The sequence below is a fragment of the Meleagris gallopavo genome, chromosome 1 (assembly GCF_000146605.3).
Source record: "Meleagris gallopavo isolate NT-WF06-2002-E0010 breed Aviagen turkey brand Nicholas breeding stock chromosome 1, Turkey_5.1, whole genome shotgun sequence".
Taxonomy (NCBI): domain Eukaryota; kingdom Metazoa; phylum Chordata; class Aves; order Galliformes; family Phasianidae; genus Meleagris; species Meleagris gallopavo.
The window spans coordinates 110,435,891-110,506,165 of record NC_015011.2 but is presented as its reverse complement, the minus strand read 5'-3'; the positions used below and the strand labels follow the sequence as shown (position 1 = coordinate 110,506,165).

Genomic DNA, 70,275 nt, shown 5'->3' with positions numbered 1-70,275 from the left:
TGGGGGCAGATACGGCACGCGTTATTCCTGACGTGAGCAGATGTACCTGTCGTCTGTTCCGCAGCCCCGCCGTGCCGCCTCCCCGAGGCGGCTGCGAACATGTGCCCCGAGTGCATTGTGATTGCGCCGGCTGGCCGCAGATAGCCCTGCCGGATCCATCAGTGTGCGTTCCTCCTCTGAGCGCTTCCTGCTTCACACGTCGTATTTCTTCTTTTCTTATCCTCCCCATTAACGTGCAAAGATGCTGAAGTAGAGTTAACGTGGGTACGGCGCTGTCTGCAGAGAGGCAGCAATATGGTAGCTCTGTTAGCACCTGATAACGCCAGCAGCAGCGAGCAGGTTCTTTACAAAGCCCGCTTCTGAGTGACTGCCCGGCAATAGGACGATCTCTTTCTAGAAAATTCAAAGTGCTGGAGGTGACTGATCTTAGCTCTGTAAATACCCCTGTATCACAGGTTACTGACCAGGTGTGATCATTTCGCTGTTCATTGTAAAAGTGGTTCTTTTCTGTTTCCCCTTGGTGTGCCACTTCAGAAAGATGCACATTTGCAAAAATGCTGCATCTACTACATTACCATTTCTCAAGGAGTTTGAAATGTTTGTCTTCACTTTTATTTTTTGTAATTCATTACTAACGATGCTGTTAAAGGCTATCTGAAGCTTGATGGATGCATCAAGCATCCATCAGTATAGCGCAGGGACAAGTTATGGGCTGGTGGGTGGTCCCCGAAATGCTGTGATTAGAAGGAGACAGCCACAGACATACTGTTCTTTTAAAGATATATTTAGCATGCAGAGTGCAGTTCTTTTACTTTTAAAATTTCTGTTCTGGAAAGCTGGATTCCTGAGCTAGTACAGCACCCAGCTTGGCACATTGCTACATATCCTCAGTTAACCTCAGTTTTCAGGCACAAAATAGCTCTGATACAGCACCTGGCAATAGATTAGCTCAGATGGCTATGCAATTGGCCACGGGAAGCCAGCTTGCAGAGTTAGATGTGATTTACTGTTATTACTTTATGAATATAGCAGGTCTCTCAGGGCAGCCCTGAGGTCAGTGACAGGCACCTGCTTACTTACAGAGCTAGAGGATGACGAGAGAGTAACTAATAGGCAGCCTCAAAGCAAAGGAGATAGAAGACTAAGAGCTGGATACCCAAACTGGACCTACAGTGGTGTGGGGAGGAGGTAGAGGGCGGCCTTAGAATGAAAATGGATGCCAGAGTATTTTACTTGCCAGGAAGGAGAGTATTTAGAGTGGGTCTTGAGGAACCTGGTGTTCTTGTCATGGAAATAGCTCTCAAACACAACCATAATGTCTGCAGTCTCTGGGAGAAAACAGTTCACCTTCAAGTGGCCTGAGTGCTTTTGGAACTCTTGGGAATTGCGTTGTCTGCTGATCCTACATGGCATACAGCTCAGTGCCTTATTTAGGCTTTCTGAGTCAGATGTGAAAGGGTCTGATGACTACGGACAGGATTATCACCAGAAGTTAGACAGTCCTGATGTCATTTCTCATTGATTTACCCAAGGTCATGCAGAAAATGTGCAGCCAGACATTACATCCAGAACTTCATATTCTTCTCTATTACCTTAACTACAGCTCCATCTTCCTGTCTCTCAGTAGCGCTGAGAAAGATTTTTCTGTTAACTGGAGGTGATGAGAATTTTTGTAATCAAAAAGTAGTGTTACAAAACATACTTTGTGCACAAAGTATAGTAATCCCATGAATTTGGCATGAGATACTTTGGCACTCTTGGGGAATCTTTAAATGAAAAGCAGAACAACAGAATTTTAAGAAAAGAAAAATGTGCCTATTTCAGATCAATTGGATGGAAAATGTTTGTTATGAAAAAGAATTTTCTTTATTGTTCCACCAGCTTTTCGTCTGCTCAAGTTGTGGAAAGAATATGCTAACAAGCCCTTCTGCTAAATGTGGGAGGCCAGAATTCCTACCTCTTACTGAGCCCTGTGTAATACTCCAGTGTAAAATCAAAAGGTTCCATCAGTAGCTGTTGACCACGTGCTTGTTTATCTGACTGCTGAAGAAGCACATGCACCATTTTGCAGACATAATCTGGATGACTGGATGAGTCTGCCCTAAATGAAAGATGGAAATAGTGCTTGGAAATAATTACACTGGTACATTGGGGGTGACCCAGGAAGAAGCTGATCCATAATGGCAGAAAATTGAATGTTCCAGTGGCCTTACTGGGAGTAATGTGATAAGCTTAATGGAGAATTACTCTGCTTTAATGTAATTTCCACTGATGGAGGCCTGAATAATGATACTCCTTGTATCATTAATTAATCCTAACACCTGCACCCAATCGATGGTAACAACTTTTGGTAGCTGCTGGACTAGGAGAAACTTGCACATAAAATCTTGAGGCTCGTTTACATACAGACGTACGTAAATGTCAGTGTGCATGTATGCTTTTACATGTGTATATGTTAGAACAGTAATTATAGAGAAACTTTTTTGTCACGGTACACAATTTAAAATCAGTGAAAAGCTTAAGTTGAGTTTTATATTTCATGCAACTTTGTAGTATACAATGGGCAGAGCTGAACAGTATTCATTGAGATTTATGGTAGCTGCAGGTGTGTAGTAATATTGTTCTATATAGCACTAAATAACTGGAGCTCACACAGCAGACTGCTTCTCAGATGAGATGCATTGTTCCAGAGGAAGTACACTTTACATCTGTAATAGCTTTCCTCAAAAACTCTCATCCTGTGGGGTTTTTATTAAAATTCTTCTCTATAAACTTAATAAAGTATAAAATTAATGATGAAGCAAGGTCTTTCATGGTATTTCCTCAGTGACCTATGGCCGAAAGTTAGTCTATCTACTGGCTAAAGTCAGTGATTTCAGTGGAATTGTATCCATGCCTAAAATAGAGTATTGACTCCATGTTCACTTAGGTTTTTTTCGCCATGCCTTATGATGCCAAATTCTGACTGTACATGATCTGTCCGTTTGCTTCACTCCTAAGTGGTATGCAGTGGCTAGCTTTCTTAATATTGCATTAGTTCTGAAGGAATGTGCATTGTGCGTTCTTGGGTCAAAGCCCACAGATTAATGCCTTTTGCAAAATTGGCAATTTGTTAAAGTGAACTATTTTCATTATTAACAAAGCTGTCTCTCCAGTGTTGATTATTTTGCCAAATAATTTTCTGGAATCTTGTGGCAGACATCATCTTTACGTCCAGTCAGTTCGTGAGGACTCTTTTTCTTCTGACTCATTGTCTGGTATGGAATGCAGGCGCTGGGTATGGTCTTCACCTGTCTGGAGGTCTGTCTGTTTGTAGATAGCATTTTGAATTTTCCTTGCCAAGCTATGTTTCTATTACTACCCACTGACTTGAGGGAATATGATGGCTCACTATAAGCCTTAAGCTTTATAAAGTGCCAACAGTGAGTTTGCAGATCAGATCAGGAATAACTTTCCTATGCATATGTTCTTATCTTTCAAATTCTTGCTTAGCATTTACCTTCAGTCTTGTGTGAAATCAACCAGAAAAAGTTCATTTGAGTTGTCCACTATTTTATTTTCTTAATTTAAATCTATATGTACAGAAGAAGGTCGCTTCCATTGTATCTGTTGATAATTGTATTGCACACATCGCTGATTTTCTGCCTGCTCCAGTTGCCCACGCCTCTCCCACTGCATGCATACCACTTGCTTAACCTCTTCTATTTCCAGTGCTCCTGAATGCAGCACCTTCTCTTGCTGGGACATTGCCATCTCTGACCAGGAGGAGCTCAGGTTTATCATACTGTCCGTTCCCTTTCCCTTGTCAAATACTGGTGCTCTGAGTACATTTTTCAAGAGCCTATTTTCCTCATACCGTAACCTTTATTACCATAGTCTCTATTATTCTTTCCATGCTAGGGTCGCTATGCATCCCACGTTTTTTTTTCAGTTATAGGGGAAGCTCTTTGATCCATTGGCAGTTACAATAGTGGAGGAAACCTCTAGACTGTGAACTAGATATAGAGTGTTCAGTGTAAGCCCTATCTTTCTCACCTGTCTGATTCTCCACACAAAATTAGCAGATTTATGCTCATAAGCATCTAGAATATTGTCTTTATCAGACTCAGTGCTCAAGCTATTATACTTGAGACAAAAGGAGGGATGTATCTACATACACTTTTCCTCTAGCTGTGAAATTTGTTCAGGGACTTCTTATCTCTCGTCACTTGTTTTTTCCCCTTCGCTTTCTGTTTAACTATCTGTGAGACTATGTTACAAAAACAGGTTAGAAAAAAGTCTCAATTTAATATACTATAAAGAAAGTGTACCAAGTGACTATACTTTGTGTGGAAATCTTTGTCTTGTGCAATTCCACCCTGCTTGTTGTCCTCAGATGGTACAATTTATTGACAGGCACATACCTGAAGCAGAAACCAGTCCTGGTGGTTGAGTGTTATTGTACTGCACAAAAACACCCTTATTCAACATGAATATTATTTCTTAACTAGGTTTAGTATTATTTCTTAACTAGGATTACATGGTTCCACATAAACTATGCTTGCGGGTGCATCCTACGCTTCATGTTCATCTAACTCAGTCACTCATGTATCTGCAGTTACCTGCCTTAGCAGTCAGTGAGTAGGTGACAGATCTGCACAGAGCTGCAATAATTACATGCTATTTCAGGGACTCACAGCGTCTGTCCTTCTGCCTACCCATGAGCACACCCAGCTGTGGCATAGTATGCTGTACTTCTACGGAGTCCTGGCTTACTGTCTAACTGGCAAACATGTTCCAGTTGCTACCCCAGAATGTAGCAGACTGACAAACGTGACCATGAGGAACACGATTCTTCCCACCTAGCCAGACATGTGCAGGCCCAACAGTGCTGACAGTCAGTCCTGATTTGTGCAGACATAAAGGAGAGGAAATAGGGTGAAAGGTTCGCTGAGGTTATGCCCTGTCTACAGGAGTTTATGGACTGAGAGCTGTCAGACACAGGGAAGTGAGTTAGCTGCAGTGAGTCACAGAGGCTTACCCTGGTTAATGGCAGGGCTGAGAAGGCCTTATGCTGTGTAGGTGAAGATCCTCAGGGTGCAGGGACCCTCCACGTGGATGTCTGTGCTAAATTAGTTGATTTGCCTTGATTTCCAGTCTTCTTACAGGGAATTCTTCCCAAGAATTTTGTTGTTATATGAGGACTGCTCCAAAAGAAATGTCTCCTGTTTTATGTTGGCCCATGATATCAGAGGTGGGTGATGGTTGTATGGCAGTAAAGGTTGAGCCTTCCTGCCAATATTCTGTTACATTTTATTGTCATTTGACAGATGGCAGCAGGAAGCCAGTCTGACAAAATGGCATATGACATGGAAGTGCCAACAAAGCAAAGGTTTGTCATTGAATTCCTCCATGCAGAAAAAATGGCACCCACTGGCACTCATCAATGCTTGCTTGAACATTTATGGAGACCAAACAGTGAACGTGAGCACAGTGAGGTGGTGGGTGGTGCATTTCAGCAGTGGTGACAGCAACAATGGGCCACCTCCACTGGTGCAGATTTTGACAAGCACAGCATGCAGGTTCTTGTTTGCTGGCAAAAATGCATAGCTAATAGTGGTGACTATGCTGAAGAATAGTGTTTTGTAGCTGAGAATTTGCTCTATCAAATAGTGCTATTGTGCTCTTTGTATCTGTTGCAATTTCTGTGGAAATAAATAGGAGGCATAACTTTTGGAGCAGCCTACATATTTTTTAACAAGTTTATTCTCTTGCAGAATAGCCAGACTATGCTATTCTGGTTTTATAGTTCTGTTCTTTATGCAGGATTTTGGTGCCTTGAGTTTTATCAGTTTTCATCTAAAGAATGAATTCAAATGTTACTGGCCTGGAGGCATGCCTTAAAAAGTCACAAAATTAACTTAAAAATCGAGAGATTTTTAAACAGAATGCACTTTGGATTCTTTACCTTTGCCCTCTGGTTTGTGAGGCAACATTATGTGTGCTTACAGGTCACAGGGAAGAACTTGAAAAGATAGCTGGCCTCTGTTAGTTTTGTGAAGGTGGATGAACAATTTCATGTCTTGGAAATCAGAATGTTGATACCTTTTCTCTTTTCCAGTAACATCATGGTTATTCAGTTTCTCCATCTTGAGTAATATGTGAAGCTCAGGTATCATATACCTCTTTAATACAATGTGAGGGTGCTTCGTTTCTCATGCCAATTGATAGAAAAGAATGGAATTGTGCAAACTGAAAAGGATCAGCAAACTGTGTTGGGTGATAGAGATACTTCCTGTGAGATGTCTTGTTCAAGGCTGATATTTAGGGTTCATATTTGAATTTCATGCTCTTGGTTTTGCTGACGCAAATCTCATTCTTTTCAACTACTGGAAGAGTAAATACTCTGCTTCTCAAATGCACTCCAATGAGGACCACCCAGGTGCAGAAAGTTAGATTTGTACACCAGTGTTTGTAGGGGTCAGGGCCTTCGGATTCTTGTGCTTTGAAAGCCCTTTTGAAATGGGATTATCTTTTGTTCAGTGTATGTGTAGCTCAAAATAGCAGCTGCTATTGACTCAGTCCCAAATGTCGCTAGGCAAAGAAGTGATAAATAAAAACTTCATATAACAAGTCATTGAGAATTGAAAGTTTGCCACTGACGTGGTTGACTTGATTTCAGTGGGATTGGAATTGAATAGGTTCTTAAGTGCCTACAGCAGGAAATAAAGGTGGAGAGGAAAAATGTGTCATTACAGAAAAGTTGTTTTGGTTATTTAGTTATCAGTGTTTCTCTCATGAGTCATATATCAAGACAGAGAAGATGTGTTGTTGGAGACGGAACAAATGGTTCAGAAGAGGAAGAATTCTCTTGTTACCTAATAGGTATTGCAGGTCTCCTGCAAATGTAGCATAATTGCCTCCTTACTATGAAGTAGTGCAAAACTCAACCAATTTGCTTTGTGAAGGCTGGCTCAGGAAAAGAAAATGGAAAAAAGATTTTACCCTGCGTAAAGTATGTATTCTGGACATAAGTGAAGTCAGTGTTGACTGGGTTAGATGAAAATGACCTCAAAAACTGAAGAATTAGGAAATTACATAAATCAGTGAAACCAAACAAATGGTTATTCTCATTTTGTGTTAATATTCATCTTCCATAGTGAAGACGTTAATGAAAGGAAGCACAATGCTTGAATGTAGGACTTAATTGGATTAAGCACATATGACTCTTCCTTCTTGTTATGTAGACTTTTATTAAATGACTTTTCTCTTATTCCTATTAATTCGGCAAAAATGAACACCTTATACTGAAGTGAAGAAACTACCTCCTGTTTTGTCCCAGGAAAAGTGATGCAGTGTTTGGTATATTGGACATTTGTTACAACTTCTCTAGAGATTCTGTGACTTTGCAGAAGTCATTTAATCTTTTCATTTGCATTTTCCATTTGAGGTGTATGGATGAATTTAGTCTCTGCCCAAATTCACACGTAGCAAGAAAAAACTATCTTGGACAAAAAGTGTCATCTACTATCTGTATTTTTATAGATAATCTAGCAGTAAGCATCTTGGTAGAAAAGCTAAACACATAAGAATGCCAGTATGTTGGATTGTTTTATTGTGTGTTCTTTTTTGTTGGTGGTGGGGTTTTTTTGTGTTTTTTGTTGTTTTTTGATGGGAGGAGGCAACAAGCAAAGCATTAGTGAAGCAGCCAGCGTGTCATCGTTTTTACCCCATTCAGAACTTCTGCAACACTTTAGGGAATCCAGAGAGATGGAGCTTAAGAGCTGAGAGAATCGTGGTTCTGTATATCTAAGTCTTTTACAGACTACTACAGAATAAATAGACCATTTATGTCATATGTTAATCCTGCACATTCAGTAGCAAGAAAAAATGTGGCTGTGTATTGGCAGACAAGACAGCACAGCAGAAGAAGCGATGTCTTAGTACCATTTCAAATGAACGTGCACTCTCATGAGAACCACTGTGAGGAGAATGGGGTGTACTGAGGAATGTCAGGAAAGGAGGCATATTGGGGACTGAAAGTGTGGAAGGAAAGTTTAGCTAGGGGAAGCGGCCTGGGACAGTAAAAGATAAAAAGGAAAAAGAACACCACTGGAGAACCAACTAAGCAGGGATTTTTGCTACTAGATATCAAAACACATTTGTAATTTAAAAAATGCAAGCTGATTTCCTGTGCTGTTACCTGCGTACCATTTATGGTGCGGAATGTGAAGGCTGTCATCCAGTGGAAGGCTGCACGTTCTGGGTGATGTGTAATTACATTAGATCACTATATGGGGTATAGACAATGGTGTGGAATTAGCCCTTTATTGTGTCCAAATGCATGAGTAATAAATTCATCCAAGCCAACAAAATGAGGCAAGTGTGAAGCAAGTGAGATGAGACACGTTCAGAAGATAAACACTGGACGTATATGCAGCAGTCAAGATTGATCAGTACATTGGCTGCTTTGCAGTGTCTTGTTGATGTAAGGCAATCATAAACTAAGGTTAACCATTCAGTTAAAAGCCTGTTTACTGCTGCTGCCAGAGTAGCACAGAACAGCTACAGGCTCTGCTAAAATTGGATTTCTTTATGCATATGTAGTTGAAGTGCACATTAATAATGATTAATGTGAGTATTTATGAGACATAGTGTGCTCTTTTCAAGGATTTTGCAGCAGTACTGAGTTAACCCATGATGACACAGATTGGCAGATGCCCGTTTGTACTCTCAATTAGATCTATTTCCATTTTTGACTCAGTGATCTTTAAGGTCTTTTCCAATCTGAGCAATTGTATGATTCTATGAAGAGCAATAACAGAAATAGAATAGAAATGACTGTAGCTTGTCTAGAACTGCAATTCTGTAATTCAGCATACAGAAGGAATGACTGTGTGTTAAATATGACTGGGGGCGTGGCTACCATGCAAGCAATGGTTTTGCTTAGGGCAGTTTTTATGATGGGCAATGAGGGGGCTGCTGTCAGGCATCAAATGGCTTCCTCCTTGGTGTTACACTAGCTGACTGAAGAGGTTACGTAGTCTCATGCATAGATTAAAAATGTTTATTGAAATTCCAAAACAGCTTCTTTTCCATTTTTTTTTTTTTTCACATCTCATATCTGCAATGCTTTCACATGATGCTACTGGTGCACTGCCTTCTTATGATTTAACTGCCTAATATATGCAAACACAGATAAATGTGTAGGCATGTTTTGTCTAACAGTTTTCCTGGGAAACTGTGGGATTGAAACCAAGGCATGGAATTGCATTTTGGTTCACTATGCAACTCTGAATGCCAACCAAGGCACTTCAGGAGGTGACAGACATCCTCCAGAATATGCTTATCGTAGGAGAAGGAAACAGGTTCACAACAAAAGGTTATGAGGACAACCTCAATACAGGTTTCTATTATGAGTGGCCCATTGTCTCCTGCCTTCGGATCTTCTTTCAATCAGCAGAGCTCACTGTGCTGCTCTGCATTTAGTCATGGAGCATATTCCAACAGTGTAGAACAGGACATAGTGCTATAGTTGTCCTAGGAAATCAGTGACTCTAAGGATAACTAAGCACTTCTCTGTAACTTAATGCAGTCCTTGAGGGTGAATTTTAAAAACAATGGCTTGCTTGTCATTACTGTTCTCTTCTTCTCTATCCTTTGGAACAGTGTTGTCACCTGTGTGAAAATGGAGGGAAATGAGACCCAGTTTGGGGGACACATTACTGGAATTCCTGCTGGGGTAATGTATTAAGCAGTTTGGGCATGTTTTTCATTTAGGGAATGAGACTACTAGAGGAGAGAGCAGGATACATCTGAGGTAAGATTGGGGTAAGGACCTGCACCTTCTTGACTATCCAGAGAGAAGGTAGGATTTGAAAAATCTAGGAATATCCTGAGGAAATGCCGTTGCCAGTTTATATGGCCACCATTTGCCAGATTATTTCCTCATGTTTGAGGTAGGATCTGCCCTGTAGCATATGTTAGCCAATTGGAAGCACTCTTTTCTCCATGAATTACTGTCCTAGTGAGCCTACCCTTTGGTATGACTGCATGAGCCGATGTGCTCCTATGCAGTTATGAAAGGAGTTGTGTCTCTGGATCGTAGGAATTTCAAAAAGTGAAGCCCAGGGAAAGAGGGTGACAACTGAATGTCCCGGGTTGACTTTTGACCTTATCAGCCTTGAGTTAGTTGGAAAAGGGTAAAAAGAGGGATGTAATTCCATCTGCCAGAGTGTGGTTAGGTAGGAAGCAAGAATGGAACTTTAACTCATTTATCTTTTATTTTCACGTTCCTTTCAGAGAGGTTATACTGCACATTTTTTCTTTGTGCTGCCTTATACCATGGGAGCATGTTTAATTTGGTGAGCAAAAAGAGAGAGAATTAATCTAAGGGTGCAGATAGATGTCCTCTTTTATAACCATCTGCAGTAGCGCAAAATTTTAGTGTCCTCAGCCGGCTGCTTGTCACTTCTTAAAGCACTGCCTGCAGAGCATTATGTGTGAATGCATTCTAGTTTGTCTTCAGCAAAATTAGGTAAGTGAGTTTATGCCTAAAAGACAAACTCCTTAAGCTAATTTGTCTGACACAGTTTCAAGTGAACTGGGGCAAATTCTTCCATTGGTGGTGACGTATAGTACAGGTGCAATGAGCATCTACAGACATGGAAATATTTTACCAATATAGCTAAAGCTTAAAGAGAATGTCCACAGTTAAAATACTTCTCTCCTTTGGATATCAGCTACCAACTAGTGTCAGCTGTCAGTGAAAGACCTGTAACAAAATCTGTAAGACCTAGTTATGGTGGAATAATGGATGTGGAGACAAGCTTGAAAACTCAAATCATGACTCATCAGTCAAAAGGCAAACAGACAAAGCACTATTATCTTGTTCAAAATGTAGGGATTAAAAGCAGTCTGTGGACCTGACCCATAGTTCTTAGTGCTGTTAGCCTGTACCTACTCCTTGTTGCAGTTCCCTTGGCTGTGAAGATGTTGTGGCTGGTTGAGAGGGATGGAAGAGAACTGCTTTTTGTGCCAGCTGTCCTCAACAGGAGGCCTGGCCTTGTGCCCATTGGGGCAAATTGGCCTAGGCATGGTTAGGATGCATTGTTTAGGGAGCATGTGACTCAAGCTATTTTTTTTCTGGTTTTATCAAGTCAAGCACGTGAATCTCCATGGATATGGGTCCAGCCTGCCCCTCTTGTCCTTCCAAAGAGCAGGGCCTGATGTGTTTTATTTACTGCTGTTGCTTTAGGATCCATCCTCCTAAAAGGTGTCAGTAGTCCTTCTTTGGAGCTGCTTCTGCTGGTGTTGAGAATGAAGCACTCCATATTACCTGCCTTCCACTACAACAGTGATAAGTCTTTATAGTTAGTGTCTGGACTGAGATGCATTACATTTTGTTCTGCACTTCTCATCCTGTATTCTGTTGAGTAGTTATTGTGCTAATGTAAGGGAGAATTGTGATTCAGACCATTTTTTAAAAACAGTACTAATGCATGAACTGAAAATAATGCTATTTTGTAGTTTATTAAGGTATTGCTTTAGGATACTGTTATATATGGTAGCAATATTTCTAATATATGTGTATAATCCGTTCAGAGACAGTGCATTTATTTATTTTGTTAGTTTTACCAAATAGAAAGTACATTTGAGTTCTAAATAGAATACCATTTTTGTAGTTTTCTGTTTACAGCCTCTGGTGATATACTTTCAAAAGACATCTCAGACCTAACGGACCCATTTTTGTGTTGTCTCATGTAAGCCAAGTGAAAGACCAGTGTAGAGCCTAACAGTTTTGGTTTTTTAAAGCTATTAGGTTCAAATGAAAAATAAACTGATTAATAAGTCTAACAAGTCAAAACCCTACTTACTAAATATTATTGGAAATCATTCAGTTAATATTTGCTTTAAATCCAATCTTATTTAAGCTACTGCTGACGATTTCAGAAGACCTGTATTCAATTTATACCACATAAAACAGTCATTAATCTCAGAGGATGAGTTTTCAGTTACTTCTGAAAATCAAGGTTTTTAATCTGTATGGGGTGAGACAGTCAAAAATACTGAACAAATAACATGAAAAAAACCAGCTTTTATTCTAAACCATGAGTCATATCTAGGAATAAAATTATTGGAAAGTATGGTATCAAAGTGTATAAATTATTTTATTATTAAAACACTGGTACAAATGAAAATCCACATTGTTAAGCAAGTTGGAATTCCACAAAGCAGGAGAGCTAGCACACATAGACTTCAAGAGAGGTCAAGAGAAGACACTTTTTATGGGTTAGAATTACTTTTCCTCTAATGGAAAAATCTGTTTTTCCCTCTACTATTGTAGGATGAAGATGAATCTGCTATACTTACCTGGAGTTGAGAGTTGAGCAGAGAGGAACCAGATGAGGCTTAACAAAAGCAAGTGTAGAGTCTTGCACCTAGGGAGAAATAACTGCATGCACCAGTACAGGTTGGGGGGTGTCCTGCTGGAGAGGAGTCTATGTAGAGTAACCTGGGTGTCCTGGTGGACAACAGGTTGGCCATGAGCCAGCAGTGTGCCTCGGTAGCCAAGAAGGCCAATGGCATCTTGGGGTGCATTAAAAGGAGCATGGCCAGCAGGTCAAGGGATCCTCTCCCTCTACTCTGCCCTGGTCAGGCTTTACCTGGAGTACTGTGTCCAGTTCTGGGCTCCCAAGTACAAGAAAGACAGGGATCTCCTGGAAGGAGTCCAGTGGAGGGCCACAAAGATGATAAAGAGCCTGGAGCACCTCACTTATGAGGAAAGGCTGAGTGACCTGGGACTGCTCAACCTTGAGAAAAGAAGACTGAGCAGGGATCTTATTAATGTTTATATCTCTTAAGTGTGGGAGAAAAAGGGACATGGACAACCTCTTTTCAGCAATCTGTGAGGTCAGGACAAGGGGAAACTGCCAGAAAATGAGTGTAGGAAGTTCTGCGAAGGAGCTTTTTCACAGTGAGGGTGATGGAGCACTGGAACAGGCTGCCCAGCGAGGTTGTGGAGTTTCCTTCTCTGGAGATGTTCAAGACCCACTTGAACGCCTACCTGTGCAGCCTGCTGTAAGGGCCTGCTTTGCAGGGGGGCTGGACTCAATGATCTCTGGAGGTCCCTTCCTCCAGATTCCCTACAATTCTATGATTCTGTGAAACCGGTAAAAGAGGAATGAGCTTGCAAGCAATTGGAAGAACTAGGTGGATAATTGTTTTACAGCATTTGCTAGACCAATCTGTGACAGCTTTTGCAGCCCTCACTTATAGTGAGTGCTTATATCTACTGATGCTATTTAAAAAAATTGAGTCATAATGGGTCTATTGCATTGTATTAGCTGCAACTTGATCAGGCAGTGGTTGGGGAAGTGAGATGAAATTGATAGGGAGTGCTACAAAATTGTTAATGCTAACATTAGTATTTCTTTATTATATTTTTCCGTGTGACTTCCCAAACAAGGGATGAATAGAAGGAATATACTAGAGTCCTTCACATCTTTGAATTGCAGATTTGTCCAGTGTTAGCTGATGTAGAAGAGAGGAAATGGAAATAAAGGAAGGAACAATGGAGGAAAGGGAAAATTAACAGGAAGCATCCATCTTTCTGCCCTTTCATTTTGACCACATTTAGGAAGCTTAGTAGCTGCATGTGAATTTATCAGTGGCCAGAAAGCAGTGAGAGGAGGCAGAGAACAGCTGCGCTACAGAATATTTCTCCCTCCGTAGAAATGAAGAAATAACTGTGAGATGTTTCACAGTTTTGTCTGCCTTGCTACGCTGTTCAGTTGCTGCTGGAGCAGTTAGCCTTACTGATAAGCAGAGGCATTATGTCTATGAGCTAACTTTAATAGAGTTGCTGAGGCATCGACCATGAAAAAGGGTACAAATGATGAGTTCCTATTTATTGCAGGGACTCCCGTAGGGAAGATTATAGTTTGGAAGGACTCCTAAGTTCCTTATTTCTGTGTACTATTAGGCAGCACTGCAAAGGACAGTGCAGCCCAGTTAGCACAGTTTCAAACTGCTGTGCCTGGGCTTCTTCTGTAGATGCTCTTACAAAGAGTAGAAGTGCAAGTTCACAGATAATGTAGAAGGCTCTCCTAAATACCTACCAATTCTGACAGTAGTTTATCACTACCATTTCCCATCCCATCTCTTCTAGATACTATGTGATAAACTGGGACACTATTTCTCCTGAGACATTGTATAGACATAACAGAAGAGCTTATCAGGGAAGAGTGTTTCTCAGGTACAGTGCACTGAAGTTCCCCTGGTGCTGACTGGGTTCATTGTTGAAACTGGATAGATGTAAATGGCTTTGATATCTGTTTTGGCAGTATGACCTTGGAGCTAGCAGGGACAGTATTCTTCCTCCGGCATGAAATGTGAATTTTACAGCAGCTGCAAGAAGGAAGGGTGGAATTGATGGGTACTTATCAATGTTGCATCTGCTGCCTCATGCCCAAAGGCTGACAGATTAATCTGTCTGTGACTTTTAACTCTTTCTGTGCAGTGCCAGGTGAGGCATGCATTCAGAAACAGAAAAAGGTCTTTCATTTGGTTTAAATGGCCAATTTCTGGATGCTTTACATCCAGCTGGGAAATCGGAGGCTATGCCGGAAGACTCATTCACCTTCCACAGTGACAATTTCAATAAACTCTGCAAGCCTCAGTCTAGGTCTGGGTGGCTCATCATGTGCATGTGTACAGTACCCCAGTTGGTTGGCTTTCCAGCCAGCTTGTGTTCCTAGGGACTACAAAACCTGGCCCTAGGGGCTTGGGCTGGGATTTGGGCTGCTATTTGACTATTTTTAGGATAAGTCAACATTTCTAAGCTGTATGGGCATTCAACTCTGTCAATATTTCTAGTTTAGATTTGAGTTGTTCTTAATCTTAGTGAGGATGTGAGGAAGTTAAATATATTTAATTTTATTTAATTTTTTATAAAGACTTTTAACTATTTTTTTGTTCTAAATCAAAAATTTTAATCAAATTTTAAATCAAATTAATATGTTCTGTGCTTGTTTTCAAACACAGGGAACCAAGTCGATCATTTTTTACGTGATAGCTTTTGTGTGTGTGTGTGTGCGTGTGGTAGAGATGAATGATAATAAAGGATGACAAATAAAACAAAAAATCAGAATTCCCTCAAGAGTTAAATTCCAAGTTTTCATTGGCATGGACATAGTTCATGTCCATAGATCTGAAGAGAACTAGGTAAGACCCCAGAGGCTTTGCTCCCCAGACTTCATCTCTTAGTTCTCTGGTTGACCTGCTGGAGAGCTGGTAGGGAGCATGCTACTCTCTTGAAATTTCAACAGTCCTGCCTCATCATCCGTTCTGTATTCAGAGGCACCACAGAGATTCTGTCAAGGTTCAGCTGAGCAGGGGAAGACTGAGACTGAGAAAGCATTGGTGTTGGTGTTTATCCTTACAGTTAGTCTTTTTCCTTTCATGGAAGAGAGTTGCTGTGATAGCATTTTTCTTTACAAGCAGAATTGGAAATACAGAAATAAATTATAGAGAACCAGGATGCCTTCTGTCAGGATAAATGTTTAATGAGAATAAGGTTGTGCTCATTGCGAGTCACAAGGACTGATATTGAAGTACCATGTGTATGCTAATTTTAATATATAAAATACATGCTTGAACTTAAAAATGCAGAGTGAACAGCCTCAAGGGCAAGTGTATATTAAGTCTCTGACAGCCCTCTCTGTCGGTGATGATAATGTGAGAGTTTCTTTTTTTCCAAGCCATTTTAATTTACCCAACAATCAGTCAGGAAATACAGAAGTGTTTTTCCAATCTGTTCTTGGAGAGGTATATTTTTTCATATTGCATCCAGACCATGTTCCCTCTAAATGTATCTCTAAATGTACCTACAGTACATGAAATTTTTTCTTTTTTTTTTTTTCCTTACTGCTAGTTTAAATTAAAAAGAAAAAATCCGAATAACGATACTCAAATTTTCCTTTTGTTTGAACACCATGCGGGAGTTAGAGCAGAGTGTGTCTGTGTTGCTGTGTATGATCATACTGACTAACATGAGTTACCTGGTGACTGTTACAAGTTACCTGCAACTTGCAAGTTCTTTGCAAACATAAATGGGACCAAAAGGCATGATTTATGAATTTTTAGCTTATCTTTCCAAGGATATGAAATAGATAGGCTCGCATGCTTGCATTACTCAGTACTTTAGGTAGCAAAAAAAAAAATAATAATAATCCTATTTTACCACTTACAAGTCTTAAATAATTAGTCAGTCTGTTGCAGCATCCAGGATTTTCCATGTCTGCTCAACTTATCTTTTAAACCATGGGGTCTCTTGCTTATTACTTTACTGATCTTGGCTCTTTATATTCTTCCATCCTACCAAAAGCCTGTGCCTTTTTAGTATCAGATATCTCTGAATTTTATTTTGCCTGCTTAGAGAATTTCCTGCTCTCTAGATCTATCTGTCTGAAGGTAAAACCAATTAAAATGTATAGGCTGCTCCAAAAGTAATGCCTTCTATTTATTTCCATGGAAACAACAAACAGATACAAAAAGCACAATAACGCTATTTGATAGAGCAAATTCTTGGCTACAAAACACTACTTTTTGACGCAGTTGTCACCATTAGCTGATTTGAGCAGATAAGTGATAGAGACTCTTAATTTCGTGGTGTGACAGCAGTGCACAGCCTGCTGGAACATGGCTGGACTTTCATGCTGCTGTCCACTGCTGAAACTCACCACCCACTGCCTCACTGTGCTCACAGCTGCTGTTTGGTATCCATAAATGTTCAGCAAGCATTGATGAATGTCAGTGAGTGCAATTGTTTCCACATGAAGGATTTCAATGACACAGCTTTGCTTCACCTTTGCACTTCCTTGTCAGACATCATTTTATCAGACTGCTCCTCTGCTGCCACACACAGCAAAAAAATGTAAGGGAATATTGATGGGAAGGTTTAACCTCTACTGCCATGTCACTATCATCTGCTTCTGGTATCATGGACTAAAAGAACAAAATAGGAGGCATTACTTTTGGAGCAACTCTCATAGTTTCTCTGCTCAAACTGCTGTTTAGAATACCTTTTAACTTTCCAAAGCACAGTCATTAAGGCTATATTATCTGTCGGTTGCTTTGTAAGAGTCTTCAGACTGGAGAGTGGTACATAATGGGGGCCTCTAAAGATTGCTTCTAACTCACTATGCATTGATGTGTTCATTGGTTTATCCAATCTATAAAATGGAAGTATAAATAGACTTTTAAAATCATTACATAACAGTAGAATTGCCTACCATTTAGATAGAGGACACTGGTTGTTTCCCTGTACAGCCTCTAATGCATTTTGTGAACTTGGATGACCTCTGTCTGCTTCATTTTTTTTGTTTCTAGAATTGAAATAGTGAGATTTGCCTAACTAACATCCATAGTGAAAGGCTCAGTGTATGTAAAATGCTTTCCAATTCACAGGTTAAAAGGATTAGGATACACAAACATTTATATTTAAGTTACTGCTAAAGAAAAATCTCAGATATTTGATGTGGTTGGAGATTTTCATGTATTTAAAATAAAAAGAGCAGACATACTATGTTAAAACAGTAGCTGTAGACTGAGATCAGAGCAGACTGTTGAGGAAAAAGTTATTATTTCTTTGTCTGGATCTGCTTTCATATGCTTCTGTTTAGATAAGGACTGTAATACAATCTGTTCTCTTTCATTGTTTGGTTTATGCAGGCACAGGCTTGCTACAGGAAGTGGTTTATCTAGTGAGTCAGGGAGCTGATCCAGATGAGATTGGACTAATGAATATAGATGAACAACTTCCAGTCCTAGAGTACCCTCAGCCTGGTCTGGACATCATCAAGGTACAATTTATTACAAAGAAACTCACTCAGCATTTGGATATCTTTTTGTAGGCTCCATATTTATCACTTCATCTCATCCTGTGCCCTTGTCCTTGTTCAGTTTGTTGGAATGATTCAGAGTATTACTAGGTTATTTTGAAGTTGGTTTTATTAATCTTGATTATATTCCAGTGCTTTAAAACATATTTCTCAATGTCCTAAACATATTGACAACAGATTTCTTGAATAAGAGTTACAAGCCTACCTTACTTATGTAAGTGGGAGCTCTCCAAATGAGACTGATTTGCTCTGATCCGTTCCCTGAATTTGCAGAAGAACTACAAATACAGAGATCTGTGAATCTGTAGATCTGAATTTGAACATAGAGCTCCCAAGAGACTCAGGGTCTGAGGATCTACGAACTCTGTAGCGGAGTTAGAGGAGTTTGGAGTATTTTGCATGAAATAACTTTGACATTGTTAAGAGTTATTCAGATTAGTGGAATGTCATGTTAAGTGTGATTTTGTTATTGCTCTAACTACTTTAGATACAGGCCTAATCATTCCAAGATATGCAAAATACCAGGCTCCATCTGAGGACTGCTTCCTGATTTGAGCTAGCTAAGGCTAGTATGGATAGATCAAAGCTGGTTCCAGTCAATTACTGCTGCAGCATTTGGCCCTCCTTAGGATGAGTATTCAGGGGCCAGAGATTGCTTTCCTTTTTTGCTTCGTGACCGTAGTCTAGTGAGACCTCAGTGATATGTCAACGCAAATAAGCAGGAGCAATAATGAAAGGTTTAGTTTGAGATCACGCATTGTGGATACTCTCTGCTAACAACTTGATCCAGCAGTATTTATGCAGCTTTTAACTACTGGAAGATGATCTGTGTCATAAGACATTTTTTTTTTTCCAAATTATGATAGAAAAATACCTTTAAAAGTGTTTATGTATTCAGATATAGACTCAGATTGTTTGAGTCTAATTCTGAGGCTAAAGTAAGCTTTTGATTATAATTTTGAAGTTGAAAAATTAAGGATAGGGTTTTTTGAAGCTGTTTATTCAGCCTTTCGAATGTTTTTCACTGAATTTTAGTGGGAGCATCAGTGAAAACAAGGTCATTTTTATGCTAAGAATCTTCAACCCTTCTAGTCTTCCTAAGAGGATCCTACAAATTGAAGTAGTTTCAAAGATCCACCCTTTTGATTTAAAACAGATGAAATTCTCTGATCAAATTTCTAGTCCAGACCTCTATTAATTTAAGAAGTGAATTTCTGCATTGGCTCAAAAAAAAAAAAGGAAATAAAAGAAAGAAATCAGTTCAGGAGAACTCAGGATGTGCCAAAAACTAATACACTGTGAGAAACATTTCTCTGCTTTATTTTAGGAACTGACATCTCCTCGCCTCATAAAAAGCCACCTACCATATCGTTTTTTGCCTTCAGACCTCCATAATGGCAATTCAAAGGTGAGAATTAATTCATGCTTGTTCAACTGAACCAGCAACAGTTGTTTATGTGCTTAGGGAAACGAAAAAAACAAACGTTCATTAAGATGATTTCCCTCCCTTGTCATAGGTAATATACATGGCTCGCAACCCCAAAGACCTGGTGGTGTCTTATTACCAGTTTCACCGCTCCCTAAGGACCATGAGCTACAGAGGAACATTTCAGGAGTTCTGCAGAAGGTTTATGAATGACAAGTGTAAGGAGCGATACACATTTATTTTCATCTCTGCAAGTACAAAAATGAAGTAGATAAAGATGCATTTATTTTGTTTATACTGCAAGGAGGTTACTAGAGATACAATGCTGCATGAACTTAGATTAGTCTGTGCAAACTATGGTCAATAACTGTCTTAGAATATTTGACCCTGTGGGATCAATTGTGTTCTACTTCACTCAGGTAAATTCTAGTTTGCGTGAGACTGAGCTCACACATCAGTAGGAATACGTTAGTAAGTTACCTGTAAGAAGGTAATTGTAGGCTGAAAATTTACTACTGTAATGTAACTTGTGTTACAACAGCTCATCAGCTACTTGCTCAGTAACTCCTGTGAGCGAAGGCTGTTTCATTATGTACCAACCCACTGTGTTCCCTTCAGGCTGCACTGCCTTAAGTAACTCCATTGCACGAACTTAGTAACCTTACAGCGAGTGAAGGTTTGTGTTCTCATGTAAGTAGCTGTCACTGAGCTTTTTGCCAATGGATTGCCATGCTTTGTAGCTAGCAAGATCAAAAAACAGAACAATGCATGTTTTTTTTTACTGCATTCTCTTTCTCTACAAAATCTTCTTTATGTACCCTAATATGATGCTAAGAAGTCGCCAGACACTTTGGTCTGCTCTGAGACCAGGATTTCCTTTAGATCCGGAAAATGTTATTTCAATCTGGAATTTAGGGGACTTGATTCTAAAGAAGCTGTGTAATACTAAAGGGAAGGAAAATGGTAAAAGCCTGCCAATGGAGGTTAGTTAACAGGCTTTATAATGCTTGCCACTTTCTTTTGTGCAGGAGGGTAAATATCCTTCCATTCCCAACCCACCTTCAACTTTTTTTTCTGCATTCCCCAAGAATGGGAATCTTGTCTGCAACCCATGAGCAGGAGCTTCTACAGTGGAGATATATTAAAGATAGGTTCTTCTAAGATGGGAGGAAGGTTCTGCATTCTTTTTCATGTAAATATCCCAGGAGCTATTTAGATCTTTATCTTATAGCAGCTATGTGATTTATCATTACCTTCTAGAGCCAGTAAAACATTGGAGTGTGTTCTGTGTCCATAATTATGCAAAACCTCACGTGTTTTGTAATACAATAAATATGGTACTTATTTAAGTGTTTTCATCTCATGGAAGCAATATAGAAGCAAAAAAAGTAAGCATTCAAAGTGGTGCAAGAGGAAGAAGCACTAAATCCAAATGACAACAATTCTTTTTACCCCTTACCTTATATCTGTCCATCTGGAAACAGATTTAGTACATGTTAGCTCTTGAATGGGGGTTTAATCTTAAATATGCTAATTCTTTGGCACTACCTTCTGGAGCTTAAGGGAATTTCTTACATAAAATGCAGGTAAACTTTGTTACCATAATGTTAACGGATTCTTGCCCTGTGCAGTTAGGAGCAGCTAGGAAAAGGGTTTTTTGCTTGACTGATGTGTAATCTCCATGCATGAATTTCTTTAAAATTATAAAGAATAGAAACGATGTTTAGCACTTTTCTGAAGTTGTTTTGTTGTAAAGATAAAAATGTCAATACTGAGAAAATGTGAAGAACTGCTCACTGTATTTGCTTAGCTTCTACCTTGATTATCTAAGACACTTTGAGGAAGTTCCATTGTGCCATTGTGTCCAAGAAGGTATCCTGGGATACATTAGAAAGAGCATGGCCAGCAGGTCAGGTGATCCACTTCCACATTTAGAGTGCTAAGTGTCCAGTTTTGGGCTCCCCAGTTCAAAACAGATAGGGATCTCATAGAAGGAGTTCAGTGGAGAGCCACAAAGATGATAAAGCTCCTGGAGCATCTCCCATATGAGGCAAGGCTGAATAACCTGGGTCTGTTCAGCTTGGGGAAAAGAAGACTGAGAGGCGGATCTGATAAATTTTTATGAATAGCTAAGGGAGGTGGGAGGCAAATGGACGAGGCCAGGCTCTTCTTGGTGGTCTGTAGCAATAGGACAAGGAGTGGTTGCCTAAAACTTGAATGTTGGACGTTCTGTACAAATATTTGGAAGATCTTCTTTATAGTAAGTGTGACGGAGCACTGGAACGGGTTACCCAGAGAGGTTGTGGAGTCTGCTATGGAGATGAATTCAAGACCCATCTGGACATCTACCTGTACAGCTTATTCTAGGGTACCTGCTTCAGCAGTAGGGTTGGACTCAATGATCTCTTGAGGTTCCTTCTAACCTATACAATTCTGTGATTCTGTAATGCATTTCTCCTTTGCTTTCCTTTCTGATAATGTTGGCAGAAAACATACTCTTTAGATAATAAATGCCAGTGTCTGTACCTCTGCTACACACAAAGATAGACAAAAACCACTCTAAATGTGGATTTTATCAGAGAAGTGGAAAATAAAACAGGAAAAAAATTGAGGGAGTTGGAGCTTCCATTAACTACTGCCTTAGCAGTGCTGGGAACATGGGCCCTCCTGGTGTACCAACTTAGCTACAATATATCTGAGACCATTTCTGGCATACCTATATAGGTTGCATGGAAATGCTAAGAAAGCAACAACAGAAGAGAATAAGTCTTAGATTTTAGAGGAAACAAAAGATAAATAGAATATGCTGTTGGTACACCATTAGTATTCTGAGAATGACAGTGAAGCATATTAATATGTGTGTTTCTTCAGTACTTGTGTAATAAAGAAAGGATAATGGCTGTTAGCAGTTCTTTGTCCATCACAGCAGATGCTTTATGGAATTTTCCTCTATATATAGGTTTCCATTACGTATGTTGTCTATAGCTTTGAGTAATGGAAGGTGCAGTGTGATAACACCAACTGCAGGAATTCACACAGGTCAGAGTCACTGAAAATTTACTTTTTGCAAATAAATCTCTGTAATTTTTATGTTGGCTCAACTTTGGAACGGTAATCAGGCATTACTAATACTGAGCTCCAGAGAGGCCCATAGTGAAACATGGTTGCACTTTCAGTTGAGTATTTTTTCTTTAGGGTAGGTTAGCTCTTTTGAATATTCCAAACTGGTAGAAATGTTCTTTTCCAATTAAGTTAGTCACTGTGCATGGCAATGGAACAAAACCAGACAACTCTCCTAAGGCTGTTAACAACCCTAATTAATTTAGTTTTCTCATTTTTACATTTTTGTCAAATAGTATTAATTTTTCCTCATGCCAATCGTTCTGTATCTATAGTAGGATATGGTTCGTGGTTTGAACATGTCCAAGAGTTTTGGGAACATCATATGGATGCCAATGTACTTTTCCTCAAGTACGAAGATATGCACAAGGTAGGTTAGATGTAACAAAGAGGTATTTTAAACACTTTAAATGTCATAACATTTAAAATATTCAAAGTTAACAAATTGTTTCTTGTGCCCGTGTTTGGGCTTTCTAATCTCTGATACCATTTTTAAAGCACTGGCATTCATAGCTTCTATAAGCACTGTTGTAAACCTAGTAATTTACTCAGGAATCTACCTGCTTGCATAGGTGGTTAGCAATTCACACAGAGCAGGGAGGTGCTCTTGCTACACATCCCTTGATTTTCATTTAAAATAAATGTCTTACTGTGTGTGCTGTATCAATGAGAACTGAAGTCTCTCTCGTTAGGGGTTTGTCTTACATATCTGACGTTTATTCTGATTATTCGGTTGTCCTTACTGTCTGCTGTGAATCTGTCTTAAAAACAATTTGAGGTGATCATGTAGCATGCGGTGAACTTCTAGGGTTGTTACAGCATGCTGGCTGATAAATCTACTTTATTTTTAATCAGAAATGTAATGAAAGTACTACATTGAACATTATTTTCCTTTTCCTATATAGCAGTAATATATTTTTGAGAATTAATAAAAATTTTCAAAGTGAGCACTGTTCCCCAAGGATTTATCTTGAGACTGGTACTCTTTAACATCTTTATCAATTATATAGATGATGTGATTGAATGCACCCTTAGCAAGTTTTTGGATGACACCAAGCTGAGTGGTGTGATACAGCCAAAGGGAGGGATGCCATCTAGGGGGAGCTTGATAAACTCAAAAGGTGGGCCCACGTGTACCTAATGAAGTTTAACAAAGCAAAGTGCAAGGTTTTGCATTTGGGTCAAGGTAATCTCAGATATGTATACAACCTGGGAGAAGAACACCTTGAGAGCAGCCCTGCTGAGAAGTGCTTGAGGATCCTGGTTGATGAAAAACTAACATGAGCCAGTAGTGTGCTCTTATAGCCCAGAAGGCCTGTGGTGTCCTGGATTCTGTCAGGAGTGGCCAGTAAGGTGAGTGAGGGAGGTGATTGTCCCCCTCTACTCTGCCCTCATGAGGTTCCAGCTGGTGTACTGTGTCCAAGTCTGGGGCCCCCAACACAGGAATGGTGTGGAGCTTTTGGAGAGGGTACAGATGAAGGCATAAAGATGATCATAGGGCTGGAGCACCATTCCTATGAAGACTGGCTGAAGGAACTGGACTTACTCATCCTGGAAAAGAGAAGACTGCAGGGAAACCTCATTGCAGGCTTTTAATATTTAAAGGGAGTTTATAAACATGAGGAAAATAAACTTTTTTACAAAGGCAAATAGCAATAGAACAAAGGTGAATGGTTTTAAACTAAAGGAGAGGTTTAGATTTTATGTCGGGGAAGTTTTTTACTGAGGGAGTGGTGAGGTGGTGGCACAGGCTGCCCAGAGAGGTTGTGGATGCCCCCATCCCTGGAGCTGTTTAAAGGGACTTGGGCAATCTGATTTAGTACTTGATCTGCCTGTGGCATGAGGGTTGGAACTTGATGATCCTTGAGTTATCTTCCAACCCATTCCAAACCATTCTATGATTTCTGTAATATTTGACTGGAAAATTAATGCAGACATAGGATGAACCCAGCTCCTATGTCTAAACCTCCAAAAAGGCAAGAGCAAGGTAGAACTCAATAAAGCTGAATAAACATACAATTTCAGCTTATATTTTTCTTGTACTTTCTGACAGAAGATGTAGTGAAGCAGAATAATGTTGATAATTTAGTAGCAATGATGTAAAACCCACGATTTATAAATAACGTTTTCATTCTCATCTGCACATTGAGGGATGCTGCTGAAAGCTGGTAGCATCACAGCATCTTTGTGCCTCCTGCTTGTCTTCCTCTAATTACTTGGAATGTGTGGGCTTATTCTCCACAAATCAGAAGGTGGCAACATTTTAAGACAGTGATGTTTCTGGAACTTCTGCACTGGTATTTTTCCCATTCATCGTGATGTAAATCGTTTTGAAATATTGAAAATCATTTTATAAATCCACTTGAAATATTGCAAAATAAACTCATCTTTAAATGCTCTCTTACAGGACTTGGCAACAATGGTTGAGCAACTGGTGAGGTTCTTAGGAGTTTCTTATGACAAAGCACAGCTGGAATCCATGGTGGAACACTGCCATCAACTCATTGATCAGTGCTGTAATGCAGAAGCACTTCCTGTTGGCAGGGGTACGTTTAAAACCCACAGTAAAAATCTTAAGAGTGGAAGTTGAATAAAGCAACTGACAGCTTAGTAACCTTCAAGATATGTTAAGGTGTTGGCAAAATGTTGCTATTTAAATGATGACAGGAAAACTGATTTTTGGTGTAATCTTGGGAGTTGTTTTGTAATAAAGATAGAAATGACTAAAAAGAACAGAAACATTCAAGCTCAACAGCTTATATGCAACACCATCAAAACTGGTCTGTTCAAGAATACAAGATGTCTTTGGCTTAATTCAACTGAATAAGCTATTGATATTGAGAAGACCGCTTAGCTCCTTCTGACATTGGAACATCAAAGCACGTACAATTTCTTACAGTTTATCTTGGCTTAAAAACCTTTGTGTTTCCTTGTATGAGATTCTCTGAAATAGCAGGTAATTCTAGTTTGAAGTCATCAAATGACAAGAACATGTAGTTCTTCTCATGTGCTTTTTTCATTGTCTGCCTTGCCTGTCTAAAATGTGTTTAGCTTATAGATGTTTGTTCTTTTGAGGCCTTTCTGCAGGAATCCAAAGTGCTCTTTGATCTAGTCCTTTGACAGTGTCAAAAAATCAATTCTTTTCTAATTCTTCTTACTGATAAGCATGGAAGAGTAAACTCAAGAAGCCCCTCAACTTATTTAACATAGCACTTAACTCTTTTTGAAAATGAGGGCTTAAGAAAGTGATGGAGAATTCCTGTGTCAGCTTCACAAGTGCCTTTTCCAAAGTGAATTCAAACTAAAGAAACCACTTTAGCCACTGATACAATTCAACTTTAACTGGAACTTTCGGTTCCCCTCGTTTGTCTGTCTGTGGCCATGTTACCACTTTTTGTTACAGCATCATATGTAAAACTTGTGCTTATCATGGCTGCAGAGTCTTTTCAATGGAAGTGATTTAAAGGTTATTGTCCCTTATGCAGGCAGTGTGACCTGAATACTTAGTTCTTAGGTTTCTGCGTAGGAGCCCTTTCCACATTACTTCTCTCAGCCAATCTTCTTGTTATCTACAAGTTTTCTTAACTGTAATTTTTACACGTATTTTCAAATGTCAGATAAAAACATCAAATATCATCAGTCCTTCTTGACTACTTATTTTAAGTTAGCCGTTTATCGTACATTTTATTTATTACTGTGGGGCTGGCTGCCAGATATCCACCAAGCTGCTTTCTCAGTTCCCTTCAGCAATATTGGTGGAACAAAAAGAATGAAAAAGCTAATTGGTCAAGATAAAAAAGGGAGATTACATCATGGGCAAACTTGGGGAAGATTAATTTATTTCCAATTAAAAACTGAGTATGATAATGTGAAACAAAACAAAAAACACCTTTTTCTCATGCCCTTTTCCTTCAAGTCTTGACTTCAGTCCTCGTTCTCCCACATCTTTCCAACACTGAGTGGCACAAGAGGAATGGGAAACCTGTTAACAACAGCTACTTTCTGCTGCTGTTTTCTCTTCAGACTTCTCCCTTGCTCCATTGTGGGGATCCCTCCCACAGGACACAACCTTTCACAAATTGTTACACTACCGGTGTTTCCAACAGGCTGCAGTTCTCAAAGAATCATTCCACCATGGGCCTCACTGTGGGGTACAGTACTTCAGGAAAAAACTGCTATAGCGTCGGTGACCCATAAAAAGCTTCAGCATGGAAATCTGCTTCATCATGGTCCTCTAGGCTGCAGGGGGACAACCTGCTCCACCTCGGTCTTGTCCATATACTTGCAGGAAAATATCCATTCTGGCATTTGGAACAACACTTCCTCCTACTCCTTTTTTCCTCACTTTGTGTTGTTTCTCTCATATTTTTTGACCTCCTCTCTTACAGCTGCTTACTCCTTAAATTTGATATCATAGAGGCATTGTCAGCCAGTGGTGAATCTGATTTGGAGCCATCTGGAACTGATTCTGTCCAATGTGTGGAGCAGCTCCTGAGCTTTTCTCACAGAAGCCACCTTTGCAGCTCCTTCAAACCTTTCTGTGTAAACTCAATAGAACATTTTATAATTATACTAAAAAACAGTAAAATCACACGCCTTAAAGTCCATTGTACTTTGCAATCACCTTTAATCAGTCAGACTGTAATCATATGAACATTCGGTCAGGTTTGTGTGAGATGATCTGTTTCCCATGAAAGCAGGTTTACTGGTATTCTGTACTGCCTTTGTCTTTTTTTGGCAGAGCTTCATGCCAGTTTTCATTCCCCTGCCCAGACTACGGTCAGAGTAACTGATCCTCACTAGTTTGTATTCTGTGCGTGTTGTCACATACTTTTCAGAATGTCGTACTTTAAAAAAGGCGTTGCTCAGACATCCTTGCTTTTATCTGTGAATTTGTGAACCTGGCATGGAAAGGTTATTATTATGTAGTAGCTGTACACTCCAGTTGTTACAGTAGGATCTGGAAACTGAACTTCTATGAGCAGTTCTGTAACTGTGATATGGCACCTCTTTTGCTCCAGTGCAGTTATGTTACGGTAAATGATGAGATCTTGAAATAAATATCTCAAGATTGCTAGCTTGAGTTAAAATTCTGGTAAGGACAAAAGAGTGAAGTTTTACTGAAAGACCTCTAGTTTTCAGTCAAGTGTAGTGTGTTTTTCTGCTGTTAGGTATTTTAACTCTCATCCTACTCTCCCCCCACTTCTTCAGACTGAAAATTCAGCATGTAACACAACTTGCATCTTGTGTGAAAGCCACAAACTATCTCATAGAATTTTACAGTAGGTTACCTGTCTGATTACCAGCCCACTTCTTGGCTGTGAAAACAAGATCAAAAAATGAGTCTGGTAAGGCATCCTGAGCACGTTGGAGTTTCAGGCAAGATTTTGCAATCAACAGAGCCATATTCTCCTCTGTTCAATTGTGTGAAGTAACATAGAAACCTAGGTTTGTACCTAGCCCCTGTTGTCTTAGAGATCTGTGGAGCAGCATCACAGCTACTTGCTGTGCACAGCTAAAATCCCTCCTTCTTGTAGTGAAAGCCGGAAAGCCAGTTATGAAAGGAAGGTGAGGGCTGTAATATCAGAAAAAACAGAGAAAAGTGAATAGAGCTGTTGCTGAGGCCTTCAGCAGGCAGAAAGGTCAGCTACTGTCCCCACTGCCCAGTTCATCCACACAAATGGGGCAGTGCCTGCTTTTGCTGCGTGCACACTTCCATATGCAGTGTTAGTGTTCACTGTTTTGTAGTAGAGCCTGCAAACCCCCAAAGTTCTGAGCCTCTTATTCTTCTACAAATCTTTCCAAAAGATTCCTCTGTCTTGCAGTATACAAGAAAGGCAGCTACTGCAGCAAATTTAATATTTTGTCATTTGCTCTCTGTGTGCTTTTTATTAAAATATTCTTATTTTGAATTTCTTTTGTTCACTGTCTTTGGCTTTTACAATATTTTGTTACTTCAGAATGTAGCTTCATTAACGGAGCTTTGTTCTTCATTTGTGTGACAAAGAATTCTGGCAATGACATGACAGCTTATTGTAATTTGTTTCAAATATTTTTAATTTGTCATTAGTTACATTTACTTTATTTTGCTTTATTTTAGTTCTTCATTTTTTTTTCTTTTAGCACATTGATCTTTACTCTGAAGATAACCCCTGAGCTTCTGTGAAAGCAGAAAAATGATTAGATATATTACTTATATTTGAGTCATATCACATCATAGTTTACACAGTTGCATGATTCAAATCATAAACCAGGTGGGTGACTTTTTTTGACAACCTATCCATTCATATGGTAACAAAAAGTATGTTACAAATAATCTACTGCATATGCCCTTTATAATACCTGTCATTTGTTTACATGTGTTGTTAGGGAGACTCAGAAATTAAAGGTTTATCTTTCCCAAGCACAGGAAGAAAATGTTTTATTAACATTATTGAAATGGAAATACGGTCTTTTATGCAATTATAGTTGGGAGAATAAAACTAATTTTCATTATCAGATATTTATGGTTGCAAGAAATGTTTTAACTGTCTGTTTGATAAAGGACAAATTTTGCAAAAGAAATATATGTGATGTATTTTCTGTAACTTTCATGTTCTTTTGACCTTTGGATCCTGAAAGCAAACTGCAACACTGTCATACTTTTGGGAATTATAGGGCAATCCTGGTTTCATATAATGGTCCTTGCCACACATCATGTAAATGTGTAATTTATTGAGGTTTCAAGCAATTTTGTCTCAGGGCTCAATTATAGAGTTGCTGCATAAAAGCAATAGTAATTAAATTAAATGGGTATTTTTTGTATGCATCAAATGCATAATTAAGTTCCCTGCATGTAGTTTTGCTCTTGCTGTTATGATTAAACTCAGTGGTACCACAGTCTCAGTTTTCCTTTCATTTATTCCAGCTGAACAAGCCTGGATTTTGTCTTTATTTATACCCAGTATCAGTGAGACACCAACAAATAACCCTGACTGACTATGACATAAATAAAATCTGTTGCAAAGAATCAGCGCCTAAGGGAGCTGTAGCTTTTGACTGGTGATTTCAGCAATATCAGCAAGTTATGTTACTAGTTGGCTTCAGTAAGCAATACTCCATACACTGAAAAAGTGCTCAGTGTCCATAGCACATCCACTGAAAGCTTTCTGCTCCTTATGTACAAAATTAAATGGCACAAACTGGGTGTATGGTACACATTCTTTTCAATAATTTAAGTATTATTATTTTATATATATATTATATGTATTATATATATAGTATAATTTAACTATTCGTATTTAGCAAATTGTTGCCCTCAGTTCTGAAAAACATGAAGTCATCCATTGAACTGATCTTTAAATGTAAAATAATATAATTTTGCTATGCTAAAATTTCATCGATACTCAATAATCTGTTTAATGCTCTGTATTCCGTGCACCTTTTGGATAGTTCTCCAACTCGTGTGTGGTAAAGCCACAGTCATTTTGAAGTGTATTGTTAGGTGATGGGATTATTAAACATCCATATTTTGCACTGACACCAGAAATCAAGTTCTGAGTTAATTAACATCCAAAACAAAATCTGTATTTAATGCTCAGTAAGGCTAATTCAAGATCTTGTAATCTAATTTTTTCCTGAATAATACTCTCCAAATCCAGACCACAAAGTGTAGCGTACTCACTTTAGGGTTTTGCAAGAGTTGTAGCAGTGGGTAAATGGGGAAGATACAAGGTAGGCTCAGGTCTTACTGAGGTTTCAGCGAAAGCTAATACTGACCAGCTTCTCACGAATAATACTTAGTGCCCTGCATAACAAGACTGTAGAAATTTGGTATCCTGTCTGCTCTCTGACTTGTGTTCCCTCTCTATGTTTCAGGTCGAGTTGGGCTGTGGAAAGACATCTTCACTGTTTCAATGAATGAGAAATTTGATTTAGTATATAAACAGAAGATGGGAAAATGTGACCTCACATTTGATTTTTATTTATAAAAAATGCATGCATATGATATCCAGATATAGCTAGAAGTGCTTTATGCATTCATTTATTACCTGCTGGACAAACTACTGTAGCTATTATGTGTAACAAGATTTAAAGAAAGAAAATCAATCTAAGTAAACCATAGCAGATACAGTTATCTTTGATCCTAAACAGCTGTTTATTTTTTGGTATTTTAATTCTTCATCCACACACAAGAACTTCCTAGACAATACTAGAATATTCAGCTGCTATGGAATGTATTATATCAGTATAAGGTATGTATTATATATGCAACTAGAATGTACACCTTTTCAGCCCCACATTGATTATTTAATGTTTTATAAAAGCTTTTCACTAGAACCTAAATAACTGTCCATAAACCAAATAAATTATTTCAGAGGGAATCAAGTAACAGGCCAAATCTGTATGCTAGAATGATCTCAGGGGTTAATCATCATATTTATTTTTATAGTTGGTAAATCAAGTATAAATAAATCCCATTCCAAAATAGTAGCTGATCAAAGTGGGGTTCACACTAAGTTCTGCGCACCCATATCTGTGTAATTTCTGAGTAGGTTCTGTGTACTGGCATACTCTGCAAGACAGGCCTTGTTATGAAATACAGCTGTGATTGTCACTCTAATCACAAAACCCACCCACGTTTCAGATGGATGTCTTCCTGATGGGTGAAGTTCAGCTCCATGCAGAAGGTCAGAAAACAGAAGCTTTCTATGTCCCCAGCTCTCGCTCAGTCCCTCAAAACTGGGCTTAAAAGCATAACATCTGATGCAGAGGTTTTTCTCCAGGAATCAGGCTGACTAATGTTGGTTTCCTGTGTAGATCTGAATTTCACCTGTTAGATACAGGAAGAGAAGATAAGGTGCTGCATATCCTCCAGTTCCACCAAAAGTTAAAAGCATGCAGTACTATTTTTGTGCTACTGGACTCCATCACACCTAACCTAAGGCTGGTTGTATGTGACACAGTAAGAAGGGAGAGGAAACAGCAGCGTTGAAGGAAGAGAGTTTAAAAATACATCACCAGGTGGGAGTACTGTATGCATGATAGTTTCAGTAATTGTAAGCTATGACTCATCTGGATTATAATCAGAATTCAAGTTTATTACTTTATCTTTTTTATTTTCTATGACAGGTATGCAAACAGCCTGAAGTAGGCTACTATCAATATAAAGCTTTCCAGAATTATTTTATTCTGTTAGGTAATGACATCAATGCCTTTTAGGTTCTCAGCTGCAGGAGGCCCATTTTTGCTGGTCAAATACTCAATCTCACCAAAAGCTGTGAGGAAGGACTAGCAGATTTTTAGTGTTTCAGTTCTGTTGGGAAACAAACTGTCAGTTCAGCTGGCAAGTGGTGTAGCATGATGTGGCTTGACAGCACTTTTCCTTGTATATTTGTGAGTGAAAACGCTTTCTGTGAAATTTTATTTCTATTTTTATATTTTTAGTACTGTATGAATATTAAGCACTACACATTATACTTCTGTGCTTGCTCGCTTATTGAATAAAAGATGTGTTCCATGCGTTGTGGTTGCTCATTTTGTAGACCTCCTATTCAAACCATGTCATCATGGGAAATGTATCCTCTTCACTACCAACACTTCCAAACTTAAGACACAAGAATTGCAGAAAACACAATATCAAATCAGACCACTGTCTGACCCTGTGAGCTGTTTCTGACACTGCTAGTAACAAACGCCTATGCAAAAATGTAGTAGAGAGCATAGGATTCTGTGAGCATCTCTGTGTTTAGTAGCTCTTTGTGGAGTTTTTCTTTATGCTAGAATTGACAGCATTCTGTGGCAATAGACTCCACACATAGTGCAGAAAAAGGACTTCCTTTGTTTGCATAGGGGCTGCCATCACGTAGTATAATTTGATGTTCCTTTGTTCTTGAATTGTGATGGCTGATACAGTCACTGTTCCATCCACTCAGGATTTTACACTTCTATCTTACAGCTCCCAGGCAGCTCTATTCTGGAGTCCTAGTCTGTCATACAGAAGGCCAAAACCCACAAACTGGTAAGCCTTCAAGAAGGCAGGAGCAGAAGGAATAGCTGTCTCCTATGTCTTGCTACTGAGAGGACAAAATTTTCCCACACTTAATGTAAGTTTGAGTCAGAAGAAAGATTTAATTAGCACAAAAAATCCACTGAAGTTGCTTTAACCTAAGGACATACAATTTATACTTACCAGTCACTTAAAAGGCTTCTTGTGTTTCTGAAGACACTAGTAGATCATATTCCCATTCTCAAGCATAGCCTATCTTCTTTGCTGCAGAAGACAACCACCCTCAGGCCTCAAACAAAAGCTGGTGGCTTCTAAGCCCACATTTTAACACTTATGTCTATGTGCGTTAATGCCAAATTTAGTATATACAGTCACCAGCTAACATGCTAGAGGAGGAACGGCTAGTGCACTCCAAAAAAACTACATACTACAGACAGCAAGAGCCTCTATGATAATCCATTGTGTATCTACAACTATTCTGGAACTCCATATATTAGACAACAAAGTTACTGTGTGCTAAGAATCTGCTTTCCAGAAAGGCTCTCCTCTGCCAGACTTCATCTCTCCAATCCCTTGACCTCATTGCCCTGAGCCATTAGATGAAATTCATCTAAACCAGAAGCCTGCCCAAAGCCCGTTCCCATAGAAGCCATGCTGAAATTTTACCTTTGGATATCAGGTCTTTCCAAGCATTTCAATCTGTTAAAAGCAATAGGTGGTGAACTCCATATTTTGACAATTTGAACCTTCAGGGCTCAACCAATGTCAGTGTGACTCTGTACAAGTCCCTTGACCAAGTGGCCCAAGATGTATCTGTAGAGAATGCCTTACTGATATAAACTTAGTGTAAATGAAAAACACCATAAAATTAACAGTTATTTTTCCCCCCTCGACATTCAAATTTGCTAATTTTCTAGCTGCTACAAAACTAGAAGTCACTGCTAGTGAGATTTATCACTGTTACGTAGCTGGTAACCCATTTAGTGGTACAAATCAGCAAGATATACAGGGAAGGTTTGGATGGTTTCATTGCAATGGTACTTCAAATGGCCAGCAATTGACCCGTAAAGCACTGAGTACTCTTACTATTAATTAGTACAAATTGGCCTTCATTTGTCATGTGCATTCATGGACACACCCAACACCTCCCAGGCTCAGTCCTTCACTTAGCAGGTGCACATTAAGCAGCACTCAAAAGTGCTTAGCCAAAATTCTCTAGCTGCTACTTCTTAAAGAAATGGAAGCAAAGAAATAGGGCCAAAACCTCTAACCTGTTCTTTGTCAGCACTGGCTATCTACACTTGCAGCTTCAGCCAAGGGTGCCTAAAATGCTGGCAGCATTAACTGGCTTGCCTAAGTGCTGGCATGAAGAACCAAAATGGGAACTGATCTAGATAAAAATGTTTGTGCAGTTTGGAATATAAAAGATTAAAGTATTCTTTGCAGTGAAGTTGGGTAGTAAAGACGAAGTGTATGAGTGATCATTAAAGATTCTCAGTGTTTGTATATAAATCTGTATATACAACATTGCATAAATAGTTCTGACAATAATAATAAAGATTTCTAGGCCCAAATCACCATTTTCATAAGCCATTCAGACTTGCTTGGATTCTAAGTAATCCCACTTTGTAGTTAGAAGCAAAGGTTTAGAGGGAGTCACATCATTCGCCTCTCCCATCAAAATACAAAGGCAAAATAGATTCAATAGCTGAATCAAGTAATATTAACAAAAATACCACAGACTCAGTGACCCACAGAAAGGACATAGCACAGAAACAATTGTGTGTAATCTCACTACATCCTTCTCAGCTATTAGTGTGTTCACTTGCTAATTTTCTTTAGCCACAGGATCTGCAAACTGCTGTCCTCTAGTGTCTGAATCATAAAACGTATGCAGGTGTGTATTTTTTGCTGCTTGTAATGCTGTATATCACAAAGAGAAGAGAGAAGAAATTGCAACCTGCCATCTACTTTATTATGAAATGGAAAGGGGGTCTGCAAAACAAACACCTTCTTTTAAAAATAAGACTTAAACAGATCTCAGCATAATGAGGTTTAGACCTCAAGTGCTGAGTCACACTTCAATGTAATTGCTGTTCTGTCTTCAGGGAGCAGCAAAGAAATCAGCAGCAATTCTGGTCCATACTGGGTTCTCTCTATATCAATAACCTCTCACAAATATGGCAGAGCTACAACAGATTCTGCAAGCAAATCAAACAAAACTTCTTTCCAGACCTCATGCTTAACTCATACACAGCTGCATATAACATCCAGCATCTTGAAAAAATCTGAGCTGCGTGGACTTGCAAGAATGCATGAATGCAAGAAAAGTTTACAAAAATGCAGGATGATTTTCTGTTCTTTATGACTCTATGTGAGAATCATTCTCTGTTAGCCCTGTAGGATTCCTTACCATGAGCTAATTTTATAAACATTGAAGCTGTTGATACCAAGAGACAAAAAGAAGCCTTTGCACTTCCTGTTAATGCAGGGACCTAATTGAGGTTCCTGCGACAAACTGCCAGTATAATTTTTCTGGATTTTGCAACTTCATCTGCTAGTAAATCATAATGCCTCAAAACAACTTTTGTTGGAGTTCTCCCTGTGCACAGATGACAAGCTCTGGGAATACATGCTAGAACAGTTTTAAAAGCCATCACCTGCAGCTGTTCTCTCTGCCTCACTGTCAGAAATGGCCACTGTGGAGGGGAGACAGCAGGTGCAAATGTGAGCTGTCTCCTCAGCTGCTGTAATGCAGTCTGACATATTAACTGAAACAGATACGGGCAGTGGATTCAGTGTAGACTGATCTGTGGGCTGCAGTTGCAAGGAGACAGAGCATGTCCTCCAGTCCTGCACCTCACACAATAGTAGTCTCCTCAAATCATCATAACTCTTCTGCTATGAGCTACAAAGAACCCGCCACGCGGGTGTTAAACCCATGGTCATCAGCTTTGGTCCCATAATCCAGCCTGTGCCAACACTGAACACTGAACAATTACATATAATAATGTAATCCTCACACACAGTGGCAATGCAACCAGTGTAACTGTGTGCTGTGACCACTATCTTCACAAGTTTTACCTCTGCTTCCATACAGCTGGAAGAAGGCTGCCATAGACACATGAGCACAAAGCACTAGGCACGAGCAGTCTGATCAGAACAACAACAGAACCAAGGAAAACATCTGGATTTCAAGCCCCATGGTATTTTATTTATGCCTCATCAAAAGAACAGGGCTTAGTGAATACAGAAAAACGTATCAGAGAAAGGAAGGATGATCCTGACTATTCTCTGCCAAGGAGGTAGGACCCATACCCGAAAGGGAGGGCCCTTGGTAGGCTTCCAGAGCCCAGAAGTCAGGGCTTCTGTGCATGGCAGGCTCCCTAGGGCACGCTCATCCCTCCTTTGGCCAGTGTATTGGATCCAGGCGATCTTTTAAAGTCTCTTCCAAATCAAGCCATTCCATGATTCTATTACTCAAATTCTTAAAGTGTTCATCCTGCAGGTTATCTCTGTCAGGACATACTGAACCTGCTTGTGGAAAATAGAAAGATTGCGGATGCTCCATTCCTGAAGGCATTCAAGGCCAGGCTGGATGTGGCTCTGGGCAGCCTGGTCCCGTGGTTGGTGACCCTGCACGTAGCAGGGGGGTTGAAACTAGGTGATTATTGCTGTCCTTTTCAACTCAAGCCATTCTATGATTCCACGATCCTATGAATCTCCATTCCTCGTTTTACAAGAGCAATGTGAGCCCAAGCTGAGCCCCGCACCCAATAGAGGCCCACCTTACTGCTGCCATGCCAACGGCGGGCCCCTCTGCCCAATCAGGAGCGAGGAGCGTCGTTACTATGGCAACAGCGTCCCGGCAACAGGAGAAGCCGGAAGTAGAGCGGCGTGTTGCCATCACCGGTGACTCTGCTTCCCTCCTCCTCTGGGCGGCATGTAACGTCTGCAGTCTGCAGGTGCCGGACCCAGAGCCCGCAAGGAGATGCGTCCGGGAGCAGCAGGATCCGCTCGGAGTGGAGTGACAGAAAGGCCCCGTGTCATCCGGCGGGAAGGGGAATAAAAATGTTATCTTAGAAGGTGACCATCTCTTCTGCCGTTTTGTTGGCTAAGAATTAAATGCACAGGCGGTGGAAGCAGGGTGTGTGGCCTGGAAAGTGTACAGGGATGGCCTCTGGATGTGTAGAGATGTAATCAGATGGGGCTGAACCTGGCAAGGGATTTGAAAAATAACAAAAAGATTCTATAGGTGCATTGGGCAGGAGACAAAGGCCAAGGTGAGTGTACCCCCTCTGATAAATGAAAAGGGAGAAGTGGTATCAACGAACATGAAGAAGGCTGAGGTACTCGATGAGTTCTTTTCTTCAGTCTTCACTGGGCAGTCGGGCTTCCCACGCCTCTCACATCCCTGAACATCTTAGCAGAGGTTGAGGGTGCAAAATTCCTCCTGCTGTAAGCAAAGAGCAAGTCTGAGACCACCTGATGAAACTGAAAAAGTGCAAGGCTATGGTACTTGATAACGTATCCCAGGGTCCTAAAGGAGCTGAATGATGTAGTTGCCAAGCCACTCTCCATCATATTTAAAAAGTCATGGCTGACTGGTAACTGGAAAAAGGGAAGTATCACTCCCATTTTTAAGAAGGGTAGAAAGGAAGACCTGGGAACTACAGATCGGTGAATCTCACCTCCGTGCCTGGAAAGATCATGGAGGAGATCCTCTTGGAAGCTTTGTTAAGACTTATGCAAGACAAGGCGACAGTCAGCGTGACTTCACCAAAGGCAGACTGTGCCTGACAGGTCTGGAGGCCTTCAGTGATGGAGTAACATCATCAGTGGGCAAAGGAAGAGCAACTAATGTTGCCTACCTGGACATCTGCAAGGTCTGTGACATGGTCCCACACCACATCCTTATCTCTAAGTTGGATTTGAAGGGTGGGATACTCAGCGGATAAAGAATTGGTTAGATGGTTGTAGCCAGAGGAGGTGGTGACAGGTTGTCCCTTAAGTCTGTCTTGGAACCAGTGCTATTTAACATCTTTTATCAATGACCAAGACAGTGGGATTGAGTGAAGTCTCAGCAAGTTTGCAGATGACACTAAGCTGAGTGGTGGAGTTGATACAACAGAAGGAAGGGATGTCATCCAAAGGGACCTGGACAAGCTTGAGAAGTGAAGTCACTTAGATATAATGAGGTTCAACAAGTGCAAGGTTTTGCACCTGCATCAGGGCAATCCCAGGTATATATTGAGAGCACCCTGCAGAGAAGTACATAGGGATTCTTGTGGGCGAAAACCTGATATGAGCTGACAGTAGGCAGCTGCAGCCTGGGAAGTCAACTGTGTCCTGGGCTGCATCGAAAGACTGGTGGCCAGCAGAATGAGGGATGAATGAGGGATGTGATTATCCCTCTCTGCTCTGTCTGAGGCACCATCTGAGGCCCCAAGCACAAGAAAGACATGGAGCTGTTGGAACAGGTCCAGAGGAGGGCCATGAAGAAGCTCTTAGGCCTGGAGTACCTCTCCTACAAAGAAAGGCTGAGGGAACTGGGCTTGTTCAGCCTGGAAAACAGAAGGGAGGTCTCATTGAAGTGTTTCGGTACTAAAGGAAGTTTTTAGACAAGATGGAGGCTGACTTTTTTACCTGGTCTAATAGTGATAGGACAAAGGGGAATGGTTTTGAACTAAAAGAGGGGAGATCTAGATTAGATGTTGGGAGGAAATTTTTTATTTGGACAGTGTTTAGTGATTGGCACTAGCTGCCTAAAAAGCTTGGAAGCTCCATCCCTGGAGGTTTCAAGGCTAGATTGGATGGGGCCCTGGGCAGCCTGATCTAGTGGGTGGCAACCATGCACATAGCAGAGGAATTCAATCTAGGTCTCAAAGGTCCCTTCCAACCCAGCCATTCTATGATTTGTTTTATGATTGCCTCAGCTCTTGTTACTGTGTGCCACTGTAAAGAGGCTGGCTCTGTCCTCTTTGTACCCTCCCTTCAGGTATCTGTACATACTGAGGAGCCTTCTTTTTTCTAGGCTAAACAGCCTCAGCTGTCTAAGCCTTTACTCACAGGAGATATGCTCCAGTCCCTCAGAATCATAGAATATCCTGAGTTGGAACTGACTTGCAATGACAATTGAATCCAATGCTTGTCTCCATACAGAACCAGTCCAAAATAAAAATCCTATATCTGAGAGCATTGTCCAAATGCTCCTTGAACTCTGGCACTTGTAACCATGCCCACTACCCTGGGAAGCCTGCTCTGATGCCCAACCACCCTGTGGTGAAGAACTTTTTCCTAACACCCAGCCTGACTGTCCCCTGACACAGCTCCGTACCATTCCCTCGAGCACCACTGCTGTCACCAGAGAGCAGAGATCAGTGCCCACCCCTTTTTTTCTCTTCTGGAGAAGCTGTAGGGCACTGTGCAGAAACTGTCCCACTACCAGCATGAATTGGCTAGCAGTGATGTGCTTGATGCTCCCCAGAGTATGAATGACTCTTTTGTCTGCTAAGGCACAGAGCCCCTAGATCCCTTTCCACAAAGTTGCTCTCCAGCCTAATCACCTAATCACTTGGTGGCACTATGATGTATTCTTTCCAGTGTCCCCCTGCCTCTCTTGTATGGTGGGGCTCAGAACTGGGCACAGTAGTGTGTAAACTATGCCTCATCGTATCTGAATATGCCAAAGAGCAACAGCTCCCAAAGCTCTGAGCTATAGAGCATTGTCATTTCTCAGAATTTCTGCCAGAAGCTCACGTAACAGTGCTTGCAATTGCCTGTTGAAGCTGTATGGTTGTATGGAACAGATGCAGATCCTTTAACATTGCTTAACATTGCCCCATAGGTCACCAGTGAGCCACAGATATGAAACTGTTGTATATATCATGCAATACTGTCCCTGTCTGATTGTTATTTTCCCAGCTGGCTTTTCTGTTCATACTTACAATATAGTTTGCTTCAGATTCCTGGTGAGAAAAATTAATAATAGCTCTTCATAAAACAAGTAATTAGTGTAATAAACTGATGTCTGGTACATGTGTTTTTCTCCTGCAAAAGCTTAGAAGTCTAAACATTTAAGCAACTTAGCTGTTTAATAAAACAGCAGTTGTTTTTTTTTTTCTAATTGAAAAATGTTTCTTGTGTTTGTTTTTTTTCTTTTTCTTTTTAAATGAGTTTGAGTGCATTAATGTGCATAGCCTTAAAGATAGTGGCTAAAAGCATTTTTACTGATAATTCTGTGTTGTTTGGTAAAGATGTTAGTTTACTGCTAGTTTCCTGCTCTAAACTGTATAAAAGTCTTCATGTAGGAGATAGCTCTTGATGACTAGAAGCAAGCAGATGGAGCTCAAAGTATCAGTGGTTGTACTGGATGCTGCTACAGTCAAAATCAGCAAATTATGTCTCACTACAAGAAATGATTTTTTTTTCTCTCATTGCTGTTGCCAGACACACCACTTCCTTTCATGTCCTAATTTCTTGTATATTCTGATAATTCTGGTAGAAACCCAGGGGAGACTATGGCCAGAGTGACAAGCATGGAAGACTTAAGTGCCTTACACTCATCCTCTCAAGGAGTCACATTTACTCCAGGACCTCACTTTAAGCTAAACAGAGCATCATTGCATGGCAATAGGCAGCACTCAATTAAATCAGCTGTGTGTTTGTACTCAAGTCTAAGCTTTCACAGCACTGGGACTCTGAGCGATTGAAGGATTTTGATTTAGAGGACAAATTGTAACTTTCAAATAGCCTTGTCTTTTCAGTCTTTTCTGAACGATTTGTTGGGGTTCAGTGCTGTCTTTCAGTGTAGCAAACTGTGATGGTCAAGGAGCCCTTCTGTCATTTGGAGTTTGGGGCACATTTCCTTCAGCACTTTGAGAGAAGTCCTCTCACGCAGATAAACTATGGTTATAGGATCCTGTAGACCATGGGTTTCCAACCTTTTGACTTGCCCGGACTGCATTAAATGAAGAGGAATTGACTTAGACCACATAAGTTGCTCCAAAAGTAATGCCTCCTCTTTATTTCCATGGAAACTATAGCAGATACAAAGAGCACAGCAACTCTTCTTGATGGAGCAAATTCTCAGCTACAAAATACTATTTTTCAGCATAGCCACCACCATTTTCACTAGCAATGGACAAGAGCCTGCATCCTGTGCTTGTCAAAACCTACACCAGTGAAGGTGATCCGCTGCTGCCACTGCTGAAACACACACCCACCATCTCACAATGCTCACATCCACTATGTGATCTCCATAAATGTTCAGCAAGTGTCAATGAATGTCAACAACTGCCTTTTTTCTTCATGGAGGAATTCAGTGACCTTTGCTTCATCAACACTTCCATGTCAGAAACCATTTTGTCACACTGTCCTTCTGCTGCCATCTGTCACACAGCAATAAAACATAATGGAATATTGGTGGGAAGGTTCAATTTCTGCTGCCATACCACCAACATCAGCCTCTGACATTGTGAGCCAAAATAATAAAATAGGAGACATTACTTTTGGAGCACTCCTTTTGAAATATGTTATATAATTAATGTACATAAATAAGAAAGCACATTTTATTTTTTAATATTTCTATTAAAACAGTAAAAAAAAACAACAACAAAAGCAAAGAACTGGTCTGACATTTGTTCTTGATTTTTGTGAAACAAATGCATCAGTTCAGTGGCAGTGGTTGTAATTCTTAGTGAGCTCTCAAGGCACTCATCAGAGAGTCTTTTTAATTAAATGTTGCTCTTCCTGTGCTCCATCCACGACAACAGTTGTTCACAAGTGCCAAATATTGCCAAAAGTGATGAAATGAATAAGGTGCGATTGTGAAGTGAGAGATATTATCTGGCAAGAGAGGTCTTACAAAAGTCGGGTAAAGAGGCATGTTCAAAATTTTGAGTTGAATATCACAGTTTCTCTTTATTCTCTATACAGACAGTTTGAAAACTGTATTTATGATGAATGAAAATGAAGTTTCAAACATATAAAAAAATTGATGATTTTTTTCTGCAATCTTGAAACCCGTTTTCAAATTCCTTTATCAAAATGGAAAGCACGGCTGTGTATTTTTCTCTGCTCACAGAACAGCGTTTAATCAATGTATCAAAACGCGTACACTTATTTGCCATAACTTGAGTGGGCACTGCACTGAACACTCCCCATGTCCTGGCTTCAGCCAAGATAGTGTTAATAGCCCACTGATGTGTGGTTGTTGCTGAGCGATGGGTGCGTGCCTGGGGCTGGGTTGTGCTGCATGGCAAGGCAGAGGCACCACCATGATGTTGTGGGATGGGGGGAGGTCTCAGGACGGTCTGGGCCAGGCTGTAGGTTGTACATTCCTGCTGTAGACCTAACAACATCAATCTAGATCTACCGGTGGAAAGAGGGAGGAAGAGGAAACCATGGCCCTTCTCATCTAATTCTTGTTACAATTGCTTCTGTATTTGTAGGTAAACAATATAAAATGTATTTTACTCCCTTCTCTGAAGTCCATTTGATCTTTGGACTATTGTCTCATTTATATTCTTAAATCACTTACAAGATCACTGTTGCCAGTTATAATACATTACCATATATGATACACATCTTGTCCCTTGGTACTCACTTGAAATGACTGCTCCCTTTAGAGTTCATTTTCTGAAGCAGTAAGATTAATAGTTTGTTCCAATCAAGTATGAACTTGCTGTTAATCCCCACATGGGCATTCCTTTTGCAAGTAATTTGTAATTATTATCATGCAAGGCTTCCTCTGTCATGGCACATGTCATGTCCTCCTCTCCTGCCATGTAGCTTCAGATATAGGGAGTACGAGTAGGAGTAAGCAGTGATAGCATTTCTGATTTCACTGAAGCTGTATCCAACCATGCTTTCTGAATTCTTTCCTTTGTCAGAAAGGGTAGGAGTTGAAATTAGATATACATGGCATCCATGATTGTATCTTTTCTGGGCAAGAAAGAGATGATCATAAGAATGCTACTAGAGGATTCCCGTACAGCAAGGATGTCAATAACAAGAACCTGTATTTTGCCATTTTCCTTTTTGTAAACAAAGTTTCTTCTGAAGGCAGTTATCTTTTCTTTAAGAGCAGATCCTAGATTAAATTTGGAGCAAACATGCAGATGAGCTCATCTCTGTTTTCAGATTTCTGCAGGTAATTAAATGCTTTTGCTGCGGCTGAATTTCACTCACTATGAATCCAAAAGAAACATCAGGCAAAAACTTCTGGTCCTCTTCTAGTTCTTTTTCAGGTCCAATGAGAGCTGGAGGTGTCTAAAGTAACACAAGGCATCTCTGCACACTACACTGCACTGTCAGGGACATTGCTCTTTTTGCATTGCTGGGCAAGTTTTTTGAGGGAAAGAGGCTGACATGAACTAAAATACATGCTACCTGTAATCTCAACATACAAACAATGAATGCTGAACCCTCTAGTATGTGATGCCTCTACAGAAAACTCGGTAACTGGATAAAATACAGGGCAAAGAGATCTGTAATGGGATACTGTCATGTAACACCCTTATGCACTGTACTTTGTTGTTTTCAACTTTTAAAACATCAGTGTTTTGGCTGTAGTTCCAGAAAGGCAGGCTTTGGAATATTTTATATATTTTATTAGAATGTGATGATTTTATAGTAATGATGTGCAGAAGCTTTTTTTTTTTTTTTTTTTTTTTTTTTAATTTGTGCATAAAATAGAGAAAATAGTAACTATTCTTTTCAGGAATGAAAGATCTGTAAGTTATCCAAATCTGTGGGCAAGCAGTAGCAAGTAGTGTCTGCAAATTAACTAGTTTCTGTTGAATTCTCAGAAAAAATATATGACTTCAGCTGAGTATCTGATGACTGTCTAATATATTTTACAGCTACATCTGTGAGCTCTGTCCTAGGTCTTGTTTTCTTCTCCCAGGACGTTGGACAGATCTTCAAAAGACAACTGAAAAAGACGATGAACTGAAAAAAAGCATTTCAAATGCTTGATGTTGCTCAGACCCTGACAGTCACAAAGGATGAATTTTGGAGAGTGACTGAAACCTTTCTTATCCACCTAACAGAATCTGAATTTGATGCTATGCTGGCAGAGATATGCTAAGTCATTGCTGTTTATAACCATTTAAAGGCTATTCCTATCTGTCAGAAGCAAAATTTCCATGTTCCAGGGGGAGCAGGTTCAAGACAAATATGGTTGAAACTACTTATATGAGTAGTTCAAGTGAAAGTAATAGAGAACCTGCAAAAGCATTGTGAATAAATAAATTGGCTAGTGGTGGTGATTATGTTGAAAAATAGTGTTTTGTAGCTGAGAATTTGCTCTATCAAATAGAGCTATTGTGCTTTTTGTATCTGTTGTATTTTCCACTGAAATAAATAGCAGGCATTACTTTAAAAGCAACCTATGTATAAGAAGATTTTGTTTGTGGCATGTTGAAAGATTTGTGAAAGATTTGATTGTGGCATTTGAAAGAGTTGCAATTTATTACCAGACTCTGAGACACCACTCAAAGCTTAAATTCATATACATGCTGTGTTACAAACATACATGGATTAGGTTGTGAACTCTGAGATGGAGACCAGATGCTTTCAGTCTGGATGGGGAGTTTGTCAGCACACTTTACAATTTGTTAACTTATGAACCAAAGTAGGACTGAACTTGAAGGAATGTTGGGCATTAATATGATATTGTAACTGAGACATTGGTCATAAACAGAGTGGATTCTATTGCAGAATTGGTACCAGTATTATTATACACTTTATTTTTTGTCCTGTAAATGTAGGCAATTGCTTTATATCTTTTTTTTTTCCCTTCCCCTAACATAGTTGAACTAAATATAATAATATTTGCATTTTGAACTAATTAGTCTTTAATGGGTTAAGCCCATTTCAGCTAAGATTATTATAAAATTCCTTGCTAACAATAAATTGCCCCTAGGAGGACACACACACCTGAAACACTTTAAACACTCTTTCTGAGCAAGAAAAGGAGCTGAAGGGAATGAATCTGCTTTCATATGTACATGTGAAAGATCACAGAGCTAAAGAGTTGAGAAATATTTGTCTTACTTGATGGAAAGTCTTTTAGGTTGTACTTTCTTGCTGGAGGATTTATGAGGCATTACATTTATGTTCTGCTTAATTATAGACAAGTTGCTGAAAAGTAGTAATGCATAATATACAGAACAAAAGAAAAAATAAAATGAATTTAGTTTTACTAAGAAAATAATAAGTTAGTAATACAAATGAAGTATTTAAATTATCTATTATCACTGAAGAATCATAGAATCATTAAGCTTGGAAATGACCTCTAAGATCATCCAGTCCAACCATCGATCTACCACCACCATACTCACTAGCCACGTCCCTCAGTGCCACATCTACCCTTTTCTTGAGCACCTCCAAGGATGAGGACTCCACTGTTTCCCTGGGCAGCCTGTTCCAATACTTGAACATTGCAGGACATATTTATGTACGTGTATGCTATGTGCATGTTATGTACATGTTTATGCACATGAAGAACACATTTATGTACTTATGCATGTACTTATCTATGTATATTGAAATACAGATCTCAAATATTGGCAGAGCTACTGTGCCCTATCTTGATTTCCTGTCAAAGTTCACTAAAGATGTTGGAGGTAGCAGCATGCTAAAAAAACTAAACTTTCTATGTTACACAGCCAAATTACTCCTAAATTGTAATCATGAATCTAACTCTGATAGCAGAATCTAGCTGCTGATGTGAGCTTCTAGTAAGATAGTCATACAATAAATTCTTTTCCAAAAATGCTTCTCCTATATATTTAATTGATGTAATTGCTGTAGGAATATTGACTAATTGCCAAAGGGAAGGGACAAGTCTCTTAAGCAACAGATCTGCTATTGGAAAAATATGAATCTTTAAGACTATCTCTTCACTGAATTAACACTGCAAATTACTCTATATGAAAGAAATTATAACCAATGCAGTTTCATAAGGATTCAAAAGCATGCTGCTAACGTTGATGCCTTTAAGGGAAAGACTGAAGCCAAGATAAGGGAGTCAGAATGTTGAAATGTTTCAGAATTCAGTTCCTTAGGATTAAATAGCTCACGTTTTTCTTTGTTTGCAGTGCAATTAATTTTTCAACAGTAAAATTAAGATGCCAACTCTGTGTGACCTAGGATTAAGTCTGGGTTCTTCACTTTTAATGGAAGATGATACTTGAGAAGTAAAATGGAAAATAGATCTGCACTTTACATAAAAATAATAATTATAAAAAACAAAGTTGTGCTCTCACAGCAGCACATATATTTAGTGAAGCACTAAATATTTTTTCACCACCACACTTTCTACCCCTCCCTGTTCCTTCCAGTGAAATATAAAGGTTGTAATTTTGAAAGGGGATCTGCAGGGAAGTTCTTTTTCCTTCAGTTTGTACTGTGGGTTTGTATGATCTGGGCTTCAAAAAATATGCTGTACATTCCAGTCCAACTTTGTTCCCAGCAAGTGCAAAGCTAAGAAAACTCTCAGACAAAGAGAGAATGAAGGAGTGTAATACTGGGGATACAAAAATGGGATTAGGACTTTGAAAGGAGGCAAGAGGAAGAAGAGGAGCAGCAAAAGAAAAGCAGAAAAAGGGAGGGACTCTCTCCCAGTGAGACAGGAGAGCTTAAAAATTCTAATTAATTAGTGAAAACTAATTAAATAACAAATGAAGGATCTTTCCTGGAATAAAAGGTTAATCTTTTCTTTATTACATGGAATATAATAAAATGGTAAAGCTTTTTATACACTCGGGGTTGGATTTTCCTCCAACGTTCAAGGGGAATGTTACTCTTGATTTCCTTTTAAACTCGCTAAAATGTGGAAAATAGGGGCCATCCTTTGAAGCTCTTGTCTTTTGACCAGTTCGTTGATTAGGGATCTTTTCTGAAACAGTGCAGCATGGGGAAGCAAAGGTAATGGTGGAATTGAGTGCTGTTAGAAATAGACATCTGCACGTCCACCACTGGAGGGCAGTACAGGTGCTGTTTTCCAAAAGTTTTTCTAAGAGGGATTCTGAGAACGACTTTATCCCCTTGTTTAAAAATCTGCCTATTCCACTGAAATCAGAGGCTAAAAGTATGGCAGAAGTTTGCTTTGAGGACTTCATCCCACAGATACCAATATGAATAAAACTGTGCAAAGCTTTTCAGAAGCAGTTACTTAAGGCTGAGACACGAGACAAGCATGGAAAGAGTAGGATTTGGCAACTGTTAAGACTACAAGGAAAGTACACTTGGATAGTATTTGACTCTGAAAATAACCTGGCCTGTTGCTTGGTGCAAGTCAATGGATCATGGATAGAAAGGTAAAGGGAAGGCAATACATCTTTTATTTTGAAAAAGATTTTTAATTTAAAATGTTTCTGGTGATGGTAGATCTCAGAGTTGTGCAGGGGAGGGGGCAGGAGGCTTGCTTAAAGTTCTCTAAGGAACACTTGATGAGAGAAAGAGGGGAGAACTGTCACTGCTACTTCTTGACCATGGAATTCCTGTATCATCCTAAGGGTGAGATCCATCCGTTTGTGTCCCATACAGCAGCAAAAAATAAAAATTAGCATCCTTGAACAAAAAAAGTTCCACTCTAACAGTCATCATGCTTGTGGATAAGAGACAGTTGCCACATCTGTCCTGCTCAGGGACAGATTTTGTGATTTTGTCCATAAGAGGCACAGAACGGTGAAGAGCAGCTGGAACGAAGGCAGGATCAAGCTGCTTTCTTGCTTTTTTATTGGTTTGCATACTAAGACAAAACTCTCACAGTGATGTCCCTGCAATGGTCTTCAACAGTGCTGTGATGCACTTGTGGTTTATGTTCATTTTTTTGTTTATTATTTTTGGTTTATTAAAGCAAGCTTACCAAAGAATGACATTAAGTCAGCTGGAATTCCTGCTCACCGAGAAGGTATGTTGACCACGGTAATAACAGAAACCTCATGCTGGCATAGTAGTTCATTTCAGATAATAAGTAGGTAGTGCTCTTGATGTATTGCTATCAATTTAGTAATGTACGTAAGAGAATTTTGACTTGTTGCATTATGAAGATCTTATCATATAGGTATGCTTAAGGTTCGGTTGTACCGGGTTTTTTATTATGCTAAAGTAATAAGTGTTTTAAAAGCTTCTTGTTTCTAATCTATGCTGTGAATCCCTTTTTAGCATCAAAAACCGAAGCATTCTTCAAGTCTTGCAATTAACCTCTGGCATAGGACTAGCATATTCCCACTGTGATTTTATTTCTTAGTTACAAGATACTTATGGCTTGAATTACAATGCTTGACTTAGCTATGAAACTAGATTCTTCATACCAGTACAACTTCTGTAATTGCTTAGCCCTTTGCAAGACTGAAGTAAAACAGTTCAGTCGCATTGGAAGAATTGCATTTTAACCATTTTGTATTCTTGAAAGTATTCAGCTGCCTAAGAGCTCAGGCTTCTTACATCTCAGACACATTGCTGAACAGCATGAAAACACTTTTTTGAATTGAAGAAGAGGTGGTGATATGGCTATGAGAAACATAAATTTACTAATTTATGTAAGAAACTGAACCATGCAAACCTGTCCATTAGCATTACAACCTATTGCATTTGGACATTCACAGATTAACTTGATGTCACATATCTTGGTAAGTGTTGCTATTTGCAAGCACACCGAAAAGTATTCTGTCCCTTCTAGAGAACTGTGTGGCAGTCTTACTGCCTCTACTATGAGACACTTCGTAGAAGAAGAAATACATTAAACATAACCTGATGTAAAATTCAAGGAAATTTCTACCTCCTGCTGAGCTTGGCATGGACTTGGCCTGTAATTTGGGAGGGAGAAATAAAATCTTTCTGATTTCACAGCTGTTATTGCACCTCAGGGCTGCAGTAGTATTTGCAACCCATTTGCTTCCCTTCCACTGGGTAGGACATCTGAATATATCCTCACTCTAGCCTGAATAAAATATTAACATATCGCAAGGCTGTTAGGACAGATTGTATCCAAGACAATCTTTTCTCACTGTAGAAAGGCCTATCAATCATGACTGGGTATAGTTGTTATTAATGTCATAGCTTTTATTCGTTTGGCTATATGCAGCTAACTGAAGATTAACATTTACGTTTTCATGTTAAGTATTCCGTATCACAAAAGAAACAGCTGAAATATATTCTTATTACAGAATTTATGTATTGAAAATATCCTCCAAAGTCCTAATTAGAGGTCTGCTACATTAAATTTACAAGGTTTATATATATATATATTAACAGCTTTGTGAAATACAGCAGTTATATATATTTTAGTACATTAACAGAAAACATCATTAACTTAAGGCAAGGTTATTGCTACCTGTATTTTCTAGGAACAATTCAGTTGACTAAGTACTGCAAGATGTGTAAAGGAACTACGTACACATAATTATTCAGACACTAAAAGTTCATACAATCTTTTAGATATTCATCTTCAACATATTACTCGTCTTCTTTCTAAGCTAAACCTTTTTCTGCTTCTGTTGATCCCCGACATCAGTCAAGGGTACATTTATACTGGTGATTGTGGTTGGTTCTGAATTTGTATACACATTCATGGCTTTTTTGTTTATTTGTTTGTTTGTTTAATTTTAAAGTAACTAATGTCTTCAATAAAATAAGGATTAGTAAGTATCTCCTTGTATAGGCAGAAAGCTACATTAGGACCACTTATCATACATACTTGTATTTAGACATTGTAACTAATGATGATGAAGAGATCAAGAAAGCAGCAGTGATACAGAGCATCTTCTAGCTAATGAAAAGACGTAGGGGAGCCAAGACCTGACAGACAACCTTGGGTTTCTCATCACTGTCCTAAACTCAGAAATTCAAGCCATGACGACAGTTCATTTAATCAAATGATCCATGCATCAAATCACTGTATCTGCAGGAAGCAAGCCTTACTGCCTCTATAGTTATTCTTACCTGCTCAGTAAAGCAATGATAAGCCAGGAAGACTTTGAATATTTCAAATGCCAGGGCAAAGCGCTAAGTTTAGTTTTGACTACAGGAGTTCTCTCATCGTCTCTAGTCACATGCAGCTGCTGAAGATCATAGTCTTTCAAAGGGCAGATTTAAATAAAGGAGTGGGAAAAAAATTATCAGGAAAGAGAAGTAATAGCAAACAGTAGAAAAATGACCATGACGTTTAGGATCCCCCATGCTGCCTACTAAGCTAAGAACTAAGCCCGGGAAGGAGGGCCAAATGCTGAACAGATATGAGCCTGAGACAGTAAATGATGATGCATGAATGAGCTCTTTTTCTGGTGACTCAGTGAGCGTTCAAGAAGATAAGGCAGCAGTGTAGTTGGGATAGTTATGTGCTTCTTTATGTGCTATGGATAACAAGAAACAGAATATACATATAATACCAGGAGTCCAGATCCTTATTTCCCATGCTTCTGGATGGCTGGTGGCCTGTCTGAGACCTTTTCAATAAAGGGCAGCTTATCTTCTAAGCAGCCAAGTTTACCTTCTTTTTCTTTATAGAGTGCTGATTTGACTGCTGGGACAGCAGATACAGGGGCCAAGTATTACTCTTTCCCAGTAATACTTGGAAAAGAACATGTCACCACAAAAAGAAGCCTAGACTTCAAGGAGATAGTGTTTCTGAAAATAAAACTGTTCAGGAAAGGCTTGCAACCTGGAACCATTGGATTGTTGTTTTGTTTTGTTATTTGTTGTTGGTGGTGTTCTAGGGTTTTTCTCTTTTTTTGTTGTTTGTTTGTTTGTTTGCTTGTTTGTTTGCTTTATGACAGCAAAGGGGCTCTCCTGAAGGGAGTCATTTCCTCAAATCATAGTGTTTCCTTAAGAAAGAATCCAGCAAGTATGAAGAAGAAATCATGAAAACTCAAATGGTTAGATTAAAAAGATGGCTCTCTGCTGCATGTGCATGTCCATTTTATATTGAGATGTTTAGCCCATGGTTGGCTTGAGTGAATGGGAATCTTATGTTAGCTAAGTTCAGATCCTGAGTATTTCTCTTTAAAGATTAGTAAAGTATTGGGATTGATGCACATTTATAACAGAGCACTTCATGTAAATTGCAGTGTAAATGAGGACTGGGAATTGATTTATTTTGTATATTCTTTGCACAATTTCAAGGTCTCTAAAAATTGCCAATGGCTTATAAAAAGCTATCCATATGAACAAGCATCAGGCCTATACATTTTCCTCACTCCCTCTACCCTTCTCTCCCCTCCCCCATTAATTTTTGATTTTATGTTTATGAGGGACTGAAAATAGTCTAATTCTTTTCTATCTGGTTTGGGCCTATCTTTACCAGCTGGTAAATAGGAAATGTTCACTGTAGGAAGCCAATACTCTGCAGAGTGTAAACAGATGGAATCAATATAAAGTGACAAGTTAGACTGTGCTACTGAGAATACAGAGCCAAAACTAAGAGCATAACAGTCACGATACTTATTTTGTTCCAATTCATTTGGTACTGAATAGCACTTCATATATGCACAGCTGTGTCCTTCCGTTTTTCACTTTCTTTCTTCTGGTTTGATGATGACAATTTCAAAGAAAAACTTTAATTAAAGATTTTACACAAAATGGCCCAAAGTAGAATATAGGGAAAATGAGCACTGATGTGTTTATAGCAAGAGAAGAATATTTTTCAGGCATTTATTTTCTTTCTTTCTTTTTTCTTTTAAACACACAAAATCTGATGCATCTCTCTGCGCATAATATGTAAGATTGATAGATCTTTGCACATTGAAATCTTCCATTTGGCGATAAGGCACACAACCATAACTCTAAAAGCTTCTTCCTCATCCCTTTTCTTCCTCTCGTTCCTATTGATGACACGAAGGGCTAGAAATCCAGGTTTATATCTCTGCATGGGCTGAATGGAAGGGGACAGACAAAGGCTGCCACAAACAACTGTCAGATTATGCTGAGGTAGAAGACTGGAAGCAGCATGACTGAGGCCCTTCCTTTTCCTGCTCTGTCCCTTCCCTAACACAGAGGACTGCACCTCTTTCAGTCTTTAAAAAGGCATTTTGGAGATTGGATCTCATGCACAGTCCCTTCAGGAGTGGTTGGGAGGGTGGTAAGCTTCCAAGCTGTTTTACATTGCAAGGTTTGCCTTGAAAGCACATCTGAGCTCCAGTGCCTTTGCCAGAGAGAGTGCCAGGTGTTATACTATGGGTTTTACTTTACTAATTTATGCATTTTTGACACATTTTCACAAAAAAAAAAAAAAAAAAGGAAGAAAGCAGCATGTTTTACTGCTCTGTCCCCAAATTATTCCTTGCAGCATGTTTCTGTAGAATATGCCATTGCTGCCATTAAATTTTTGCTATTTTTGCATTTTTGGCAGCTAATAACCCCAGATTTCCCATATGTTGTTTATTAGGGTGACTGTGCAGCTCCTATGAGGAGCAGCAGTCACAAGTTTGAACACAGATTTTTGATTCTGATCCTTGTATTAAGGGCAAGCAGCTTTTGTCTCCTGCAGAGGAAACGCTGGGTCTTCCCCAGGCTCCTCCATGCATATCCCCCTAAAGAGACAAGGCATTGAAGCACATCTGTGCAGATCTTCTCTGTCCTCCCATTCAGCCTTCTGCCTTCTCTGCAAAGTGCAATTCCTCTCCTAACTTTAATGTTAGGGGCCTGCTTGTCTCAGAGATCCCCCGAAACGCTTCTCAGACCCATCAGCACCCAAAAGAATGTTTGTATGTGTTATTGTAGGCAGAATTCAAGATTTTGAGGTAATGGGAATTCAGGAAAGCCCCCTTCCAGATCTCCTTCCTGCCCTTGACAAACACTCTAAGACACCAAAGTGTTTCCTTAAGGCTGTGTGAGCGAAGCAGCACGTGATGCAGGTGATGCCTTCTAAGCCCAGATCCATGGGACATGGTTGCTGAGGAAAATGCTTTGATATACAGTGGTTGGCAATACTTGCATTACAAGCAAAATGAACTTCGTAATTTGTGACAGAAGATCTGCATAAAGATATGTTTTAAACTTCTTTCAGCTACAATGTCTGTAGAGGATGTATTTTCAATGGATATCTTTTGTGCTCCTGAAGTCTAAGAAAATATTTCTCCTGAAGTAAAAGATAATATTTTAAATATTAATTGTATTCTTTCTTCCCAAGGGATCCTCGACTGCTTCATATGCATAAACGCCGCTGAAATACAGTCACTGCTGGGGTGGGGAGCAGCAGCCAGCTGGCATGTGTCAGTGACAACAGAGAACATTATGCCAAAGACACTGTGGCAAAGCCTTGTGGTTGCTAAAAGTGCTGCGATATCACTAATTCTCTGGAGAACAAACAGGAACATTGCCTTTCTCTGCTGAAAGATATGGATAGCATAAACTACTTGGTACTTAGCTTATCTAACCTGTAAGGACAAGCATTCCTGTCAAACTGGCAGAAGAATACACCAACAATGCCAGGAACCACAGTGTCCAAACCTTTGTTTCATCCATTAAAGAAAACATTTTAATTAAGTCTGTTTACAGGGAGAAATGAATCAAGACTGCTGTACTTTTTCTCCATGAGAAACCTGGAGTTGTGGTGAAAATATTTTGCCAATCACAGCAAGACAAGATATTGTAGCCTACTCTGAGAGAATCTACTCCTTTTTTATTTGACTTTCCCTTGTCTTCTATCTATCACTACAAGGAAATGACTTTTTTTATGAATAAAAGCTGTTTTTTCGTTCTTTGCATCTTTAGAAAGATAAAAAGCTTTCTCTTCTTTCATCCTTTTTCACGAGGCAGAGTTGCCTAGGAGCAGTAACATCTGGCTTATTCATAGCTTCCCACCTTTGGGCAGCCTTTGCTTACATCAGCAGATAGCTAGTGCCACAAATAGGCCTATTCACTCTGTTTAGATGCTTAGCAGTGGGAGTACTGGACTTAGAATCTCAACTGTTTCAATTAATCTGAGGCATAAAATCTTGGCTCTGTTGAAATCCTGACTTCGCTATGATCAGGATTTCCTCCAAGGACCTTATTCCTCCTTACTCCTGGTAGCACTGCAGAACATACGCAACTGAGCTAGCTTTAATTCTGTCTTAGGCAGCTGTGTTCGAATGAATGAGAAAGGAGCAGTGGCAGAATCTTGATGATTGCTGCCATTATGTGGGCCAGAAGGAACACAGCCACAGCCTGACTTTCCATTCTCTGGCTGTATTTGCAGAAATAGCAGTTACAAAGAGTGATATTTTTAAACAAGGCTTTATAGTTGTGGGCTGAGAAAATTCAACACAGGACAAAGTAAGCATTGAACCCTTTGATATTATTTTTATTGTCAGTTTTCAGTGTTTACACTTACTCTAAAGTCCAGCTTGCTAAAATTTTTAATAGACTTGGTGAAGAGAGTTGCAATTGCTTAAAGGTGTAGTTATTAGTTTTTCTCATGTAAACTCTTTCTTTCAATGCCCTAAATCTTGATTTCTCACAATTTTTGAAGTGACAAGGAAAAAAAAATCTTAATATATATGTAAGAACAAAGAATTGACTAGTATTATGAAATGCATTGATACTTATAAAGTGTATACCTACCTTCATCTTTGGTATTGGGTTTTCTAGCAAATCTCTAGGCTTAGTCATTGAAGGAAGATCATCCTCAGCCTACTGTTTAAAAAATATGAATTGTATCTGAAATTCATTGCCTTGCCTAAAAGAGTTTTGAAGCTTACTAGTGCCATGTGAGGAGGAAATTGCCTTAGACCATCCCTATATGCAAAATATTCATTTCTTAAGGAGTTGTTGTAACATTTCCTGCTGTACCAGGAAAGGTAATACTGTATGATCAAAATAGCTATAAAATAGCATTTTGTATTATATGTTAGCAGTTTTCCAGTGCTTGCATTTGTGTCAGGTATGTCAGTGTTAGCTTCTTGCTTATTGAAATCAACTGTAATTTGTAGATTGCAATGAATGTGAAAAACATTATCAAGTGCTGCAGGCTTTTTGACTGCAGCTGTGCAGGACAGATTCATAGAGGTATGGATGTCCAACCTTTTGGTTTGCCTGGGCCACATTAAGTGAAGAGGAATTGCCTTGTTCTGCATATACATAATAAGTTGCACCAAAATCAATGTCTTCTATTTATTTCCATGGAAACTACAACAGATACAAACAGCACAATAACAGTATTTGATAGAGAACATTTCAACTACAAAACACTATTTTTCAACATAGTCACCATCATTAGTTATCTATTATACTACTAATGAATAAGAGTGCATGCCGCTCTTGTCAAAATCTGCATCAGTGGAGATGATCTACTATCACTATCACTCACTGCCTCACTGTGCTCACAGCTACTGTTGGTCTCCATAAACAATCAGCAGGCATTGATGAATGACAGCGTGTGTCTCTTTTTCTGCATGGAAGAATTTAATGACACACCTTTGCTTCATCAACACTTCCATGTCAGACACCATTTTGTCAGACTGCCTCTCTGCTGCCATCTGTCTCATGGCTACAAAATGTAAGGGCAGGAAGGATCAATCTCTACTGCCATACCACCAACATTGGTCTCTGATGTCCTGGACCAACATCATAAAACAGGAGGCATTCTGGAGCAGCTTTTTTGAAATATACAATATAGTTACTGTGTATAAGTAAGAAAAAGTATTTTATTTTTATTTTATTTTTTAGTACTTTTTATTAAAATCTGAAAAAGAGGGCAACAAAACCATCAAACTGGTGTGACATGTGGCCTTGCTTTTGTGAAACTATTGCATCAGTCTGGTTCAACGGCAGTGGTAGCAATTCTTAGTGAGTTTTCAAGGTGCTTGCATGAGAATTTTTAAGAAATTCTATTCTTTCTGTGCTTCATTCTTGAAAATAGTTGTTCACAAATGTACATAGTGCCAGAGAGCAATGACATTCAATAAGGTATGATGGAGAAACGAGTGATATCTTTTCTCCGGTAAGAGAGATCTTATGAAAGTCTGGTAAGGAGACATGATCAGAATTTTGAGTTGAATATCTGATTGCAACTCTGTACATTCCATTTGAAAATTTGCGGGTAATTTATTTATGTCAGTTGGAAATGGAATCACAAGTTTTTATAAAACGATTGTGCCAAGTGGTCACAGGACGGGCTGAAGAGGGACACATCTTGCCCATGGGCCACGAGTTGGGCATACCTGCATAAGGAAAATTCTTGCCTGTTTTAGGGCAAAGGACTCTAAAGAAACAGCTGATTTTTTTCTTTGGTAGTAGTAATAATAATAGTAAATGATGGGCTTTTTTTGATGTTCTGAGTGACAGTGGCTGAATGCAGCAGGCTAATTTGCCCGTTTATCATCTTTATGCAAGTTGCATCCTTCAGCTTTTCTCTGACTATGCGTATGTAATAGTATAGCATCAGAATTTGTACCAGATTAAATCAGCTTGCTTGCACTCTCATTTGGGGTGGACTTTCTTGGCCTCAGAATCATGGCAGAGTTGAGGAGTTTGAATAGAGATGCTGGTGCCTCTTCATTCCGTTTTAAAAACTGAACTGATGAGATAGTGAGAATCACACAGGCTGTTTTCAGAGGAAGATGTGGTAAACAGGGGAGAGGATTTCCTTACTCTGCTTATAAGAGGTGTTAGGACAGCCTGTTGTTTGACTGTTTTGTTTCCTTTGGCTGATGTAGGATATACATAAAACCTTTTGGAAATATTCTGCTTACCAGGTGAAGAGGATTAAATGTTTATGCAAATATAACCTGCTGGAGCCAGGCCTCCTCCCTTTTACAGCTGATTTGAAATTGTTGGCTTCTGAACTAAAAAGTGGTGTCCCACTCCTGCTGAGATCAGAGTGGTGGAAGTCATGAATCCTTTCCTTTCTCTGGAAAAAAAACTTCTCATAACCAGGTGACTAGAGAACTCGTTCATTTGCAGTGAAACAGTTCTCACCCTGTTTCATGCTTTTGCTCAATTCCAGCAGGTATTGTGAATATTACTGGTTTTTTTTGGGGGGGGGAAGAAGGGGGGGGTTTACAGCAGAGTAGAAGAATGTAGTTGTTTGAAATAGGATGCTACTATGGCACATCTCCACATCCTGTGCGACTTGAGGCAGTAAACAGGGAAATATTTTATCATGGGTACTCTAATTTGCTTCCTCTCCCCCTAGGATGGTTTTGATGTAAAATGATACAATGAAATGGAAACTCGGAATGGAAGCCAGAAAGCCAGGAGAGGCTTGATTCAGTGCTGCAGTACTCTAAACCTGGCACTTGATTCACTGGGAACTTCAGAAAAATACACTTAAACTTTTAGGATTGTAGTTTGCACAGCTGCATGAGAGAATATTACTTGCTTACCTCAGAAGAACAATATGAACCTTAATTAATGTTTTTAAGCATTTGGAAACAGGATCACTCTGCCATCTTCAATCATATGGACTCCCAAGATGAGTCCCAAGAGATGATCTCCCAGGAAGATCCTGGTGTCAGAGTAATGGACAGGTATTAATCTTGAGAGTGTATATGATACTTCAGACATTCCTCTTCTAGTTTGCACAGGCAGGAGCTGTAGCAGAGCTTGCTTTCTCAGAGCAGAGGTGTGAGAAAGGGATAGAGGCCAAGATTTAATAGAGCTAGCAGGAAAAAAAAGCAGCCCAGGTGTGATAGGGAAGGAGCATGTGGAGTGTTTCCTTCATATCTTTGCTAACATCTTTGTGAAATTGTGCTTATTAACCAATATGATGGAAACGTTGAAAGAGAGTGAGTGATGACAATGCCTATGAATTGATGCTAATATCCATGCACGTTATCAGCTACAAGCTGCATTAAACCAACGCAAAACTGAATCTCCATACTCTGTTTTCAAAGAATGTTTAGTGTCTTATAATTTTGAATGACCTTCCATGGTGTCTATGAAATTCGTCATCAAATACAGTTGGAAACAACATTTACTGAAAATGGATCTGAAAGAAAATTAAGCAATTTAGGATGGTACTTTGTTGCTTTTTTATTTGGATTTGGATTTGGATTTGGATTTTTTTTCATTATGAGCAAATTCCAAAATAATTTTTGTGAGTTCATATTGCTTGGCCATGCTATTACACTTTCTGTTTATTTTCTGGTTGAGATTCTTTCCAGAATTAGAAATCAACAAAACCAATTAAATAATTTGGTACAGGCAATTACAGAACAGAAGCAATACTTTTCTAAAGCAGGCAATCAAAAAAGCCAAAATGATGCTTTATTTGACAATAAACCTTGTGTTTGGCATTGCAATCTGAAAGGTAATAAATCTATAAAAGTGTTACTACATTTCATAAGTACTGAATAATAAAACGATCACAATTTTTTATTTTGGGAGTTTTAAAGCTCTAAAATGATGAAATCTTATCAGAAGAACTTTTGAAGCTTATCAAATAAAAAGAATGCTACAGAGTCACCTGTATACAAAACCACAGAATATCAGAAATAACACAGTTGAATTGTAACATTTATCACACAACTAACAATATCACACAAACTAACTGAAATATTCTGTTGAAGAAGCCAATGGAAATTGAGAGTGAATAAATATCTCTGAATTTCTTACTATTGATAAATCTTAAAGCAACTGAAAGTGTGTTTTTTTCCCTAAAGTTCAAGTTCATTAATTTTAATAATACATTTAAGGAAGGAATAAAATGATTTTCTTTTGAAAGTGTAGTTAAAATCATGAGTCAAATTCATTTCTGTGCTGTAGTTTTGCACTGATATAGTTAAACCTCAAGGAAAACATGAAGCAGGTATAATCTACTCTTCTGTCTGCACATTTATTAGTATAAGAAAGTTGTATTTCCTCTAATCATTATGCCTTAAAAGAATATTGTCCCAGAGAGCAACTTAGATCAGGCTGACTGTGTTTGTTTTGTGTGTATCCTATTTGGTTGGGAAGGCAGGGGCAGCCCAAGAAATTTGAATCTAAATGTACTCAGCTCTCTTTTGAGTATATCCTGATCAACTGAGCAAGAAAAATACTTTCTTCCTCTCATACTGGGAACTTCATTGTTTCATTTGACCACTCCAAAGATGTGCACTGTTGACAGTGGTGATAATAGCTGAGAAATGGCAGAAATCCAAAGCAAACAGTAAACCAGATTTCTGGGTCTCCAATGGAATATCTGGATTCTACAAATCACCATCCAGGAAATTTCCTGTAGCAAAAATACCTGAGGGTCTCTGTCTCTCTTCAATTTTTAGTACACAGGAGGCAGATAAGCTGGTAGGTGAAATAAATGCTAACAGTCTTTCGAGTTTGTTTAGATGCATCTGTGCCCTCTTATTCCTACTCTCTCCCTCAGACAAGTGACTGGAGTGCCATGTATCAAAGCCAGTAGCCTAAAAAATTGGTTTAATCAGAAAGAATTTATTTTCTATTTTAGAGATTCCCACTGTTGTTTCAGTAAATCTAAAAGACCCTGCTTCAAAACTGGTTCTACTAATACTTTAGGGTTCTGTTGGTTCTTCAACCAGCTGCTACCCCATGTTTATTCCATATATTTGTCGATCTTGTTTCTCTGGACAATACAGCTTTAATAACATAGGCCTGTGAATGTGGTTTTTAGAGAAAATGCATCTCACGTGATAGGGCCTGGAACGCTCCTGTCCTTCAGTTTTCTACTGTTGAATGAAATGATCATAGAATCCACTTCAAATTCTTCTTTCTGCACAGAGCTGAAAGAAAAAGAAAATAATATTGTTCCCTGGACCAAGTTCTGCTGCCACTTTTCTTCATACTGAAGTGTGGTCTCTTGAACTTATTTCTGCTTTTGGACTCTGCAGCTGTTTCTGATTCAAGCCAGTGCCTGATGAATATTTGCCTTGGATTGATTAACAATTATTTTTTCCCATAATCCTGCAATAGTTGTTCTGGGATATAGTGTCGAGTCTCTCAATTAGCTCTCAATGGACTTTGGACTCGTCCTGTAATTATTTGGAGGGCTTTTTCTGTCAAGACCCTGATATAAGGATCATATCTTTTGGGCTGGGGATGCTTATGGTACAATCTGGGGAAAATATTCATTTTCAGAGATGTATTTTGGATCCACAAACTCTGCCAGAGAGCTCTATTTGTGCTCATAGCATTTCTTTGCAATAGGTCAGCCCAAACCTAGAGTGACAGAACAATTGCTTTATCTCACCAAAAACACATTAATTATTTACCGGGGGGGGAAAAAAAAAAAAACAACCCACAACCAAACACCCAGAAGTTCAACAGTTGTGAAACCAAGTCTCTGTTAGGAAGACATAAGCCTTTTTAGATGGACCACCCATCTAGGGATTTGCTTTATTATGTGAAAAATATAACTCTCCTTAAGAGCAGATCCGAGGTCCAGATCCTGAAGCTTTTAGGCTTTCACATTTAGGCAGTCTTGATCAGCTAGTCCTGATGGTCTGGAAAGTTACTAAAATTCCATACCAGTGCTGCATTACTCGTTTTGTGGGAAACAACACCTATGAAATATATATATGCCATTTCCTTAACATCCCAATAATATTGTAAATTCACTGCAGCCAAGTAATATGAGCCTTCATTTTTAGATAAATGACTGAAAGCATAGGAACAAACGACATCTGATTTCTTCCTATATGTGATAACTGGAGTTAATTTAAAAATCAGGGAAAGGAAAGGGATATAGCAGCAATTTTAAGATACTGAACTTAAAAGTTTTTTCCTTAAAAATCACGTGCTCAAGACAAAACTCTCTCCAGAAACCTTTAATGTACTCATGTGGCAGTTATGCAGCAAATAACTCAAGGTTATTTGCTTTGGCAGCAATTTCAGAGCAAATCTTTGTGTAAAGAATGATTTCTTTTCCTTGAACAATTGGCTGGATTCATAAAAAGTATAATGGGTATATTTGTTTGTTTTTCAATTTTAACAATTAGAGGGATATTTGTGTATGTGTAAAAATAGCAAGTAGGAAAATAATTAACAGTTGTGTTTACAATTAGCTTGTTTTTATACTTAGGAAACCAGAACCTATTTCTACATTTATTAGATTTGCACTGTCAGCTTCAATTTTTTGAATATTACTAACCAAAAAGTAATTTCAGGTGGAGAGTTGCTTAAGGAATATACACTGAAATAAAAAGCAAGCTCAAACTTTAAAGTGTATAGGACAATATTTAGCTTTCTTCTGCCTGATTGTGTCAGCACTGAGATATGTGCTAGCTTTCTGATTTTTAAGAACTTGTGCAAAGATCTCCTACTGTGGGTCTGTGTAGTCCAGCTGTATTCATGGCACTGATTCCTGAATATTATGGCTGCATGTGATTGATGGTTCAACTTATCAGAGCCAGAACTAGAAGAGCTGCTCCAAAATGAATGCCTCCTGTCTTATTACGTTGGCCCGTGACATCAGAGGCAGATGATGGTGGTATGTCAGTAGAGGTTGAAAAAATGGAAAAAAGTGGCACCCATTGACATTAATTGATGCTTGCTGAACATTTATGGAGACCAAACAGTAGCTGTGAGCACAGTGAGGTGGTGGGTGATGTGTTTCAGCAGTGGTGACAGTGATATGAAAAACAAGCCATGCTCCAGATGGCTATGCAAATTTTTACAAGCATGACATGCAGACTCTTGTTCATTGCTGGCAAAAATGCATAGCTAATGGTGGTGACTATGTTGAAAAATAGTGTTTTGTAGCTGAGCATTTGTTCTGTCAAATAGTATTATTGTGCTCTTCATGCCAGTTGTGATTTCCCTGGAAATAAATAGGAGGCATTATTTTCAGAGTGACCTGCTTAGCATTGAAGTTAAATGTAGCTGTCATCTGTGTACTCTGAAAGACTGTATTTTCAAGAACAGGGCTTAAGAGAGTATCTGATCCATTGTTTTCATTGTTTGTGTCTTGTTTCAATTCAGTCCTCCCATCTTGGTTGTACAGAGGAAACAGTTATCAAATGTAAACATGTGTTGGACATTAGGAATTACTGGAATATTTTTTTCTGATAATAACTTATGAATTGGTTTAAGTTATATAAATGCAGGAATTAATACGATGAGAATAGAAATAAATAGTAAAATTGTTTAACAACAAGAAGGACAAAGGAATCCAAAGGCTAACTTAAAACACTGCCACATTGTTACTCTTTCTCATACATGGGAAGATAACATCTGCATAGAGGAAGCATATGCGGATCATAACTTGGATTTTGGAGACACCCTGTGTGAATGCTTGTTTTCCTCCTTCGCTCTACGGAGAAGGGGAAAAAAGACTTCTGTCAGTGTTTAAAGGTAGTCACTGGGAATATATTCCTTGGTCAGAAAATTTATGCAAGTAAGCTAATCATTGTGATGGTAAAGGCTGATAATTGATCTTCTAAGGCATAGTAACATAGACTAATCAAGAATGAAGTTTCATAATGTGTTTTCTCCTTAAATGCCCATATGACGGCAATAGCAAGTCTGTTGATTCTTATCACCAAACAAGCTCTGGTCCAATTTTGGGATCTACTGCTCAGACCAACTCAGTCTCTATGCACTGCATGTCCAGATTGTATCCCACAGCTTCGATAATGATGTGTCAACACCACTGCATGATGGTGAGATCCTTGCCTATTCTTGGAGATCTGTGCTCTTGTATTAGGGCTGGAATATGAAGAACTTTTTTACACTGGCAAAAGTGCAATTTTGTACCAATAATATTAGTTCTGTATTTCTATTTACTAAATGAAATCAACTATCCAGCCTTGATATATGCAAATCTATAATAAGCCATTTTATTCAAAACAACAGAAATTGCTTGAGAAGTTTCTAGAGAAGGGAATGCAACAGTTTCCATGTGACAGAGTGCACAGTACCCCATGGGTTACTGCAAACTGTCACTAATGTAGGATAATGACTGGAGAGTGTTCTTGTTTTGTAGTAAGGCCGTGGTAATTTGTATATATATTTTGTATATATATGTATACATATTTTTCTCGTAAGTTATGGATTTTTTTGGTAAATCAATAATGGAGCTATAAACAAGGCAGAATTTCAGGAACTCCTCAAATATTCCCAAGTATCATTCCTGATGGTGAAGTATGCTATTAACCTGATATTTCTCATGGCATTTTTATGAGATAGAGCTATTAGTCTTCAAATAGTCTTATCACACAATTGTTTTTTAAGTATTTCCTTTATTTTGAATTTATGTGTGAAAAGGTTGTTCAAACTGGAAGCAAATCTATCCATTTTATCATGTATGCTTTTACTGCACTTCACAGACATCAGTCTATATGTTTATTCTGTATTTCCATATATACAGATCACAGCTAATCTTAATTCCTTTAAAATTTCCTTGAAAATAAATTCACAGACAATCCTCATCCTTTAATAGGACACTAAGAAAAGTCTTAAGGGGAAATAGGAGGTGAAGGAATCCCTCTTGCTAAGGAGAAGAATTGAAGACCTCCATGAATATAATCATAACTTATATGCATCAAAACAAAGGTGCACGGCTTTACTGTGATAAGCAATATCAGCCTATAGATAGGATGGCATTATTGTTCTAGTTTTACAGATGGGAAACTGAGGAAAGAGGCAAGCCAAAGACTTGCAAACTATTTAAGAAAATCTAATACTGGGATCAGAAATTCCTCTCTTTCAGTACCCCTCAAAATTGATTAGTATATGGTGATCTTAGCAGCTAATTATTCCTTCCCAGTTTGTTAATAGAGAGGTAAGCAGGGAATGTTACTGTGCAGCTTTCTCTCCACTTGTTGCAAATGGAATTTGAAAAATGGCCAACCTGGTTCTTCTTTATCACATCAATGGTCCCATATATCACCAGCAGATCTTGGCCTCCCATGCTGATGCGAATAGCAGGGTATGTATCTTCTCTTTTTTATGAGATCTTGGCTTCTACTATGAGGCTGTGAAAATGTTAATGTCCCAAAGAGGGGTTTTATTTTCATATGTTGACAGTCAAAACCTGAACACTTTCACATCGGGTACTCTCATTCCCAGGATGCTGGAAAATTGTACAACAAAGAAGTCACCATCACGATGATGCAAATGCTTTAGAGCTTGATATTAGTAGACAATCCATTTAGATTTGAAAACGGAGTTTAAGAGGTGACCACATCATCTGGTGTTGTATCTTCGCTAAACAGACACATTCAAATTAAAAAAAAAGGCAATTTTCCTGCTATTAGCTTTATTAACTTTTAGAACAAATTGATCAGGATTAGCTGGATGGAGTTGTCAGAAAATCTTAAATTGACCATGAGTTTAATTTTATTTAAATAATAATTATGGAGCTAAATGCAAAGGAAATTGAGATAATCTTGATTGCCTGTGATATACAAGATGTTCTAATAGTAAACCATTTTAACTTCAGAGTTTATGCATTCTCTTTATGCAACAGAATTTTAAGAACTAGATATTTCTGTAATTATTATTAGGAAGATAAAATACGAACATGAGTCACAACCCCGTTGTCTGATGGAGATTGGAGGTAAATCCCACAGTAAAATGTGATAAACTGGTTAGGGGTTCTACAGCAGAGAAGTTTCTTCTTTCTGAAAGATGAAAACTGCTCATTCTTTCCAAGCAATTGAATACAATTTAAGGATGAGATGTGTATACAGCATTAACAGTTTCACCGCTGATCATGGGAAATATCTGGAAAATAACCGCTTGCAATCAAAGGTTAATTTCAAAGTGGTGGAAATTAATACCATGTGGAAATGAGTTCTAACTGCAAAATGCCATTCAATTTAATCTGAATAAAGCTGCTGCAAAAATTTTAGCCTACTATAACATCTAGACAACTTGCTACAGAGTTTAGGCATGATTTATCATAAGTTATGCTAGACTTTGTTTAAGAATACCATAATGTTCTTATATTATTGGGGGAGGGATGTCTTGTGCAGCTATATTAAAATTCATGTTCATGTAGATGACCAACCAAATGGCACTGTATCTTGGATTTGAAAGATATTATGCAGACAGCTCACATACTATAGACAAAATCTTGTGCAGAGAAAAGAGACCAGAAAAGAATGTAATGGGGAGTTAAGAGACCAGAAAAAAAATTGTTACAGAGACTTAGAAAAAAGTCATTATTTGCTTGTTTTTCACATTCTTTATGTATTTATTCTTTTCTAAAGATTTCATAAATATTTATTCAATTCACTGCAAGTGTGATATAGAATAGCAGTGTTCTCTAAAACCTGGGACTTTTCAAAGTGGAACCATTACTATCCTAGATATGAGGAATTATAAAGAATTTCTGAAGAATTTTTGCATAAGTACAGATACGGTTAAGCAAGAAACAAACAAACAAAAAACACTATAGAAAACCAAATTCCAGATATGTCTCAGAAAAAGAGTGGAATTCTTGTATACTTTTTCCTCTTTTCATTCATATCAATAAAAGTATTTCTGTTGGTCTTGATGGATCTAGTTTGGAATTTTGTTGGTCTTTACAGCCCTGATTCTCAGCAGTTCCAACTAGTATGGGGATGAGAAGAAAGACAATCTTCCTTGGCCAGGGAAATTCTATCAACTGCGTGTTAAATCTGCCTTTAAAATCAAAAGACAATACTTTACACGTGACAAAAAATTAAATCATCACTACAAGCTCATGAATCCCAGATAGTGATTTTGTTCCTGCAGTTTGGAATCTTGTACCACGTGGGAACATCGTTTTTTGCTCAGTACTCAATAATACCAAGTTTGGTAGGTGATCTTTTTAAAAAAATAACTTTTACTCTGAGATGGTGACAAGATGGTAAACTTGGGCAGGGCAGGGATGTCAAGGTGATGACTCAGGAAATTGGTGACCTGTCAGCTTCATCTCTGCCAGGGAAGATCATGGAATAGATCCTCCTGGAAGCTATGCTAAGGTGTGTGGAAGAGAGGGAGGTGATAAGAGAACCAGAATGGCTTCACCAAGGGCAAGTCCTGCCCTGCTTAGTAGCTCTCTATGATGGCCAACTCAAATGATTCTATGCTTCATATTGACAAAGAGAGAGAGTTTCTAGAAGAACCTTCTGATATGTTTTTAGAAAACTAAATGTATTAAAGTTACCTATTAAGATTGTAAGGAATTTGAGTCAATGTTTTAAAAAAAATATTGAATTAAAAGCTACTACAATAAATGCAGATAAGTTACCATCAATTTTAAATACTGATCAAGTTTGAAATACAAGAAAATGCAAATGTTTTATTTCTGTTTTTATTCTTTTTGTATATAATTATTTATGCAAAAATAGAAACAGCCTTAGGAATTTTAGGTAGCTTTATTTCTTTGAAGATGAGACTGAAACAAACTCTGTTAAATCAGTTCTACTCTGCCAGCAGGTAAAAGAGAAGATGCACAAAACTTTTTCTATAACCTTCACCAGAAAAAAGTTTTTGACAGCATTTACCAGCTGAGTGGTCTGTAACAGAGTGTGGTCTGAAGAGCGCAGAGAGGTCATTTAGAAAAAAGTTAAAGGAATACTATTAATAATTCAGAATACTTTGATAGGTGGAGAAGATGAGCAAGACATCATGGGAATAAATGTGTTCCATTCACAGGGTTTCTCGTTTGCTTCTAAAGCCAGATAGCAGAAGCAGAACTTCTGTTTTATTTTGCATGCTCCAATTTTGCTTTTTAGATTCACAGTATTAAAAACAATATTAGAACTCCAGATTCCTTGGGCTAAAACAAAATGTGAGTGCATTGAAGCTTGATGGCTAAAGTATTTCATAATGTGAATTGCTAGATTGCTCTGTCAGATAAAGTAAGTAATGACTTCTCCAAGTAATGACTAGTTACCACTATTTGACAATTATTTTCTGACTTACATGAAATAAATTGTTAGTGGATAGGTGCTGCTGCAGAAACACATTTTTTTTTATATGTGGTAGCAAGCTTAGAACTGAGATTAAAGATGGAATAGATATGACCAATGACCTCTTTTGATTTTAGATGTGATCTTAACTGAAGAAAGTTGTGGAGTATGATGGATGAACATATCTGTCACTGTATTACTGTGTTTTGCCTGCTTTATGGGAAGGTGAAAAGAAAAATATTTCCAGTACTCACTCATGTGTCTTCATGCCATGGAAATCCTGACTCAGAAGTCAGGCTGTGCATAAGAACTTCATGTTTTACTACAAACTAGGTTACACAGACCTGTAGCTGTGCTTTCTCAACCTTGAAAAGACAAGAGGGACAAACAAGCCTCAGGGACATTCAACTTCTTGACCCTTTTTTGTCTTTTCTATCTTTGATATGGAGGTCAAGGCCTGGATTGTATGGTACATCTCACCTTACAAGCACTCCCAGTGTTCCATGTTTATTTTGGGCTTGCTAAAATCTCTCCATACATTATCTTCACTTTGTGATTTTGGCAGTTCTGAATAAACAATAATCAGCTTAGAAGCAGATGGGGTACTTGTCAAAAAATGGTGGGGGGAGAAAAGCCTCAGGGATGCTTGCAGTATTCAACAACCCAGTATGAGCTAACGTTTCAGGAAAACAAACCAGACTTCTATTGTTTCACGAGCCTTATCAAAATCTGCAGTAAGTCAACTTTCAGGCGTTTTACAAGTCCCACAAGTAAAAACACATCCACATAGCTCTGTTGCAACAGCATGAGAATTAAGAAGAAATAACCAAAGAAATGTGTAATATTTTTATACAAGCTATGTTGACTATTATATTTTACTAAAATTTTCCAGTATTCATAGTGCTAAGGACCCATTTTAATAAGGGGAACTTTGATACTTGGTTATGCGATGGATTTAAAGCTACTTAAGAGAGATGTTATCAAGCAGGCTGATGCACCAAGCATTTTTAGCTTGGAATTTTGAGGCAGATTTATTATTTGAGAAAGTTGTCCGACTTGTCATTTGAGAGTGTGTGATTGGGAATACTGTTTTGCAGTGAGCTTATTAATTAAACATCTGACGGTCAGAGCATGCCAGGGTAACCTATTTGATCAGTTCACAAAGAGAAACATTTGAAAAGGTCTTGTAAAAAATGCATTATTGTTTTAAAAGCTTCATGAGCTTGATTTTTCTGAACAAAATACGGTAAACTGTATTCATTACAGTTGTGTTCAGCCTACCAGGACACTGAAAAAGCCTTCAGAGCAATTGATGTCAGTTGGAGTGGATTTATATCTTTGTATTACTTGAAGTCAGTCAGAAATAGCTTTGTATTTCCTTTGCTAAATGAAACTTTTCAAGAGCTAATGAATAGGTAAGAACTATATTTTCTTAGGGGACATTTTTTAGCGGCACTATTTTATAACTTTATTATTGCTTATTGTGACTACCATCACTAATTCATCTTACTTACACCTGTGATGCAGTGCATATGTCATAGTGTGAAAAGCTGGTAAAAACAGGATGTAAAGCTTAGGTTGTTTTTTGTTGTTGTTGGTAGTTTTCTTCAGTAATGTATATAGATTTAATGGAGTAGAAGCTTTAAGTTACTGCTTTCCTACTTCTATATGCTCACAAATTTGTATTTAATATCTTAAAGGGAGCATTACTGTCTTGTGTTCGAATGACTAGTGATGTGGGAGGGTGTGAATTTGCTTGAAGAACGGCTTCACAACTGTTAGTACCATAATTGCACAGCAGTGTGGCAAGGAAAAGAAACAAACAGAGAGAAACAAGGAGAACAACAACTAAGGGCAATGAATGAGCTAATGCTGAAAGCTTTCACTCTGCCCTGTTCATTGTTTGCCACTGAGAAAGAGAACCGAAAGGACCCTCCTGTGCAGCACAGTTAATAAATTTCATACCTGGGAATTTGAATGCAAACTAAATGAGGCAAATATTTTTATACATCTGCTGTGACAATTGAGAAATAATGCCAATTGCTGGCATTAAAGACAGTATGCTATTTTACTTTAACCAGGCATCTTCTCAGTATTACTACCAAAACTCAAAATGATCTTGTGGGCAGTGCAGCATACAGAAGATAAATGAATTGAAAACATTTTCCTGCCTTGCCTAGAGAATCTCAGCAGATCTGAGTTTAGGCCATGGGACACTTTCCAGAATCTGATTTCCTGAACATTATTTCAGTTTGTTTACGGGGACTAGCTTCCTAAACTCGTATTTCCTTTATAAAGCCAAAATATCACAGGAATGGATGTTTTTGTGGCTCTCGGCTAAATCTAGACCAGGATCTCTCATGATTAATCCTTTATACTCAGAAAGCAAAAACTGTGAGAAGGAAACTTCCAGGATACACTCTGTACTCCTTGGCAACATTGCCAAGGGCATATGGCCAAAGAGAAGGGAAGAACGGCTTAACTCTTACACATTATTTTTACTACAAGACACTGATTGAACTTGCAGCAATAAGACAAGGCACCCAAACCAGAGTGTGAGGAGGCCAATTACTAGATCATGCATCACTATTCAATGTTTCCACAGTTCATAATTTATATGGAAATTGTTTGAATAATGGAATCATCCATATAAATAAAGGACTGAATTAATTTTTCTTTATATGAAATAGTTAGCTGTAAGGACCTCACTGCAGATATGTTTTACAGCAGCAGGTGCTGCTGGAGAGTATCATCTGCAGTAACCATATTGCTCTGTGTGTTTGTCAGATAAATCGTATTTGCTTCTAGTCATTCACAGTACGATATAACAATGATCAACTACTGCTTTGTCAAAAAATGGCTATTATAGTTCTTTCAATTCATGTCACTTTCATGTTTAAATCTTCACGTAAATCTTGCTCTTAAAAGCAGTTACATAATGGAAAGATTTCTGCATGTGTTCTTTCACTGGAACCTTCTCTAGCACATGAAAAATATGGTGACATTTTAATGATGCTGTAAACAGAAATGTTCGAGTCTGTGTATGCTGTATCTCTCAGGTGGTACTTCTCAGAGAAGGTTATACAAAAGATCTACCAGTTGAAGGGAACGACAAAAGTTCGTCATAGTTATCTAATTCTTACAACAAAGTAACTTCATTATAGTTGATTATAAGTGTAATAGTAATTGATGGGCAAGGGACGTGATTTCAAGGATTTTAGGATTATATTTAAATAACATGACATGAGATGTGTCAGGGAGCTGTTTATAAGAAATAATACATTATAGCATTTTATGGATGTTGGAGGTATTTACATCTCATGGGCTCCTGTTAAAAAATTCAGGCCCATTGAACAGCTTGTGCTGGATACCATCTCCAGACAACTGGGAGAAAAGGAGGTTATCAGGAGTAGTCAGCATGGGTTCACCAAGGGGAGGTCGTGCTCGATCAACTTGGTGGCCTTCTATGATGCTGTCACATGCTGGGTGGATGGGGGAAGAGCGGTAGATGTAGTCTACCTTGATTTTAGAAAGGCATTTGATACTGTCTCCCACGACATCCTCATAACAAAGCTGAGGAAGTGTGGGATAGACGAGTGGACAGTGAGGTGGGTTGAGAACTGGCTGACTGGCAGAGCGCAGAGGGTCGTCGTTGGTGGTGCAGAGTCTGGCTGGAGACGTGTAACCAGTGGTGTCCCCCCAGGGCTCTGTGCTGGGTCCGGTCTTGTTCAACATCTTCATCAATGACCTTGATGAGGAGTTAGTGGCCACCCTCAGCAAGTTTGCTGATGATACGAAGTTGGGAGGATTGGCTGACACGCCTGAAGGCTGTGCTGCCATTCAGCGAGACCTGGACAGGCTGGAGAGCTGGGCAGTAAGAAACCGGATGAGGTTCAACACAAGCAAGTGTAGGGTCTTACACCTAGGGAGGAATAATTGCACGCACCAATACAGGCTGGGGGATGAGCTGCTGGAGAGGAGCTCTGCAGAGAGGGACCTGGGCGTCCTGGTGGACGACAGGTTGGCCATGAGCCAGCAGTGTGCCCTCGTGGCCAAAAAGGCCAATGGCATTCTGGGGTGCATTAAGAA

The 70,275-nt window shown here is 38.9% G+C and overlaps 1 protein-coding gene across 1 annotated transcript; it reads left to right on the top strand.

The window, feature by feature from the left end:
- The first annotated feature begins 13,857 nt into the window (after nt 1-13,857).
- On the top strand, nt 13,858-31,929 carry SULT4A1 (sulfotransferase family 4A member 1). Its single transcript, XM_019612005.1, has 7 exons — nt 13,858-13,905; nt 17,664-17,843; nt 19,210-19,290; nt 19,400-19,526; nt 22,704-22,798; nt 24,836-24,974; nt 30,286-31,929. Exons 1-7 carry the CDS (start codon nt 13,858-13,860, stop codon nt 30,396-30,398), a joined length of 783 nt encoding a protein of 260 aa, XP_019467550.1. The 3' UTR covers nt 30,399-31,929.
- The last annotated feature ends 38,346 nt before the right edge of the window (nt 31,930-70,275 follow it).

Bases quoted from the DNA above. Each gene is read 5' to 3' on its own strand.
- SULT4A1 (XM_019612005.1), top strand. From the start codon at position 13,858: ATGAAAAAGGGTACAAATGATGAGTTCCTATTTATTGCAGGGACTCCC. The intron at 13,906-17,663 runs GTAGGGAAGATT...GCTTCTGTTTAG, and splicing joins TATTTATTGCAGGGACTCCC to ATAAGGACTGTAATACAATC. The intron at 24,975-30,285 runs GTACGTTTAAAA...TCTATGTTTCAG, and splicing joins AGCACTTCCTGTTGGCAGGG to GTCGAGTTGGGCTGTGGAAA.